Source organism: Pinus tabuliformis, chromosome 6, assembly GCF_031772625.1.
Source record: "Pinus tabuliformis cultivar Carrire ecotype Pingquan chromosome 6, CPIR1, whole genome shotgun sequence".
In the NCBI taxonomy this organism is placed as follows: domain Eukaryota; kingdom Viridiplantae; phylum Streptophyta; class Pinopsida; order Pinales; family Pinaceae; genus Pinus; species Pinus tabuliformis.
This window is the reverse complement of record NC_142292.1, coordinates 1,986,147,202-1,986,219,290: the sequence shown is the minus strand read 5'-3', so window position 1 is coordinate 1,986,219,290 and position 72,089 is coordinate 1,986,147,202. Positions and strand designations below refer to the sequence as shown.

General features: G+C 36.4%; 1 protein-coding gene across 1 annotated transcript; it reads right to left on the bottom strand.

The window, feature by feature from the left end:
* Positions 1-15,228: 15,228 nt before the first annotated feature.
* LOC149267180 (uncharacterized) lies at positions 15,229-31,124 on the bottom strand. Its single transcript, XM_089410439.1, has 6 exons — positions 31,032-31,124; positions 17,639-17,952; positions 17,488-17,561; positions 16,002-16,082; positions 15,738-15,794; positions 15,229-15,634 (listed from the first exon to the last, which is right to left on the bottom strand). The coding sequence occupies exons 1-4, from the start codon at positions 31,122-31,124 to the stop codon at positions 16,045-16,047; spliced, it is 519 nt and encodes a 172-aa protein (XP_089266565.1). The 3' UTR covers positions 15,229-15,634; positions 15,738-15,794; positions 16,002-16,044.
* Positions 31,125-72,089: the final 40,965 nt, after the last annotated feature.

Here is a 72,089-nt window from a genome sequence, read left to right as displayed (position 1 = left end):
CTTTTGCAAACATGCTGCTTTTGTGCACCTTTGACTCTGAGTCTTGGATAGTCTATTTTCATCAGTGTCTGTGGAGTGATACTCTAGGCTCTGCGGCTCTGCTGCATGCAGCATTCATTTGCGAAGGCATCTCTTCTCTGTTCTTCAAGTATTGGCGCTTTCCCCTTTTCCTTGGATGTTTCCTGCATATAGATTTATATTAGTTGCTGCCTTACAGTTTACGCAAAGGAAAAGAGATATGAAACGATTGACATGAAAGCTTTAAACTCTAATGAATGCATAATCATGACACTCATAAGGACTTGACTCTTCGAAAAATGCAACATGATCATTTTTGGATACTCAGGCGTGCCATCATTAATTTCACTTAAGGTGAGCGCTCGATTTTGGGTTTACAGATCATGCCGAAGAAACTTTGCGATGAGTGGTTTCTGCGATTTGTATTGCAGCAATTTAATAGTTTCATTCATCGCAAATCAACAAATCACAAAATCGCAGTTTGTAGGATCGCGGATCGCAAATCGCAATATCGCAATTTTCATTTGTTCGTTATGTGCTGATTTTGCGACGTTTGCGATATGCGACGTCGCACATCGGCCATCAGCGATTCCTTCTCATTTTCTTTTAAGGGCGCTTTCAAAATATGCGATGCGATGAATTTTGCAACGCTTCTTTGCAGCTTATTTATGCGCATAGGAAAACTCTTCACTCTCTCTCTGCGATGCGATATAGCTTTTAGGGAGCTAAAATACAAAAATTTGGATAAAAATATTTTTGGGATTTTTGTTAAGGGTCCCCCTTTGCTTGATATTATTGCTAATACTAAACAAAGAGGGGGGTTGTTGTTGACCACAACACAACTATATTCTTATATATTTATATATTTATTATTATTATATTAATATTATTATAATAATATAAACTCTTATTATTATTATTATTATTATTATTATTATTATTATTATGCTTTAGTATTTTTAATAGTTATCTTAGGGTTTGTATACATTGGGTTTATAATATTAGTCCCTTTTGTTTATTATTACCTAAGGGTTTAATATTAAAATCCCAATGGATTATGAACCAACGGGAATAATATTAAACAGAAAGGACTAATACTATAAACCCAAGGAACTAATAAACCCAGCTCTTTAATATTATCAACCTAAGGAATTAGTGAACCCAACAGATAAATATTAAAAACCTAAGGGATGAAGAAGCACAAGGAATTAATAGTACAAACACAAGAGAAACATAAAGATGACCATGATTGATATTATAAACCGAAGTTAATAATAAACTGAAAGGATTAATACTAAAACCCAAGGGATTGTGAACTAAAGAAAATAATGTTACACCCAAGGGACCAATATTATAAACCCAACATTGGTAAACTCTAATGTAAATATTAGAAAGGAAAAAATAAACATGGTTTACTTTCATGGTGAGAGAATCCTTGTCACAATGTGACATTCAACGGTTGGCCATGTTTGCCTATGATTGACAATGGTTGACCATGATTGATATTATAAACCTAAGGGAATAATAAACCCAAGGCATTGATATTATAAACCCCAAGGAATAATAAAGCTAAGGTATTAATACGAAAACCCCAAGGGAATAATATTAAACCCATGGGACTAATATTATAAACCCAACATTGTTAAACTCAACTATAAACACTACAAACACTAAAATAAACATGGTTTATTTTCATGGTGAGTCAATCTTTGTCAAAATGCAACATTCAACCAAGGGACTAATATTATAAAACAAACCTTGGTAAACCCAAATATAAATACTACAAATACTAAAATAAACATGGTTTATTTTGACGATGAGACAATTATTGTCACAATACAACATTCAACCATGGTTGACGATGTTTGGCTATGATTGACAATGGTTTACCATGATATATATTATCAACCAAAGGGAATAATAAACCCAAGGGATAAATACTAAAACTGAAGGGATTATGAAGCCAAGGGAATATATTAAACCCATGGGACTAATATTATAAACTTCACATCGAGTAAAGGCAAATATCAATACTTCAAACACTAAAATAAACATAGTTTATTTTGATGGTGAGACAATCCTTATCACAATGCGACATGCAAACATGGTTCACCATGTTTGGCTATGATTTATATTATAAACCTAAGGGAATAAAAAAACCCAAATTTTGATATCATAAAACCAAATGAATAATAAACCGAAGGGAGTAATACTAAAACCCCAAGGGAATATGGACCCAAGGGAACAATATTAAGCCCAAGGGACTATTATTATAAACCCAATATTTGTAAACCCAAATATAAATATTACAAACACTAAAATAAACATGTTTTATTTTCATGGTCAGACAATCTTTGTCAAAATGTGACATTCAAGCATGGGACTAATATTATAAACCCATCATTGGTAAACCCAAATATAAATACTACAAACACTAAAATAAACATGGTTTATTTTGATGGTGAGACAATTCTTGTCATAATGCGACATCCAACCATGGTTGACCATGTTTGGCTATGATTGACAATGCTTTACAATAGATTATTACGAAAACCCCAAGGGATTATGAACCCAATGGAATAATATTAAACCCATGGGACTAATATTATAAACCCAACATTGTTAAACCAAAATATAAACACTAAAAACGCTAAAATAAACATGGTTTATTTTCACGGTGAGTCAATTTTTGTCAAAATGCAAAATTCAACCAAGGGACTAATATAATAAAACCAACATTGGTAAACCCAAATATAAATACTACAAATACTAAAATAAACATGGTTTATGTTGACGGTGAGACAATTCTTGTCACAATGTGACATCCAACCATGGTTGATGAGGTTTGGCTATGATGGACAATGGTTTACCATGATTTATATTATCAACCAAAGGGAATAATAAACCCAAGGGAATTTTATATTACAAACCCATTGGATTATAAACCCTAGGATTGGTATTATAAACCTTATCAATAATGCTATACCTTACTAATAATTTTAAACCCAAGGCATAATATTATAACCCTAAGGGATTGATAAACCCAAAGGAATAATATTAAAAACCCAAGGGATTGATAAACCCTAAGATATTAATATTAAATCGTAGGAACATAAAGTGTAATATTAATAAACCAAAGAGATTACTACTATAAACCCAAGTAATTCTAAAATCAAGGGATTGATATTATTATCTCAATATATTATATAGTGAGGGGGGTAATTTTAAACACAAGGGATTAATATTATAAACCTAAGGCATTGATAAACCTAAAAGATTAATATTAAAAGCCAAAGGGATTAATAGTAAACCCTAAGATTAATATTATAAACCCTAATACTACAAATTATAAACTCAATATTAAACTTTAATTTATAAACCAAATATTAACAGGCTCCAATATTATAAACCTTGTACTAAATCCAAGTTTTGTAATGTAAAAATGCGACATTGAATAAGTTACAATGTAATGTAACATTGCGACATTGATTATTAGACTTATTTTCATATTGAGACAATGTTTGTCACAATGTTATGTTGGATACATTTGTGTACCATTCCAATCCCAAGGGATTATAAACCCAGTTGAATGATATTAAACCCAAGGGATTATAAACCAAAGCAAATAATATTAAACCCAAGGGATTAATATTATAATCTAAATGGATATAGAGCATATGATAAATATTATAAAACCCTAAAATAAACATTAAACGTGAAGACTCATATCATGAACCTTATGATTAATATTATAAAACTAATGGATTAATAAACATAAGGGCTTAGTACTAAAAACCCAAGGGATTATAAACCCAAAGGAATAACATTAAACCCTAGAAATAATATTAAACCCTATAATGAATATTATAAACCCTATAATGAATATTATAAACCCAAGAATTTTATATCACAATCCCAATGGATTATAAACCCTAGGGTTGATATTATAAATCTTATTAAACCCTAGGATTGATATTATAAACCCTATCAATAATGTTATATCCTAGTAATATGAACCCAAGGGATTAATATTAAAAGCCCAAAGGATTATAAACCCAAAAGAATCATAAACCCAAAAGATTAATAGTAAACCCTAAGTTATTAATATTAAATAGTATGAACATAAACCCTCATATTATTAAACCCAAAGGATTAATACTATAAACCCAATGAATTAAAAGTTAAGGAAATGATATTAACCCCTAAGATTAATATTATAAACCATAGGCTTAATTTTAGAACAAATGAATATAAACCTTATGATTAATATTAGAAACCTTAGGATCAATATTATAAAACCAATATATATTATAAGATTAATATATGAAACTCAAGGATTATAAACATTAATATTAGTATTATAAATCTAAGGGATAAATATTATATACTCGTAGATTAATAAATCTAAGGGATTAATATTATAAACCAAAGGGATTAAACCCTTGGATTTATAATATTACTCTGATAAGATCTAATAAGATACATGTCTTTTGCTATTATTTAATATTATAAATATTGAATATTATAAATATTGAATATTATAAATATTGAATATTATAAATATTGAATATTAAAATATTAAATATTTATAATATCAAATATTAAATATTAAATATATTTTTTTAATTATCAATATTATTAATAAGGTGTTATTAACATTGTATTAATAAAATAAACATTGTATTAAATCCAAGTTTTCTAATGTAACAATGCGACATTGAATAAGTTACAATGAAATGTAACAATGCGACAATGATTGTTAGAAACCCAAGGGGTTAAACCCTTAGGTCTATTAATCTCATGGATTTATAATATTAATCCAATAAAAAAGATTCCTTTTGCTTATATTTAATATTATAATACTTAATATTAAAATATTAAATATTAAATAATTTTTTTTAATTATGAGTATTAATGAAAATTTTTATTTATAAACTTAATGGATCAATAAATGCAAGGGCCTAATATTAAAAACCGAAGGGAATAACATTAAACCTTAAGATGAATATTAAACCCTAGGAATATAAACCCTAAAATTAATAAAGTGAAGAGATTAATATTGTAACCCCTACTATATCTTAAACGCTAGGAATATAAACCCTACGATTAATATTATGAACCCAAGAAATTTATACTACAAACCTAATGATTTATAAACCCAATGGATTTATATTAAACCCTAGGATTGATATTATAAACCTTATCAATAATATTATACCCTAGGAATATGAACCCTTAGATTAATAAAATAAATTGATTAATATTAAAAATCAAAGAGATTAATACTATTGGATTAGATTAATAAATCCATTGGATTAATATTAAAAACCCAAGGGATTATAAACCCAAACGAATATCATTAAACCTAGGATTAATATTAAACCCTACGAATATAAGACATAATATCAATATTATAAACCTTAGAATTAATATTATAAATCCAATAGATTAATACTATAAATGGAAGGAATTAATAAACCTAAGGGATTAATATTATAAAATCAATGGATTATAAACTCCAGAGATAATTTTAAACCCAAGGGAATAACATTATAAACCTAAGGGATTAATAAACCTAAAGGATTAACATTCAAAACCCAACAAATTGAAACCCAAGGGAGTCATAAACCCAAAGTATCAATAGTAAATCCTAAGTTATTAATATCAAATCGTACGAACATAAACCCACATATTAATAAACACAAAGGATTAATACTATAAACCCAAAGAATTAAAAGTTAAGGAATTGATGTTAACCCCTAAGATTAATATTATAAACCATAGACTTAATTTTAAAAGTTATGAATATAAACCCTAGGATTAATATTTTTTTTTGTAAACTACGGTGGTACTCCTTTCTATTATCACAAACCAAAATATTACAGTGTCATGGTGGCCTCACCCCGCCCTTATGGGAAACCGGGTATCTTAGCCACCTTAAGTCTTTCATTGCCAGCCAAAAATAATAAGTCCAGATTCTGTTTGTCCAAGCTAAATAAACTAAAGAGTCTTTACCCTTACTCTTACTACTTAAATGCATATGACATGTTTCCCTATCTATACCATTGAGGATCTTAGATTTAACTACTCTTTGAAAACTCATCAAAAATAATGCATATTTGTTTTCATGGAGCTCCAGCTGCTGGGTGCTGATCAGCTTCTCGGTTGACTCCTTGGTATCCTTCCTTGATCATCGCCTGAATTTCCTCTATCTTTTTATTTTGCATCTCCAAAGTAATCTGCATTATTCTCAATTCTTTCCTTAGATTTGGACCTCCCTGCGCCAATTCCGCCATTTTTGTTGCTGCTTGTTCTAGAGCTTTTGCCATCAGTCTCTTCATTACCCAATATACATGTATAGACTATTTAAACAGAGACATCCTACCCCTTGTATCACCCGGGTCCGGAAGAAGGAACTCCCAGTCTTCCATCTTAGAATCTGATTGAGCTTGGATGGCCTCTTCTTCCATGTGTTGTATTATCCTCCTGATTTTTGGGTTGGTGTTCTTGTTGTAGGCTTCTTCTGCATGCTGGATTTTCCTATCTAGAGATCTTTTTGATTTACTACAATATCTCCCTGTTCTCCCTCTACCTCTTCCTTGCGGGCTTTTCCCTCTTTTCCTTTCTCCTATGTTTCTGTACTGTCCCCGGCCACCCCTATTTCCCCTGCCTGGCATGCTGCTTCTGCCTCTGCCTCACTTGCATCCACGTACATGTTTTTCTTCACTTCCTAAATTCTACAGCTACTCTTCAATCATCCTTTTCCTGCTTTTCCTCCTTGCCTCGCGTCTCAGGTTGCCATTTTCCCTGTCTGCCTCGTACCTTTCCTCCTCCTCTTCAGTATCATCCTTGATCTCATAAATTTCCTCCGCTTTTTCCTCCTTCGCCACACTCTTACCTTTATTCTCCCGGGTTCTGCGCTCCATTGCCTCCGTGTCTTCTTCAAACTTTGTATTCCTTCTGGTTTCCATACTGATCCTCCTCTTACAGTTATTTGCTTTGTTTGGTGCAGTGCTCTCGTCGTTACTGCAGGTCGTCACCTTCTTCCTACGCAGATATTTTCACACTACAGCATATCTCTTTTGCCTTCTCCCGTCTTGTCCCCACTCTTTAATGGGTCTCCTTACTTCGTTCCACCTATCCTTCAGTTTAAATTTACCGTGCCACCTGTTATTTTGCTTGCCGCCATCTACTTCCTCTGTTTCCCGATTATCATTTCCATTTTTGGTTTCTGACATGCCGTCCTTTGCTCCTCTCCTCGCCATCTTTTCTCTGCTATTGCGGTGGGATATTTGCTTATTTCGATTACTTGTACGTGCCTGATTTAATGTCCTCTGTTCATTGCCTAGATTTCTTCTTTGCCACTCCCAACACTCATTTATTAACCTGTTTCGACCGTCCATCATATCCATTAATTGTTTAGGGTAATTATGTCTATTATGAGGATTTCGCATGGTCTTGATTTATGGTCATTGCCAGTTCCTCCCATTTCTTATTATTAATAACTAACGGCCATTTACTGTCAACCCTGTTGTCCTTGTTCGTACTTCCCCAGTTGGCGAGAAAATCCGCCGCTTGATTTCCTTTGCGTCTGACATGGCTAAAAATTTTGTAGTCTATCCTTCTCATCAGTTTTGCCACATCCTGCACTATCCCGGCCGTTCGCCAGCTTACTGCTACTTGTTCCCATTTTTTTCCATTATTGAGTTTTCTCAACATTTCTATAACCAGCTGAGAGTCCCCTTCAATTTCTAAATTTCTGTAGCTATTTCTTATAGCGATTCTCAGGCCCTGGTGAACTGCCCATAGCTCCGCTTCATTATTTGTCATCTCACCTCCCCATTCCGCGAAAATCCATCTAGTGGTTTTCTCACTATCCCGGAAAATTCCCCCAAATCCTGCATTTCCTGGATTCCCTTTCGAAGCCCCGTCAAAGTTCAGTTTGATAAATCGCCCTCTTGGGAAGCAAAATTGATCTGAACTCTGGACGGTCTTATTATTTCTTTTTTCCCTTCTGTTATATACCATTTCATATTTCAGGTTTAGTTTTGCTAGAATTTGCTCTTCATACCGATCTGCTTTCCACTCCTCCTCCTCCCATTCTTCAGCTAGGATTGTTTCCCTTACGGAACTTAAGACTCTTTTCCATACTATTTCTGTATTTTTATTTTTATCTTGGAAGGTTCTTCGGTTTCTTTCTTTCCACACCAACCAGATCACAAAGCCAACCATGAGTCTCCATGCCCTCTGTACTACCTTGCATTGAAATTTCTCTTTATGCCACTGGAATATGGTTTGTTTGATGTCTCTGGGGTTTCTTTGAGATTTACCATACAGATTCCTCGTTTCTGCCCATAAGTTCTTTACATAAACACAGTTGTTCAGCAAGTGCTCTTGATTTTCTACCTCTATATTACACATACTGCATCTTGATGGGCCGCTAAAACCTTTCTTTTGAATTTTGTCCCAGGTCAAAATCCTTTCTTTTGCCACTAGCCAGGCGAATAGAGTTATTTTTGGCCACCACTTATTGTCCCATATTGTCTTCCATTCCATATTTTCCTCTGTTCTTTCCTGTTGATCCATCAAGTAATAAGCCTCTTTGACTGTGAATTCTCCTTTCGTTGACTTGCCCCATCTGAGAATATCGTTGCCGATTCTGACCTTTATTTTCCTTGATTCAATTTCTCTCAGATATGCTTTTTGTTGTTCTTGGTCTATGTCTGTATCCCATTCTTCTGGCTTTTTCCACTGGCGCCATATTTCATCTGCTTCCTCTGTTTTCCAGTAGTCTTTCACATAATGCCAATTCTTTCTTAAAGTTGTTTGTTGTATGTTCTGAAAGGAATGTATATTACTCAGTTTTTCTCGCTGTTGCCATTTCTCATCCCAGAATCTGGCTTCATTTCCTCCACGAATCTCCCGGAAAGCATGTTTGTTTATTAGATTTCTGTTATGTCTTGCTAGATCCTCTCGGCGTTTCTTCCAAGCGAAGGATTTCCTCCGGCTTCCTTGTCATATTATACTTATATCTCCATATTTCCTTCCAGAGGTCGTTGCCTCCCCTCATCCATCTCCACCATAATTTTGCTCCAAGCACCTTGTTTAGTTTCTCAGGGTCTCTCAATCCCAGTCCCCCTTCCTCCTTTCTTTTTGATAGGTTTTTCCAGGACACTAAGGCCCATTTCCTTTGTTGATTCGGGCCTCCCCAGAGGAATTTTCCAAAAATTTCTCTTATCTTTGAGTAGGCTTTTTGAGGTGCCGCCATAATTGATAATGGATAGATGGGTATTGCTTGTAGTACTGATTTCAGTAGCACTATCCTTCCAGCTATATTTAACGATCTGAATGCCCAATTAGCCATCTTGTTTTGAAGTTTTTCTATAATTCCTCGCCAATTCTTCCACCTTTTGGGATTAATGTCAATCATGTTTCCCAGGTATTTTGTTGGGAGTTCCCCTTGCTTGAATTCCAAAGTCCTGGTTAGGTGTCTTTTGATAGGGTCTATTGTATTGAAGATGAATGTACATGATTTCTCCTTGTTGATTTCCATTCCTGAAGCTTCTGCAAATAGATCTAGGATTTTTTTCAGGTTCCTCACTTCTTTTATAGATGCTTCCCCAAATAGCATAATGTCATCTACAAAATGTTGATGGGTTATAGGCAAATTATTTCCCCATAATCGCAGCCCTTTGATGCTGTTTTCTCCTAATTCCTTCTTTATGTACCTACCCAGACCATCTGCTGCCAATATAAATAAAAACAGGGATATGGGATCCCCTTTCCTTATTCCTTTGTTTGCATTGAAGGTTACTGAAGGGGTGCCATTTACTAGTATAGAATAATTTGGAGTTTCTATAAGGTTGAAAATCCAGTTTATCCATCTGTTGCTGAAGCCAAAAATTTCCAATACCTTCTCCAAATATTTCCAGTTTAATCAATCATAAGCCTTTGAAAGATCAAGTTTGATCAACATCCCCTGCTGTTTTTTTGTCTTCAAGGAGTGTATAACTTCTTGCGTGACAACTAATCCATCCAGGATCTGCCTACCCTCTACAAATCCTGTTTGTTCAGGGGAGATTAAACTGGCCAGTAGGGGCTTTAGCCTTTTAGCAATTAGGGTTGAGATTATTTTGTAAATGACATTACATAGTGCTATAGGTCGGAAGCCTTGAGCCTCTTCTGATTTGGTATTTTTCGGAATCAAGGTAAAGAAAGTAGAATTAAGAGCTGGCCATACCTTTTGATTTATTCTGGATTCTTCTACGAGCTCTAGAACCTCTTTTCCCAGGAAGTGCCATCCTGCTTGATAGAATTCTATTGTATATCCATCAGGCCCCGGTGTTGTACCTTTGTTCCTGCTCATCACAATTTCCTCTACCTCTTCCAAGGTTGCTGCTCTCAGCAAGGCTTTATTCTGATCCTCTGTTGTGATTTTAGGAATTACCTTACAAATCTTTTCTATGGCTTCTGATCTATCAGTGTGGGGTTCTGTCAAAATTCCTTTATGATACTGTACCACTACCTTCTCAATTTCTTCTTGTTCCACAATCCTTTCCCCATCCTTATTTTTGATAGAATGAATTATGTTCCTCTGCCTGTGTTGTATCATGGCCTGATGGAAAAACTTGGTATTTCTTTCTCCTTCCCTTAACCATCTAATTCTGGCTTTCTGCCTCCATAACACTTCTTCCTGCTTTCTTCTCTCCTCCAATTTACCGAGTATAACCCCTTCCTTTTTGCTGCTTTCATCTGATCTACCTTCAGTAATAATTTTCTGTTGTAATTCTTCCATATCTCTTTCTAATTTCTGTTTCTCTTCCATTATGTTTCCAAATTCTTCTTTGTTCCACTGCTTTATCTTACCCTTTAATTCTTTGAGTTTTAATTGAAAGGTATGCATCTTTCCTTTTCCTTGAGCCATGCTTTGAGACCACCATTCCTCGACTTTTTCCATAAACTTCGGTTCTCTTAACCAAAAGGCCTCAAATCTGAAAGGTCTTTTTCCTGAGTTTTTTTTAATGTCTATTTCCAGTCTGACCGGCCAGTGATCTGAACCTAAAGTTGGCATGATTTTCGCTTCTATAAAGACATCTCTGTTCATGATTGATTCTGAGACTAGGAAGCGGTCTAATCTGGAAGCTATCTGATTCTTCCCACCTCTTCGGTTATTCCAAGTATATACCCCATTAATAGTTAATATATCTACCAGTCTTTGTTCATTTATCATTTCATTAAACATTTCCATATACTAGTCAGGTTTCCTTATTCCTCCTTTTTTTCCTCCATCGTCCTGATCATGTTAAAATCTCCCCCTACTATCCATGGTAGATCTGGGCATATCCTTCTGGCTGCTTGCACATTTCTCAGAAACCTTTCTCTTTCCCCCGGTACATGAGGTCCATAGACTCCTGTAATAAGAACTCTTTCCTTTGTCCCTAGAATCCTACCTAGACCGGTGAGAATTCTGGGCATACTTAGCCAGTTTTCAAAAACTACTTCGTCAGGGTTCCATAATATTGCAATGCCTCCCGCTGATCCAATTGCATCTTGTCCCATGACTTCATATTGTATTTTGTTATTTTTTATAATTTTTTCCATACTCTGCATATTGATCTTAGTTTCTTGTATTATTATAATCCCTGGTTTATCTCTCCTTAGCTTCTCCTTCAGGTATCTCTGCTTTCCCTTACTATTGAGACCCCTGATGTTCGAGCTGATAACTATCATTTTAAATTTTGGGTGGTTGATAAAATACCTTTGACAGAGGTATCACTTTGCCTGAATTGACTAGAATTTAACCAACAGTTTGGATAGTTTCGTTCAACGCTTTCCTACCTCTCTTTTTGCTGCCTTTACCAGTGCTATCCACTCCCATCAAACTATTTTCCTGTGCCCCTGCTATGCCTGTGTGCTTGTCCATAGTTTTTCCTTTTTTTTCCTTATATTTTTGAAATGCTTCTTTGTATATTTGCTTCTATGTTTCTGGTATGAATCTTTCATCAAGGTTTTTCCATTCTTGAATCAGTTTTTTCATGATTCTTTCTTCCTCTACTTCATTTTCTTTTGGCATTTCCATCTCCATTTGGATTTGTTCAGATACTACCTCTACTCCTTCTTCTGCTTCTTCTCCAGATTCTACTGTTGTTTCAGGGTCTTTGTCTTTTGTTTCTCTGACTATTTCCATTGGTTCATCTGTTAAACCATTTTCTTCTACCAACTTTTCTTCCTTTTCTTCGTTCTCCTGCTGCAGGATTTGGAATTTGTTTTGACTCCCTATAGTTATTGATTTCGTTTGTATTTGAGTTTTTATTCCTTCCTTAGCAGTTTTCTTTTTTCTACCAACCTGTTGGAAGCCTTTTTCCATCTCCTCTGTTTTTTCTGTCTTCCTTTGTTCTTCTTCCTTTTGACTGAGGGTTTCCTCTTCCTTACTCAGTGGGCATTGCTTGTATAGGTGTCCATATTCATGGCATCTTCTGCACCTGAACGGAATGTGTTCATAATCTATTGGTTGTTGCCATATTTCGTCATGATACTCCAGTTCTATGTATTCAGGTAGTGGCTCAGCTATGTTCATATAGACGCACAGTCTGGCGTATGATGTATATTTTCCTCTTTTCGTTGATTCCGCGACCTTGACAAAGTTTCCAATTGTATTGCCTATGCCTTCCATGATTTCAGGGTCCCAAAATTCCACCGGTAAACCAAACAATCTGACCCAAATTGGGGCAGCTAGCATTTTTTCATTTTCTGGGTTATATCTTTCCTCCCAGTATTTCATGAACAGACCTGTGTTGTTCATAAAATATGGTCCTTCTTCAAATATCCTCTCCTTATCTTCCAGATTTGCAAAAATTACTGTGAAAAAGCCTTTAGCCCCTAATTTTAGTTCAGTATGCCCTTTTGGTCTCCATATTTGGTGTATCCATCTAAATAAATCCTTTTCTGATGGCCAATACCCTATAAACATGCAAATCAGAGCATGATCTTTCATATAGCTGTTATATTCCTCAAGTTTGTTATTGGGTATTACGTACCTAGGTTTTTTTTGAGCCCTTGGTAAGCATCTTCCGACTGTCTTCAGCTGCCATAGGTTTCCCATTACCGGTGCTTCTCTATTACTTTCTCTGGAGCTGCTCTGCAATCTGCTTCCACTAGCTTCTCCTGCTGCAACATTTTTATAGGAGGGGATCTCTCCCCTCCCCTGCCGGCTTTCCATAGTTTCCTTCAGCTCAGCCTGCCTCTAATCTCTTCTCCTTTTATCAAAATCGTTCTCCTTTCCTTGCTTCTACTCTTTGCAGGAGATCCCTGCTCTTCACCGCCATTGTTACCCCTGCCCTCTTCGATTCCGTCGTCTATTCCTTCAAACCCTAACTTCTCGCAGGGCCCAATCGTCTGCCATCAATGAGCGTCCCTTTCTCCCCAAACCCTATGATTAATATTAGAAACCTTAGGATCAATATTATAAAACCAAGATATATTATAAGTTTAATATATGAAACTCAAGGATTATAAACCCTAATATTAGTATTATAAATCTAAGGGATTAATATTATAAACCAAAAAGATTAAAACCTTGGATTTATGATATTAATCCAATAAGATAGATGTGTTTTGATAATATTTAATATTGTAAATATTGAATATTAAAATATTAAAGATTTATAATATCAAATATTAAATATATATGTTTTAATTATGAATGTTATTAATAAGGTGCTATTAACATTAATCTTTAAATGTTATTAATAATTTTAATATTTTTATTGTGTTAACAAAACTAAATGTTAATTTTTTTTAAAATGATTATGATTAATAATGTTATTAACAAATTTTTAAACATTATTAATATTCTATTAATGATGTAATTAATGATTTGATTATTAATAATATTATTAATAATATGTTTACAGTATTAACTTAAATGTTATTGCTATTATTATTGATAATTTTTATTTATATATATATATATATATATATATATTAAGAAATAATATTTATTGATTATATGTATTATAAATTTTTAATAAATTATTTATAAACAAATTTCAAAATTTCCAATAAACCATTTATAAAAGTGAAAATTCAAATTCAAATTGATGAATTAATTAATTATTTTAAATATAAACTCATTTATGCCCTATCCTTATGGTTTATTAAATTTATAATTTATTAATTTTATATTATAGAAAATGGTTGCTATTGTTTTGCAATATTTTAATATGTGGGTTATACATTTCCATTCAACTTGCTTTATTTGGCATTTTTTCATTACAACTATTAATGGAAAAGATATGCCTATGACCTATAATTTTGTGTGCTAATAATTAATATTATTTTATAAGGTTAATTAAGAAGTCAATTCAAATGAGTTAATTATTTATTTATTTTAAATATAAGTTAACTTATGCTTTATTAATTTTATATTGTCTTTATATTATGATTTATTAATTTTTAATATCTTTATGTTATATTAATTTTCTATTATAAAATTGTTACGATTTTAAAAAATTTCCAGAATATGTTATTTTACTTTTTTGACAGTTCAAGAATGTGACATGGTCAGTTATGACTTATTCTTATATGCTTATGGGAGATTTTGGAAGCTAAAGGTTCAAAAGAACCTAGAGTTCTTAAACCTTATAAATAAATATTTTAAAGATTTAATAAATATTTTAAAGTTTTGGGATGCTTTAACATGGAAACCAAGGTTTTCAAAACTATGTGTAACTAGAGATATAAATTATTTGTTTTCAAAACTATGTGTAACTAGAGATATAAATTATTTGTCGAATAATAAGTAGATAAAAGGTTCGTCCTAGCTTTAGTGGGGATGGGTTGGTGTTACAATGGGGATCGTGGAAAGGAAAAGCGAAGGGAAAGGCAGGGTGTACATTTTGATCATGATTAGGCTTTACCCAGCAATCATCTCTATGGACACAAAACAAAACCAAACAATCCAGATCAAGACTTCAGTGATGTAATTCCCCAAATTATGAAATGAGGGTCAATTTGGGTATTGTTGTCTCACCTATATTTCATAGGTATACCCCAACTTAGAGAGACTGTTTGATACCAAAGCATCATCTGTAAATATATACAACATTCCATTAGATTCTGGTCAGTGAAGACATAGAGTTCTCCAAAAAAATAGTGAGTAGCTCGAAAAGGATTCAAGAAAAGAAAAAATTGCAATACTTGTTTCTTGTATAATTACACTTGTATAATTACAACCGTAGTGATTCCAGTTGTTCCACTTGATCACATAAAAATTTCTTGAACATCATTTATGAACTGAATAGCAACTCATAAACTTACATACTAAAATCTTCAATCACTTATATAACATATCTCACCCCATAGGAGGGGTGTGCACAAGGCTATTATGAAGCAAACACCATCGTAAGGTTCTATTCTCAGCACCACAGTTCACCACAGAACATGTCAAGTCCAAGAGCACGGCATATATGAAACAACCATATCGAAAATCCATGGTTTCCAAGTGAGTAAGGTAGGAACGAATAATGACAATGGTACACTCTAGTAAGGAGAGTAGAGATTTATAGGCTCTGGCCAGCAATCGAGTAGAGATTTATAGGCTCTGGCCAGCAATCATCTGTATGGACACAAAAAAAAACCAAACAATCCAGATCAAGACTTTAGCGATGTAATTCCCCAAATTATGAAACGAGAGTCAATTTGGTGTATTGCTATCTCACCTATATTGACATAGGTATACCCCAACTTAGAGAGACCCTTTGATGCAAAAGCATCAGCTGTAAATATATAAAACATGTCAATGAAGACCTACATTTCTCCAAAAAAAAATACTCGGTAGTTGGAAAATGATTCAAGAAAAGAAAAACTTCAATACTTGTTTCTGGTGTAAATTTACATAAAACATGTCAATGAAGACCTACATTTCTCCAAAAAAAAATACTCGGTAGTTGGAAAATGATTCAAGAAAAGAAAAACTTCAATACTTGTTTCTGGTGTAATTGCACCCGTGGTCATTCTTCCACCTACTCACATAAAAATTTCTGCACCCGTGGTCATTCTTCCACCTGCTCACATAAAAATTTCTTGAACATCATTTATGAACTGAAATCTAAAGCAACTCATAAATTTACATACTAAAATCTCCAATCACTTATATAACATATCTTACCCCATAGGAGGGGTCTCCCCAAGGCTATTCGAAAGCAAATGCCGTTGTAAGGTTCTATTCTTAGCACCGTAGTTCACCACAGAACATATCAAGGCCAAGAGCACGCTATATATGAAACAACCATATCGAAAATCCATGGTTTCCTAGCGAGGAAGGTAGGAATGAATAATGGAAATGGTACACTCTAGGAAGGAGAATAGAGATTTATAGCCACAAGATGCCTCTTGTATTTGGTTTGAACCTTAACCTTGTAAGCTTTATGAACCGGAACAGTTTCTCTTGAGAATGTGAGCTGGCAACAGTGTAAATTTTATTTGGACATGAGTTGGAAACGTTACAAAGGATGTGAACTGGAAATAGTTTAAGGTCTACGTGCAAGAGTTGGAAATGTTACAATATAATTGCTTAATTATAAACTACAATTGACATGTGGTCAGAGTATAGGTTTCAGGTTTCAGAATATGAAAAAGTATAAGATGCATGTCTCAACTTTTATTGAACTTTTAATGAACATACTTGGTTATCAACCAGAGGCACTGTAAAATTTAATCATGCTTTGTAAAAAATTAATTTAAGTATGGTAACTAATGTGATCAAGACATGTAAAAAAGTTAATGTTGTGAATTTCATTCATTGATTTAGTGACCACTACAAGAATATACTAGCATCTTTCAATTCACGCCATCTGATCTAAAAGATTAATTAAAAAAATGATTAAATTGACGGTTATCAACCAGAGGCACTGTAAAATTTAATCATGCTTTGTAAAAAATTAATTTAAGTATGGTAACTAATGTGATCTACACATGCAAAAAAGTTAATGTTGTGAATTTCATTCATTGATTTAGTGATTACTACAAGAATATACTAGCATCTTTCAATTCAAGCCATCTGATCTAAAAGATTAATTAAAAAAATGATTAAATTTCCGATTCAGATAGGTGGACACCTATAGGCATATTTATATAAATATATAATATAGGGTTAATAATATGAATAATGTTATTTTATATATATATATATATATATATATATATATATAATATGGATAATGTTATAATAATATAGTGAATAATAATTTATATACATATATCATTGACTAATGAATTCCGGGTCTTGGAAATGAAAGAAGGCTGGGCGTGAGGTTAAAGTTCGAAACAGAACTCGGGAAAATAAATCACAATCACTGATCATCTATTATTGGCACAATCACTGATTTATATAAACTAGCCTGATTTCGAAAAAAGGGTTTAAATGCTGTAAAAATTACACGAATCACACCGCTTAGCATGCATACATACCCACTCCATTCTTTTCAATTCTGACCATTCCCTGTCGATAATGGATCATCTTCGCGCACATTTGTCTCAACCATCTGTACAGAGAATAAATTAATTTTTCCGAAGAAAAAAACCAAAACAATGGCATTTTGTGTTATGAATAAAAACTTACACATTTACCCTCCCGTGTCTATAACGTTCTTTCTTCAAAGGGCCATGGCACGATGGTGTTAAGAAGAAAAACATGCAACCAGCAAAAACTTTCACACGCTCAGAATTCAAAACGCGCAGCCTGGTGCGGAGAGGGTAATGGAATTTAGGATTAGGGTTTTGATGGAGGATGGATGGGGTAATGGAATTTAGGTTTGGGGTTTTAATGGAAGAGGTTACACATTTATCACGACACTTTGCGTGTGAATCACGCTGGACACCACGAGCTACATTGCATGCGGACAGCAACACACTTTGTTTGCTTGCACGTACATCCTGCAGGTTTAAGTATAATGATCCATTCACAGCTGCAGGTTTGACCACGGAACCGGCCACTGATAACCAACGGTTGCCACGGTTTTGCCACAAGTAAGGGTTTATTTACACCGCGAATCTTATAAGCTTGATATGGCCTGACATAACGCTGGGCTACTTTAATTACACCGCGAGTCTTATAAACTTGATATGGACTGACATAACGGTGGGCTACTATTATAGTATAGAAACCATACTTTTATAGTATAAAAACCGTAAAAGATTTTCCTTCTCTGATAGAAGGAGAGGATAATGTAGTTTGGGGTTGGTGTTTTGATGGAAGAGGTTACACATTTATCACGGCACTTTGCGTGTGAATCACGCTGGACACCACGAGCCCCTTTGCATGCGAACAACAACACACATTGTTCGCTTGCACGTACATTGTGCAGGTTTAAGTATAATAGCTGTGAATATTAAAAGCCGTGTATAAAAAATGGGGCCTGCTGCAGGTTTGACCGCTGAACCGGCCACTGATAACTAACGGTTGCCATGGTTTTGCCACCAGTGGGGGTTTAATTACACCGCGAGTCTTATAAGTTTGATATGGCCTGACATGAGGCTGGGCTACTTTTATCGTATAGAAACCATAACACTGCTCGGCGTTTGAACTAGTTCTATGCATTACCGATGTTTAATGAATGTGATGAGTTTCGCGTTCCGTTCAGACGTACTGCAGGCGGACATTGTAATGATATTTATCGGTATATCGGTACTCTAACTAGGTAGAGGAGTTGATTGGAAAGTTATAGAAATTCAGTTTATGTTTAGAGAAAATTTGACAAACTAAATTTAAGTTATAATTGTTAAATTTCAGAAATTTAGCTGTTTTAGACTTTTTTTTAGTGGTGCTGAATCCATTTCCACCATTAAAAACATAATTATGCTTACAGGACTCTATGAATATTCCGGCACACTTTTCACATTTCTATTTTTGGTTGGGATAATGAGTATAGTGTCCTCTCTCAACCATATCGAGCTTTTGCAAAACTACTACAGAGAAGCGGAGAAATAACCGAAAATAATAGTAATTTACATCAATCCAAACATGGGTGCCAAAACCTCAGATATTAATAAATCGTCAAAAGATGATGATATTAGTAATTAAGTTTAATTATTGAAATTCGAAAAGTATGAACTAGTTTGTATATTTGAAACAGTCTTATATAGAGTTATATAGTAATTAGACTTGTTTAACTTAAATATAATTAAATTAGAATGAAAATATATATAGGACATACAATTTTTGGATTAATAAAATTATAATTAAAATAGCAAAATAATTTGCAAAAAATTTTGTCATTATGATGAAAAGCAGATAATAATAACTTGAGCTATATAGATATTATTAAAATGACCCACAAACATGTGAATTTAAGAGTCTAAATTAAATCTATAAAGTGGAAATAGATAACAATAAGCCATGGCTTGATTTTTGCTTTTTCTGTCAATGCTTAAATGTAAGATACATTTAGCCTATGGTTTTAAAAAATTTTAACTTTTCTTATTTACAAAACAATAAATAGAAATTAAAATGATTAGTAATAATAATAAAAAGTTAAAATATGAAAGTTTTCAGTATAAATATTTTTGTTTGGAAATATTGTATATATAAAATGCCTTTTAATTCAAGTATAGCTAAATTAAACATTTAACATTGCTAACTTTTTTTATTTAAAAGACAATAAATAGAAATAAAAATGACTAATAATAATAATAATAAAATGTTAAAATATAATACTTTTGAGTAAAAATGTTTTTGTATGGAAATATTGTATATATAAAAAGCAGTTTAATTTAAATATAGTTAAATTAAACATTTAACAATGGAATTTGATAAGTGGATGATAGCGTTTTGAATATTAATTAGATAAATATAAAATAAAATATATATGTTTTTTAAATTTATATATTTAAATTTAATTTAAAATAATTAGATTTAAAAATAATGATTTCAATGGTTAAATTTGAAAAAAAAAAATTAAAAAATTATCATAAAATACTTTAATCATAATATATGTAATACATCTTCACTAAAATACTATCATTAATCTGACTAAATCTACTCATAACTTGAATAAATTCATATAAATATAAAACAAGTTTAATTTCAACATTAAAAATAATGAATTATCTTAAACTCATAATTAACAATATGTTATAACTTATCAAAAAAAATTATAAGATTAAAATTTTAATATTAATAAACATAAAATCATATATTATGAAATTATCATAACTTGAACAAATTCATACAAATATGAAACATTCTTAATTTCAAGATTAAAAATAATGAATTATCTTTAACTCATAATATAAAAAAATATTTTAAAATTAAAATTTTAATATTAATAAACATAAAATCATTTATTATAAAATTAGTATATATTGATTTATAAACTCATAGCTTTAAAATATGATGATGATGGTGGTTAACGTCCAGTCAGATCAAACTTTGGTCTATAGGACTTAAAAAAATGAATTATTTAGTTTGATTTAAGATTTTATTCCTATGCTCAAAAAGCTTGGAGAGAAGCCTCCTGAGCTCACTATAATTTTGACAACCTAAAAGGCGAGGAAGGTCGTTATTGCAAAAAGATTTTGAAACTGAGATCTAATGTGGTTGTACACGGGGCACTCTAAGAGGAAGTGATTTTCATCCTCGATGTTCGTATTCTCCGAGAGATGGTGTTTTAGGAACTACCCAATGACTCGTTTCACTATGGAGCTCATGAGAGTTCGTTCTAATCTTGGCTATATCAATTTTCTTCTTTGAGCTAGTTAAAACAGAGGATCTTCTAGGGTGGGGTTGATGAACTCCTTATAGTATTTTAGTTTTCTTTTAGATGCTAAATCTTTCTCACACCACATTTTTTCTTTGAACTTAGAAGTAACAATATTTTTAATGTTATTAATGTTTTGCAATGCAACATTCTCGTCGATCTCCCAATGGTTAACCAAGCCCTCGTTTCTTTATACCAACCTCATTTGAGCCTTAGTGGTTTTTGGCTAGAATTTAAATCTAGCTTAGGAAGTCTATGGTCTCCTATGTTATTGAGTTTGTGCTTGTACAATAGAAGCCTAGTCATAGCTAGGATCTCGATAGGGGAAAGACCCACTTCTATAAGGAGAATAGGATAGGGTGTGTTTCTTTTAATTTTGAGATTATACGTTATAAAACACTTCTGCATTTTCTCAATCTTTCTCCAGGATTCTCTATAGATGCTACAACCCCAAACCTCACATCCATATAAGATAACTAGAGTGACTAAAGTTTCAAAGAGGAACTTCTTTCTATCCCACATTATGAGGTTTGTCTTTTTACAATTATTCTCAAGACCAAAATAAGCTTTCCATCCCCCATTAATCATTTTCTCAATGCTATAGTTCCAGTTGAGCTTGTGATGAATATCAATTCCTAAGTACTTGTAGGAAGACACTTCCTCCAAGATAAACTGTCATAAATAAAATTAGCGTAAGTGTCCTTCTTAAATTTGATAATCATAACTTTTGTTTTATTATTAATATTATTATTATTATTAAAAATAAATGTGAAATCACAAAAAACTAATGAATTAGTAACATAGGAAATAGGTGAGCAACAAATATACTTTACTTCATCTGTGACTTGTTTCTTGAAAATATCATCCCATCGTGTATAATAGAAAGAACAATTGTCATCTTTGAACTATCATCCTGGACATAAGAAATCTACATTCAAGGTTAGATTGTGTAAAGGGTTCCAATCATTTGGATTGTATTTTCGAAATATGCAGAGTGATATTTGTAACTTAAAATGGATTACTATTTAATTGTATATTCTAAGTTAAATATTTGAATGGAATTTTAAATTATTATGTTGTCAAATTTTTTGAAAATATGTCACGGTTATTAATCAATTATAATTTCAATATGTACTAATAACCGATGGCATACCATTCATTAAAAAATTCCATATAAGGTAATGTATTTATTTTTATTTTACAAATGAATCTCATGATTAGGGGACTGCATTACAATAATTCTCTCTTTATGAATAAAATTAAAATTTTAATATTAATAAACATAAAATCATTTCACAAGATATTGATAGATATTGTATTCCATATGTCGAATAAAAATAAAATATTAATATTAATAAACATGAAATTATTTGATATGAAATTGGTATATATTGTATTTTATATGATTATGTAAAATGTAAAATATTCTCTTTTAAAATCTATTTCCAAAATATAATTAATTTGACCTCTCAAGTAGGGATGACAAGATATAGCATTTAGAAAAGGGATATGGTATTTAAAAGAAATGTTTAGTAAATGCATATTTTCGTAATTAATTGAATCTTCTTTTCAATTTAGGAGCCACCATCAATACTTTTGATAAGTATGAAGATTAGCAATAATTTTAGTTCTCAGAGAGAAACCACTATAAGGAGCTTTTGATAAGTATGAAGATTATATGAAGATTGGCAATAGTTTCAATTGTAAGAGAGAAAATAATGTAAGAAGGTTGTAGGAGGAATTGCTCGCATAAAAGTTTTCGCAGAAGTTTTCAAGATACAACTACTTTGGAGAACCAAATTCAACTAAATATAAGTGTGCCTAAGGTATTTTCCTTTCTTGGGTGATGGTTTTTTTAAAGCTATTTGTAATGTTGTAGTTTTCATTGTCTTGCAGTAGTGAGCAATGTCATAACTAATTAACAATTTTATGATATTGATTTTTTTATGTTTTGATTAAAAAATTATGAAGGGAGGAAAGAGCATTGTTCGTAGGAGTTTTCAAGATACAACGACTTTGGAGAATTTTCCGCAACTATATATTAGTGTGCTTAACTCATGTTTCTTTCAAAGGGGGTGTTTTTTAAAGCCCTTTGTAATGTTGTAGAGATCCAATTTCTTGAGTTTAGGATAGCCATCCATCCCTAAATTATTTAGGGACTATAGATTAAATTGCAATATTCAAAGTCTTGAAGTAGTAAGTAGTTATCTAAGTCATGGATGATTAACATTTTTATAAATATTATTTTAATTTTTATTTGTTGGACACTTAATCCTCTATGGGTTGGAGTGGAATGCGAACAACCACCAGAGTATAAGAGACCACTTGGAATATGAACTCAAGGGTCACACAAAAGTATTATATATATGTATCATTGTGAATAAGATATGCAAGTCGATGTTTATCGTTCATATTCTACCTCCGCCATGTATGTGTTTAACATGGTATCAGAGCAGGTACATTCATAATCTGCTCAATCTTTTTTCAACCACTCTTTTTATGGCCTTTGTAAACCTGCGCATCTCTATGTCTCTAGTTGTTTGTGTAAGGTTTCAAGGTTTTCTCATGTGTATTTTTCCCACATTGGTGTTATGCTGCAATGTCATGAAAATTGATGCAGAGATTAGAATTTTAAATGTAAGATCATTGAATTTTATGCATTTCTATGGTAAATTTATGGGATTCATTTGACAACATAGGATTGGACGGTGGATACCTATTTTCTGATTTTGATATGGACAATTTGGAAGGGTATTTTTAATTGGAACATTGTATAACAACGACAAGTGAAGTCACTTCATAGGGCGAAGTTCTAATTATGTCTCTTGGACTGGTGAGAGAGTGTTTTTAAAGCACTGTTGTTGGACAAAATTGCACTAGTTAAAGAGTTTTTGTCAAACATCATGTATCTAAACATAGAAAATAGGGTGGAATTGCAAGAAAATTTTAAGTTTTTAAATGGATCAAATTGACAATGTATTAGAGTTATTGAAAACTCTAATCATGTCTACTGTTGAAAACATCATTAAAATCAGTAAGGACATTATTTATGATATTCAAATTTGTCTTCAACGTGCACAAGAAAATATTTATTTTTTGCATCTTGAATCTCAACTGCAGCAGGAAGAATTACAGCAATGCAGCCATCATTCTGAACCTGTTTTTGTTCAGAACATTGAAACAAACTCCCATAAACAACAAGTCAATAATGTTACAATTGATTCAGATCTAATGTTGAATGAAGCATCAGAGTTACATGCAAAAGAAAAAAGTCATCCAACACTTCCCAAGCCAATCATCAAACCTTGGCAAGAGGTTGTCCATAACAATCACAGAATTGGTGTTGGATATGAAAATGATGTGTCCTTTCATATTTCAGATTACTCAAAGCCCATCTAGTTTCAAAGTGTTGGATTTCTTCATGACAACTCACCTTCGGCTATTTCAAATTCTGATCCTCTTCCACAACAGCGAAAATTTGTTAAATGTCAGCATTGTGACTGAGTTGGCCATATGAAATATCATTGTTTTGATATTCATCCATGTGAAAATTGTCATAAAACCACTCATTCCTCAAACATATGCTTAAAAAACAATCCTCCTACAAGAGAAAATATTCATCTTGTATGGATTGCTTCTTAGCAATGGGCTTCAACATCCAAGAAGATATTTCAACCATATGTCAAAATTCCTTCTATTATATTAAAAGGTATTGTAGTTGAATTTTCTCCATCATCTCACCTTGTATCTGATAGTGGGGGAAGTGATGGTCATATAAAAGCTTCAAAGCCACTTCAAGCGAGCCTGAGCCATAACCTTCCATACTAGATTCAGAGTTGTAGCTAGTGACAAAGATACCCTTGAGCATGCCTTCGGTTGGTGATCAACCTTAAACCATCACATGTTGAGACCTCCCTTTTCGGGTGGAGTTTCTCCCTTTTTATACGGGGTGAGACCTCCCTTTCAAGGTTGAAGGTTTCCTTCTTTAAAACATGAGGAGAACTTCCTCTAGCAGAGTTCCAAATTTGGAAGAGTTCGAGGAACTACACTAAGTGTTCCAATGTCGGTGGTCATCCTTAAACCACCCCCCCTATACCAACATTTTAGAGAGCACATTCAGCCTAGTACGAACATGCATATTTTTCCACATTTTGTATTACAACTCATACATAACCGTTCAGATTAAAGGGGGGAATGTTGGACACCTAATCCTCTATGGGTTGGTGTGGAATGTGAACAACCACTGGAGTCCAAGAGACCACTTGGAATATGAATCATAGTCACACCAATGTACTATATATATGTATCAATGTGAATAATAGATGCAAATCAATGTTTATCATTCATATTCTTCCTCCGCCATCTATGTGTTTAACATTTTTAAAGTTTTGATAACTTTTTTACAAATCCAAAAAAGTCATTATAGATTACATATTTTGGTAATTTTCAAAAAAAATCACCTCAGTTTTTCATAGGGTTAGCAAATTGTCATAACATTCTCGTGCAATCTCTAACTTTCTAAAGATTTTTTTTGTTTACGTATTGGAATTATGATTTTGCCATTTTTTTGGTAATCCTTTATCTATACAATTTCTCGAAAAAATTACTCAAAAATTACAAAAAACTCATTTAAATTCATTTCCCCTAATGTAATATGGTGACACTGAAAATGTATCTTTTAGCAGTTATAAAAATAAAAGTAAAAATCAATTATTGGAAAAGGTTATATAAAAATCAAATTCTCTCAAAGATTGAATCTCTAAAAGAATAACATAAAAAAATCTCAATTAATGCGTACAAGTTCAAAGTGTGGTATATTAATTTCCCAAAAAATACACCATGGATCTACTGGGAGGGAAGTTTTTAGCATGGATTATATCCAACCCTATTAAGGCAAATTTAATAAGGTAGTAGTGAAAAAGAAAAGAAAAAATCTTTTATATAAAAACCAAATTCTTTCAAAATTTTTAAAAATAAATAATATAAAAAAATCCTAGTTAACAATAATTTCAGTTGTAAGAGAGAAAATAGTGTAAGGAGCTTGTAGGAGAAATTGCTCGCATAAAAGTTTTCCCATAAGTTTTCAAGATACAACTACTTTGGAGAACCAATTGCAACTAAATATGAGTGTGACTAAGGTATGTTCCTTTTTTGGGTGATGTTTTTTAAAGATCAAATGTTGCAGTGTTCAAGGTCTTTCCATAGTGAGTAATGTGATAACTAATTAACAATTTTATGTTATTGTTTTTTTAAGTTTTGATAATTTTTTATGGAAGGAGGAAAAAGCGTTCTTCGCAGGAGTTTTCAACATACAACGAATTTGGAGAATCGACTACAACTATATATCACTGTGTTTAAGGTATGTTTCTTTCCATGGTGATGTTTTTTTTAGTTCTTTGTAATGTTGCAGAGGTTGAATTTCTTGAGTTTAGGATAGCCACCCATCCTTAAATTATTTAGGGACTATAGATTAAATTGCAGTCTTTAAAGTCTTGAAGTAGTTAGTAGTTATCTAAGTCACAGATGATTAACATTTTTATAAATATTATTTTAATTTTTTTTTGTTGGACACCTAATCATCTATGGGTTGGTGTGGAATGTGAATAGCCATCAGAGTCCAAGAGACCACTTGGAATATAAATCCAAGGGTCACACCAATGTATTATGTGTGTGTGTGTGTGTATCATTGTGAATAAGAGAGGCAACTCAATTTTTATCATTCATATTTTGCCTCCGCTATGTATGTGTTTAACATGGTATCAGAGTAGATACATTCATGATCTACTCAATCTTTTGTGAACCACTTATTTTTATGGCCTGTGTAAACCAGTGCATCTCTCTGTCTCTAGCTATTTGTGTAAGGTTTCAAGGTTTTCGCACACGTATTTTTCCCACATTGGTGTTATACTGCAATGTCGTGAAAAATGATGTAAAGACTAGAATATTAAATGTAATATCATTGAATTTTATGCATATCGATGGTAAATTTATGGGATTCATTCGGCAACATAGGATTGGATGGTGGATACCTATTTTTTGATTTTGAGATGGACAGTTTGGAAGGGTATTTTTAATTGGAACGTTGTAGAATTTTCCTTCTTTTTGCATTTGGGTAGTGATTGAGGCATAAAGGTTGATGTTTTAGCCACTTCCAAGAAATGCTCTTCAGAACCCTCACACTCTTTTTCAGTGTCAGTCTTTCTTGCATTGCATTTATTTAATTATTATAGTTTTGGTTCATACTTGAATAGTCTCCTGGTGGTCATTTCTTGTTAGTGATTCAAGCCTTATCTTGGCAACCTCCAAAACGCCTCTCAACTTTCCTATAGCTAATTCTTAGACGGGTGATGTCTAGATAATAATAGAAATGGTAAATAGTACAGAATCCCAATAATCTACACACGACGTTGCCTCCATTCAATGATTCCCTCGGAAATGCATTTGAGCATTTTACCTACAGACCTAAGGCATTTGGCTACAACTCTACCATTCTTCTTCAACCACTCAGATCTATTTGACTTGGCTGCCAAGTAACCTAGCCCTGGTATAAGCACGCATAACGCACATTAATATGTTCATTTAGTGTCTTCCATGCACGCACTTCATAAGAAATTTGCATTATCACAACTACCACCTTTCGGGTTTTAGAAACATCAGCAGCAAGCCTCATCTTCTTCTCTATATTTGAAAGAGATTCTATTACAGCATCCACTTTGCCTTCCTAGAGGGCCACTTTCCTCTATGTGACAATTTCGCAGTCAATAGAGTCTAGATTCATGTTGTTTATGTCCCATCCACCAAAGATGATGCCATTAGGATCCAGATAAAAATCAAACTTTGAATTAAATGGAGTTGCAGCTCACAGGTGTGTACAGCACCTTGGAGGCTGGACTCAAACAAAGAGAAGACTCTATCTCTCGTTCACTCTACATTACAACAAATGAATATTACAATATTAAATACATCACTGAAAATTAAGTAGTTGTGAACAACCTCCTAAACTCTAGGAACAAATCCTAAACTAAGAAGATGTGTTACAACCATATAACCATTTCTCCATTATTTTTAACTCCCCCCCTTAATGGAGAAAGGTTATTTTGCACTCCTAACATCCCTCTAAATAACTCAAGCTTTACTCACCCTAGAGGCTTAGTAAAAATATCAGCTAAATTATCACAAGTGTTACAATACTCCACACATATTTCTTTTGACTGTATCTTTTCTCGAACAAAATGAAACTGAGTGTCAATATGTTTAGTATTTTTATGGAAAACTGGATTGTATGCAAGATTTATTGTGCTATGGTTGTCAGTTTTGATGCTGGTTGCTTCTTTCTGTCCTTCGCTTGCATCGCTAAGCAATCTCCTCAACCAGATGGCTTTGCATGTAGCTGCACACAACGCCTGGTACTCAGCTTCACATGATGATAATGCTACAGTACTTTGCTTTTTTCTACTCCATGAAATAACCCCGGATCCAATACTAAATGTGTAACCTATGATGGATCTATGATCATCCAGGTCACCTGCCCAATCAGAATATGAATAACCTGCTAAAGTAACATCGGAAATGTCAGTGTATAAAACACCATAATTATAAGTACCACTAAGGTACATCAACACACATTTTGCTGCAATCTAGTGACTTTCAAGTGGTTTGGATGTAAACTGGCTCAGCACACTAACAAAATATGCCAGATCAGGTCTAGTTGTCATGAGGTATATCAAACTTCCCACTAGATATCTATACAAAGTGGCATCCACCTGTTTTGTGCCATCATCACTGCTTAACTTAAGATTCTGCTGCAATGGTATTGCTATTGTTTTACAATGTTCCATTATGAATCTTTCCAACAAGGTTCTGGCATACTTTCCTTGAGTTAGAAAAGTTTGACCAAAATCTTTCCACACCTCCAAACCTAGGAAATAATGAAGATCTCCAAGGTCTTTCATTTCAAATACCTATGACATTTGTTGCTTGATTTCTTTGATCAAATTATTTGCATTTCCTGTTATAATCATGTCATCCACATACAACGAAATCAAAATGATTTGCCTTAGTTTATTTATCTTGGTATACAGGTTTGGGTCATTGAGGCTCCTATGAAAACCATGCTATATAAAAAATGAATCAATTTTCTCATACCATGACCTGGGTGCTTGTTTCAAACCATAAAGTGCCTTATGCAATTTACACACGAAATGCTCCTGCTCCTTTTTCACAAAACCAGGAGGTTGTACTAAGTAAATTTCTTCCTTTAATTCTCCATTCAGAAATGCAGACTTAGCATCTAGCTGGTGTAGCTTCCATTTATGTTTTGTTGCTAAAGAGATTAGCATTCTAATTGTATTTAGTTTAGCTACAGGGGCAAAGGTTTCATCGAAATATATTCCTTCTTGCTGTGAGTAACCCTTTGCTACCAGTCTAACTTTGAATTTTTCTACACTCCCATATGCATTTATCTTAGGTTTATACAACCACTTACAACCTATGGGGTTTTTTCATTTAGGCAACTCAACTAAATCCCAAGTATGGTTTCTATATATTGATTCAATTTCCTGATGCATTGCAGCCCTCCATTCATCTGATTTACTTGCTTCTTCATAGTTTGAAGGTTCTACAATGTTTAAAATTTTAGACATTAAAGCATAGCCTTTCAATCTTTCCGGTAGTCTAGTCTTCCTACCTGATCTTCTAGGTAGAGGACTTACCTCAACTCTATCTATTTCAGCACTTTCCGGGCCTGCATCATCACTTATTACACTATCTGCTACTACTTCTTCCTGTTTCTGCTCCTGCTCCTACTCTTCATCTTCATCACTGTTTATCTCTATCAGCAATGGAATGTGGTTGTCACTGTTGGAGTCTTCCTTTCCATCTTCAGTCTGTTCATGAAAAATAACATCTCTTCTTGCAAAAACTTTATGAGTCACAGGATTATATAACTTGTATGCCTTATAATCTGTGCCATATCCTACAAATATACATTTCAAGGCTTTGGGGTCTAACTTCTTTCTATCTGCTTTCGGTATATGAGCATAAGATTTTAATCCAAATATTCTTAAATGAATAACTACTGGCTTGATTCCAAACAATGCTTCAAAGGGGGTTTTTAAGCCTAGACATTTAGTAGGACTCCTATTCTTTAGATAAATAGTAGTATGGCTTCTACCCAAAGACCATACGATAAACCTTTACCTTGAAGCATACTTCTCGAGCACTCCACAAGAGTTCTGTTCTTGCGTTCTACTACTCCATTCTACTGTGGAGTGTGTGGCACTATCAATTGCTGCATAATCCCATGCTGCTTGCAGAAGTTCATGAACTCTCCTAACCTATATTCTCCCCCTTGGTCCGAGCGGAGAATCTTTATCCTCTTTCCTGTTTGGTTCTCTATCATAGATTTGAACTCTTTAAAGTACCGAAAGGCTTGACTCTTTTTACTTAAAAAATACACCCATGAATACCTAGTGCAATCATCTGTAAACAACAGGAAATAATATGCACCTCCTAAGGACCTAATTTGCATAGGTCCACAAATATTTGTAAGCACTAGTTCTAGGATGTCTCTTTCCTTTCAGTTGACATGCAAAGGGAACTCTTCTCTATGCATTTTCCCTAATGCACATCCATCACATTCCAGCTTGACATTATGAAAAACAGGGAGTCCATCAACCATACCTTTCTTCTGAAGTAAGATGAGGTCTTGCAAATTGAGACGTCCAAATCTCTGATGCCAGAGATTTTAGACTGTTGATCTAGCTGCAACCATTGCTTGTCGTGGCATACTCTTTGCATCCAATCTATACAAATTCCCCACGCGCACTCTTGTTGCAACTGTTTCCATCTGGCTATCCTTAATGACACAATCATTCTTAAAGAATTGCACCTGCATGTCCTAGTCTGTAATCATTGAGACAAAGATCAAATTTTTCTTAATTCTTGGAAAATATAATACATTTTTGAGATGTTTAATGTCACCACTAGGTAGCTTCACAGGAGTATCTCCATATCCTTTGATCTCATACCCACTGTCATCTCCTAGATAAATTTTTGATCCACATGCAGATTCTTCAAATAAATTCAAACAATCCTTCTTACCGGTCATATGTGAGGATGCACCAGAGTTGACATACCATATGTCATCCTCATCTCCCTTTGATGCTGAAAGAGAACAATCAACTATGAATAGTCGAAGATCATGGTTGTGGTCCTCCTCTTCTCCAGCAAAACAACCCTGATGTTTCCTCTATTTGCCTTTCTTTCATCCGTCTGCCTCTTATAGCATTCTTTAATCTGATGACCAGGTTTCCCACGATAAAAACATATCTTAACATAATTATCAGTCATACCTATGGATGATCTCTTTTGAAAAGAGTTGGCTCCCTTCTGCTGCTGCTGTTGCGGTTGCTGGTGCTGCTTTCCTCTGTACTGTCGCCTCTTCGCCATCAGAGCTAGGTCATTGCTCTGAGTTTTTTCAGATTCTGTCGTCGCTCCTCCTCTTGGAGCAGAATCGCTGTCAACTCATCAAATGAAGGAGCTTTCTCCCTCGCTGATAGTCCTGTGATGAATGTCTGGTATTCATCAGTCATTCTGTTCAATATGAGTGTAACTAGATCTGATTCAGACACCTTTTCTCCAATAGCTCCCAGTTTGTCTCTCAGATCCTTGACCCTGGCCATGAATCCACCAACGGACTCATTCTCATCCATCTTCAATGCAAACAACTTTCCCTTGAGTGCCAGAACATGATTTGTATTCTAAGTCTCGTACAGGTTCTTGATCGTTGTCCATATATCAGCGACCAACTTAGAATCTCTGATATGTGGGATAATATTGTCCTTAACGGACATCTTCAGTATAACTTTTGCTTTTGTTTCTCTTTTATCCCAATCTTGTTCTTGGGTCACTCTTCCAGATCTCAGCTCATTTCCCTCAACGATCGCCCATGCCTTTACGCTCGCCAGCAAAGTTTGCATTTTGAATTTCTAGTTGGAGAAATTCATTCCATCGAGTTTTCCAGACTCGTGGAGGTATGATTCTATACTGTTGTTCATTTTCGCCCAATTGAACACTCCAATCGGCCACCACCGAGCAAGTCCGATCTGATACCACCGAACAAATCAAGAACTTCACTGTGCCACCACCAGGCAAGTTCTATCTACTCCCACGAAACAGATCAGGGACTTCACTATGCCACCACCTGGAAAAACCGATATGCTACCACCGAACAGACAACAAACAAGCTCCAACACGCCACAACCGAGCAAAGGCGATCTGCTTCCACCAAACAGATCAAGGAGTTGCACTGCGCCACCACCGGGCAAAAAAGCGATCTGCTTTCACCAAGCAAATCACAGAGCTCTGATTCTCCACCACCAGGCAGGTCCGATCTGCTACCTCCGAGCAGATCACGGAACCCCAATTCACCACCATCAGGCAGGTCTGATCTGCTACCTCCGAGCAGATCAAGGAACCTCAATTCGCCACCACCGGCAAAATCAAATCTGCTGCCACCGAGCAAAAATCTCCACGTGCCACCACTGGGAAAATCTGATCTGCAACGAAAAATTGCAGATTTCCAGAGAGAAATAGGTTGGCTTTGTGGCGCTCTGAACAGCTACAAATCCGCGCCAACTGCGGAAAAGGAAAATCTATGGTGTGCACAAAAATTGGCATGCTTAACAGCCACGGATCCGTGCCAATTTAGTTACAATTTCATTGGCGCACTTATCAGCCTCAAACCCGCGCCAATGGGCACGTCTGTTCTTTAAAAAAATCACACCTTTTTTTTATGTTCTAGATTGGCGCAAGTGTCTACAAAAAGTCCGCGCCAACTGCTCCAACCCTTTCTTCAGCTCAGATATGATCAGTCATCTAAGACCCTTTGCTCCAGGTGTTACTACAATTCCACCTGATCACACAAATACATTTACATGCACTCCTACCACTACAGATATGTAACTAATGATACATCCCTAAAAAAAAAATTGAGGCTATCTCTACCCTAAGCTCCGATACCAAGATAAAAATCAAACTTTGAATTAAATGAAGGAGTTGCAGCTCACAGGTATGTACAGCACCTGGGAGACTACACTCAAACAAAGAGGAGACTCTATCTCTCATTCACTCTACATTACATCAAATGAATATTACAATATTAAATACATCACTGAAAATTAGGTAGTTGTGAACAACCTCCTAAACTCTAGGAACAAATCCTAAACTAAGAAGATGCATTACAACCATATAACCATTTATCCATTATTTTTAACTGATTCACCATTGGAAGAAGGCTCTTGAAAGGAGCATGAGTCTCATCACCATTAAAGGATATGATTCTATAGGTTGAAGCATGTGTGAGGGAACCAAAATAATTTGCCTACTATACTTTATCCTTCATCACCCATAAGGTTCCTTCTTTGTTTTCAATCACACCCTTGGTGAGACTAGATAACAGATTTGATTATTCCCAAGAATCAAGCACGGAACATGGAAAGAATATGGAAATCCTCATGCCTAAATTAGTCCTTGCTTTAGTCTAGACTATAACATCTCTATCCTCTTGTCAATTCATTCCTTCCAAAGTGGATGCTCATAATTCCTTCTTCTTTCCAGAAATCCTCCTTTTGGGCGTTTCTCTGCCATCTACTTAGCTCAATAGAGATTCTTAGCCTCAAAGGCTTACACAATACATAAACACTTTCACATTCGCTTTTCTGTCCTTTCCAATCCTCATTCTACATTCAAAATCATTCTTGTTGACTCTTCATCTTCTATGTGTACGCTTGTCATCCAAGAATACAAGTGTGTACACTAGTTGTGAATGCCATGAACGTTCCTGTTAAATTTATTGAAACAGTGCATTAAATCTCTAATAATACGCACTGTGTGTGCTTGGTGGACTTTCTTGGTACGAAGAAACATTTTGATGCATTCCCTTCTATTATTACATTAAATGGAGTAGTGAATGGTTCAAACATTTGTGGCTCATTGATTTTTTTGTCTCCAGCAATTGTGCTAGATTCGAACTACACTCAGTGGTTTTTGGAAATGTTGCCTGCTATGAAATTATTTCAAGTGGATGTTCAATGAAGGCACTGGTAACTGACCGATAATTTGCATCCTCTCATTGTGTGGGATCACTCATTCCTGAGTTCCATAGATTCACATGACAAATGGCGTCAAATGAATTGTTTCGATGTCGTGCTAGAATATTCTACAACAAATAAACATATACAGTGGAAATTTACGCTCAAGAATCAATCTGATTTATTTATGTCATAGAATTTCTTGTAGAAAATGGTGTTTTTTTAGTTGAACAGATAAATTCATGGCGTTGTTGTAGATCTAGTGAAAGCCTCAAGGCATTTGTATATTCTGAAAATGGCAAGTGAAGTCACTTCATAGGGTGAAGTGCTAATTATGTCTCTTGGACTGGTGAGAGAGTGATTTTAGGGTGCTAATGTTGGACAAAATTGCACTAGTTAAAGAGTTTATGTCAAGCCTCTTATATCTGAACATAGAAAATATGGTGGAATTATAAGAAAATTTTAAGTTTTTAAATGGATCAAATTGATAATGTATTAGAGTTATCGAAAACTCTAATCATGTCTACTATTGAAAACACCGTTGAAATCAGTAAGGACACTATTTCTAATATTCAAATTTCTTTGAAACGTGCACAATAAAAGATTGATTTTTGGCAGCTTGAATCTCAATTGTAGCAAGAAGAATTACAGCAGTGGAGTCATCATTCTGAACCTGTTTTTGTTCAGAACATTGAAACAAACTCCCATAAACAACAAGTCAATAACATACCATTGATTCATATCTAGTTCCCAATGAAGAAGAAGAGTTACATGCAGAAGCAAAAAGCCAGCCAACACTTCCCAATCCAATCATCAAACCTTGGGAAGAGGTTGGCCATAACAAGCACAAAATTGGTCTTGGATATGATAAGGATGTGTCCTTTCATATTCCAGATTACTCAAAGCCCATCTAGTTTCAGAGTGTTGGATTTCTTCATGACAAATCACCTTCAGTTGTTTCAGATCCTACTCCTCTTCCAAAATAGCCAAAATTTGTTAAATTCCAACACTGTGACCAAGTTGGCCATATGAAATATCATTGTTTTGATCTTCATCCATGTGAGCACTTTCATAAAACCACTCACTCTTCAAACATATGCTTCAAAAACAAGCCTCCTTCAAGAACAAAGATTCGTCTTGGATGGATCGCTTCTTAGCAATGTGCTTCAACAACTAAGAAGATATTTTAGTAATATGTCATAATTTCTTCTAGAATATTAAAAGGCCTTATAGTTGAGTTTTCTCCATTGTCTTACCTTGTATCTGACAAGGTGGGCGAGGGGGGAGTAATGGTCATATACAAGCTTCAAAGCCACATCAAGGGAGACTGTGCCACAACCTTCCATACCAGATTTAGATTTGTAGCCAGAGACAAAGATGCCCTTGAGCATGGCTTCATTTGGTGATCAAACTTAAACCATCTATGCGGAGTTGAGACATCTATTCAAAGAATTGGGGACACTTCTTCTCACAGAAGACTTCAACTTCTTGCCACTTTTGGAAGAGTTCAAGGAATTTCTTTAAGCATTCAAGAGTTGGTGGTCATCCTTAAACCATCACAGGTTGAGAGCTCAATTTTTAGGTTGAGGTTCTCCCTTTTTATGCAGGGTGAGACCTCCCTTTCAAGGTTGAAGGTTTCCTTCTTTAAAACATGAGGAGAACATCCTCTAGTAGAGTTCCAAATTTGGAAGAGTTCCACGAACTACACTAAGCATTCCAATGTTGGTGGTCATCCTTAAACAACCCCCCTTATACCATCATTTCAAAGGGCACATTCATCCTTGTGCTGACATGCATATTTTTGCACATTTTGTATTACAACTCATACATACCCCTTCGGATTAAAGGGGGGAATGTTGGACACCTAATCCTCTATGGGTTGGTGTGGAATGTGAACAAGCACTGGAGCCCAAGAGACCACTTGGAATATGAATCAGAGTCACACCAATGTACTATATATATGTATTATTGTGAATAATATATACAATTCAATGTTTAACATTCATATTCTGCCTCCGCCGTATATGTGTTTAACATTTTTAATGTCTTGATAATTTTTCACAAATCCAAAAAAGTCATTATACATTACATATTTTGGTAATTTTCAGAAAAAATCACCACTTTTTCATAGAGTTAGAAAACTTTCATAACATTCTCTTGAAATCTCTAATCTTCTAACGATTTTTTTTTGTTTACGTGTTGGAACTATGATTTTGCCATTTTTTTGGTAAATTTTGATCTATACAATTTGTCAAAACATTTACTCAAAAATTACAAAAATTTCATTTAAATTCATTTCCCCTATGTAATATGGTGACACGTATCTTTTAGTGGTTATAAAAATAAAAATAAAAATAAAAATCAATTATTGGAAAAAGTTATGTAAAAAACAAATTCTCTCAGAGAGCGAATCTCTAAAAGAATAATATAAAAATATCTCAATTAACGTGTACAAGTTCAAAGTGTGGTATATTCATTTCCTAAAAAGTACACCATGGATCTCTTAGGAGGGAATTTGTGAGCATGGATTATATCCAGCCCTATTGAGGAAAATTCAATAAGGTATTAGTTAAAAAAGAAAAATTAATTAATTAAATTTTCTTTTATATATTAGACACCTAATCCTCTAAGGGTTGGTGTGGAAGGTGAATAGTCTAAGGAAGTCCAAGAGACCTTGGAATATGAAACCAAAGGTCATATGAATGTACTATAAATGTATATCATTTGTTAATAATAGATATACTCTCATGCTTATCTTTAATATCCTGTTGCTACCATATATGTGTTTAACATGGTATCAGAGTGGGCGATTTCTTTCCCTACTCAATTTTGAACCACTTGTTTTTGTGAGATTTGTGTGGATTCTTATCCTGCAGCTCTCCCCATTTGTTCAAACTCTGGTATATTCATTTCCAAGAGAAAATACACCATGCATCTCTTATGAGAGATGCTAGGAAGTTGTGAGACCCGGGGAAGTTGTGAGCAAAAGCCATATTAATCTTCTAAAGAAATATCAACCCTACGAAGTATGGCATTGACATTGATCAAAGAAATTAGATGATTTGTTCTAACTAGATATATGACCCAGTAAGCCTAGATGCCAAGCCAATAGACCTCTCCACTACCCTTGCTAATACTAATACAACAGACCAAGGTTGAGGTTGTGATAATAATGAATTTGTGGAAGCAACAGCTGGAGCAAAAGTGCTTACACTTTTATGCAATGTTTTTAACAAATATTTCTTTTTGCAAGAGAGAATTTCAATGACCAAAACATTGTAGAAGACAAAAACGAATAGGAGTTGTGGCCATTATCTAACAAAGATACAAACAAAACCCTCGAAAAAGTTACCCTTATGAAGATAAAAGAACCGAACTACAAAGGAAATAAAACAATGGTTTGATAAGGCTAGGCCTTTATCTACAAAAATGTTCTCACCTTGGTTGAATCCCAACTCTTGACTCAGAGAAACAACACCGTTTGACTTAGAAATAAGAAAACTAGTTACCTGGGTGTTAATACCATTTGAATTAGCCAACAACTAATATGACCATAATTATTGTAGCCTTTATCTACAACAATGTTCTCACCTTGGTTGAAGCCCAGCTTTGGAAACCACATTGTTTGACTTAGAAATAAGAAACTAGTTATTTGGATGTATTTTGGAGGTCTCCAAATTGTTTCGTTAGTACCATTTGCATTAGCCAAACAATAATTGATTTCACACCTTGATTTGTGTCCATCAGCCAAAGTCCAGAGTACATTAAGCTCATGTTCCCAAGCCCACTATGAATCTGAACTCTTACTTGGGTGAGTGAAGAAATGGTTGACCATGGAACTAAGGTTAACTTAGACATTGGCTTCCATTGCTCAAATGAACTAGACACACAAATAAATAGAATGAGTAATTAAGAGGCTACCACTAGAGGGAGTATGGTTTTAGGTAAAAGGTGAAAGAATAGTTCGCTCTATCTACCTCCCCACACATGAGCCCTACCTTGGCAGGCAACATTACTATCCGTTGGAAGAAAAAACAAGGTAGCCGACATTTCCAGGGGCGAAATAAAAATATCTCATGCACCTCTCCAATGGAACGTTCCCTTGTTGATGTTGCAATTTTAGATTTTCTTCCTTTGGGGCCCTTAGAGCACAACAAGCCAATGATCTACTCCCATGACCCGCATCATATGCCTAAACATACAAAGTCTGGGGGTTGGCCCAAACTATTTAGCTCTCAAGAACTTGCTCTTCTCTCTTCACCCATATATCATTCTCATATAGGAATCTATCCATAATGACACACAGTTTATTCTATACTTTCAAAAAATGTTCCCGCCTTGGTCCATTTCTGAAACTACTTCTTTAGGTCTCTCTGGGGGCCTCGTCGCCTTATGGGATCCTTCTTGGGCTTCTGTAAAGGTCTTTTGGTGTTTTGCAAGAATTCTGCTCGAAGCTAGCTTTCACAAAATACATGGCCATGTTCACATTCTCAATATTTATGCCCCCTCACAAAGACCGATTCATTTTTTGGGATCATCTTTTCTCCTCTGGCATGATGGAATTAGTTTCTTATTATTGTGAGTGACCTAAAATATACCATAAGTTGTGATGAAGTATGGGGCCGCTGCCGGAAAATAGAACCTTTGGCCGAATTCATTCAATTTACTATCCTCATGCATAATTTTGTGGACATATGCGAAACAAATTTTTCTCCAACATGGGATAATGGTCGTACTGGAACGACATATGTGGCCAAGAGACTGGATCCCTTTCTAATCCATGAACAGTTGTTAGAGCAACTTGGGGATGTTCACGCTGGAACCATCAGTAACTTCATTTGTGATGATAGGCCTATCTCACTGCAATGGAGGAAAATAGGCATCTGTATGGGCATTCCCTTTAAATTCAACCGATTCTGGTTGGAAGATCTGGATTTTAATAAGCTTGTTTTGGACACCTGGGGTCGAAAAAATCTTCCTGATACTCCCCATATGGTTAATCTCCTTGACAAGTTGGATTCCCTCTGTGGGAATATCAAGCTCTGGCAGAAACAGAAGCAAAATGACCTCAAGAAAGAACTCATTGATATACGAAATGAAATGGATCGGATCCTACCTAAAATTTCCTTCCACTGCCTTCCTATGAAGATTCATCTCCGAATACATGCAATTGAACTCCGTAAGAAGAACATTCTTTCTATTGAGGAATCTTCATGGAATTTGAAAAGCAGGGCGACCTGGATAAAGGAGGGCAGCTGCAATACTAAATTCTTTCACTAGTATGCAAATCACCACTGCAACGTAAACTCCATCTAGGAGATTATGGATGAGGATGGACAAATTCATCAAACACAAAAAGGTATTTGTAATGTTGTTGTTCATTATTTTCAGAAGGCATATGAGAGAAATGATAATATAGTGGCGGAGGATCTAATTTGGGGGATAGAGCCTTATCCCACTATGTATGAGGAAAAACAAAATGAAGAGTACTACAAGGAAGTCACAGAGGAAGAACTTCTGAATGTGCTAAAATATTTTAAGAGTGATAATTGTCTGGGTCCTGATGGATGGACGATTAAACTCTTTACACATTTTTTTGAACATTTTTAAAAATATCTTTTGAGCATGGTGGAGGAATCCAGGTCCATGGGAAAAATACATCAACGAATCACTTCTACATATATCGCCCTCATTCCAAAGAACAACAATGCAAAAAAATTCTCGGAATTTAGGCCTATTTCCCTATGCAACATTATATACAAAATCATTTCAAAGAATGTTGTAGGCAGAATGAAAAATACTCTTTCGCAATATATCTCTCCAGAACAAAATGGATTTCTCCATAAGAGGCTCATCCACGACGTTGTTGCAAACATGCAGGAGAGTATGCATTCGATCCACACCAAGAAACTAAATGCGACTATTTTCCATATTGACCTAAGGAAGGCATCTGATTGCCTGGATTGGGGCTTCCTTAGGTGCGTCCTTATCAAAACTGGAATAAGACCTAGATGTATAGATTGGATAATGGCATGTGTGGAAAATGTAAATTACGTTTTCATAATAAATTGTTATCCAACAAAATATTTTCGGGTTGCTCGATGTCTATGGTAGGGATGCTCACTCTCCCCCCTTCTCTTCATTATGGTAATGGATAGCCTAAGTCTACGCATAAAAAGAGTGGTTCTGGAGGAACAGTTCTGGCCACTAAAGATGGGCAACAATATCAGCATCTCCCACATTATTTCTGTTGATGATATTCTGATCCTGGGTATGGTTTGTTGCTTTTCCTCGTTATGTATCTTTAATATTTTCAACAAATTTGCAAATGCTACAGGATTGCACATAAATAATAGCAAATTTGTAATATATCATGGAAATTGCAACATGGAGGTTATCACATATATAGAAGGTTTATTTGGAATTAACACAATGTATATTCAAGAAGGAATGAAATACCTTGGATATCGCTTAAAACCCTATTGTTACAAAATTGTTGATTGGAAATGGATTATTGACCATTTCCTCAAAAGGATATCTGGGTGGGAGTTCAGATGCCTTTCATTGGAGGGGAGAGTCGTTCTCACCCAAGCAATATTAGCACAAATGGGGGTTTATTGGGCTCATCTATATCACATCCCTGCATCCATTTTTAATGAACTAAACCACTTAACAACAAACTTCATCTCGGGGGGGTAACCATGAAAGGAAAAAATATCATCTCACCAAGCTATCCAACATTACCTTCCCTAAGGAATTGGGTGGATGGGGGATTATGGATCTTCATAGATTTGGTGGAGCATTGTTGATGAAATATTTATGGAGGGGTTTATTTGGGGATGGCTCCTAGAGTAAAATCATTCAGCACAAATAACTCAAAGATGAAGATTTCAGGTTTTGGTATAGAAAGGGAACCATAGGCATCAAGCAGGGATCTGCCATTTGGAAAAAATTTCAGAAGATGGATAAACTCTTCTTTCAACAACTTGCATGGAAATTTCAAACTAGGAATTGTATCCTCATTGTTGTTGATCGAGTCCTTGGTGCTGGGGAGGAATGCTCCATCCTTAAGAACATAAAAAATCACCTAAATGGATAGGAAATTTATTTATGGGGTCAAGCCATAAGTGATTGGCAAGGTCCACTTCCCGTTTGGAAAGAGGCTCACTCTCTTGGCCTTAATGACCATATGGCTTTGGAGTGGAACATGATTATAGCTACTATCAAACACATTGGCATCTGCCACACCCGATAGGGTCAACCTGGTACCCAACCGGCTCCCCCACCTGTAAACCAACTAACTGTTTTAATAAACCCTTTTCCATCACAAGGCCTAGTGAGTACGTCCCAGAAAGGTTCCCGGGACTCAATAACTTGGAAAGGAAAAATGTTATATCACAATATCATTGTTGCAGATACGTATTCTACTCTTTCTAGGTTGATGAAATTACAAGAAGAACTAGAATTCCCTTTGCCTTTTTGGAAAACAAAAATTCCAAATAAAATCATCATCTTCTCATGGTTGGTTTTCCATAATAAGAATCTAATCTGGGAGAACCTATAGAAAAGACAATGTCATGGGCAGGGTAGATGCTCTATTTGTAAAAGTGACACTAAAAACAACAATCATATTTTCATTCATTGTCGACATACTCTTTAGGTATGGAAGAAACTTTCTAAAATTTTTGGTTTTCAGTATATCCTTCATTACTCCATCAAGGAGTCCCTAAAATGGTGGAGCACTTAAAAGTCCTCGTGGAGAGCCATTCCACTATTTATTTTATGGGCCATCTGGAACTGGCAAAACAAGTATCTTTTTCAGAACTCAATGGAGGACTTCCATCAGGTCACAGATAGAATCATATCTAATTTCTTAGTTTTCTCTTTATAACCCACTCGTCCTAGCAACAACCCACACATGCATAACAATACACAGGTTTTGTATGCGATGGGTTTTTTTGAAGGAGCAACGCAAAGGGGTTCGTGTGCATGTGGTGTTTGGATTACTATATCAGCCGAACTATCTTATAGGATCTTCTAGAATGGAGGCTACGACACTAGCAACAAGGCCGAGACAATAGCTCTATGGGGCCTCTTGTGTTTCAAAAACTTTCTTAATATTCCTTATTTGCACATATACGTAGACTTGAAGATCATTATTGACCAAGTATTGGGTGAAGCCTCCATTAACACTCCTATGCTAGAAGGATGGCTGAAGATGATAGAGCTCCTTTGGTAGCTTCAGGAAGGTTCCACAATCCAGAATATCGATAGATCCCAAAACATGGAAGCAAATAGTTTATCAAAAAATGATTGCTTGGAATGCTTGATAAATGGTATTTAGAGATCACCTCGGAGAACAATACATATGACATGGGGAACTTCCTATTTCCACGTTAAATCTAAACCTCCCTCTTTTTCTGAAAAGTTTGTATATGTCTCTTTTTGTTTCTGTATATGTCACTTTTTTATTGCTTCTCTAAACAATATATGCAATTTTGTCTTACAAAAGGGGATTTTCCCTCTACCCCTAGATACTAAAGAATATTTGCACTTAGGGTGATATGATCTTTTTTATGATCAATATATATTCCAATTTGATAGCTCACCCTTTCTCCTCTTATGAGAGATGGAGTACAAGGTTCCAATCATCTTGAGAATGATATGTATGATATCTATTATATATATTTTCCTCCGTTGATATAATATACAACTTTTTTCATAATGGGAAGAAATAGTTTTAGGTAAGAATAGTTTAATGTCTAAGGTTCAGAAGAACACACGTGGCCTTCGGGCAAGACCCACTTTGCTTTCACTGCTCAGTGAACTGAGGTCCATGTTACATTACCTACTAAAACAAGTGAAAGTAATATTTTTTTTTCTTATTTGTATTTATTTATTAGTATTATAAAATAAAGATTTACTATTTGCAAAGAAAAAATAACTAATTTTCTATACTAATTAATACTTAACAATACTATCTAATCCATAGAGTCAACAATTTTTACAACTCTCGTAATCAAGGAATGCTTTAATTTCGATGTTTTCATGCCCACAAAATTCGACTTCGGTTTCTTGCTCATAAAATGGGATTTATCCCTAGCAAACCGAAAAAACTATTTTATTCTCACATTATCGAGAATCAAAAGCTTCTGAACGTAGTTTTAATTTCCAGGCATTATGTAAAGTAATAAAATACTTTAACCTTTTTCCAAACATTTTTTTCGATCATATGTTATTTAAATTTATATTTTGTAAGGTCCCATCAATAAATTTATTAGGTTCAAAAGAATAACTAGCCATTGTACCACATGTTGCAAAAGAAACATCATAATGCATAAATTCAATAATGAGATATAAAATATCAGTAAATATAAATGAGGTAGTCATTATAAATGACGTAGTCATTTCACAGCATAATGATGCAGTTAAGAATACTCATGAAAAATATAAAAATTGAGGAAAACTTCTCTCCAATATTTATGAGCATAGAAACAAATTTCTAATTAAACATAATAATTAATTTGTTATCATTTTCCATAAAGTTAGATAAACCAAAGTAATTGAGGAAAGTTTATCTCTTTTTTATAGGTTCAACTTTAACACCTCCTTAGTGTAGCATATATTCTCATCATGAAATAATTAATGCCTCATAAATGATTGAGCTGTGGAATAAACATTTCGAGCTAGTTCTTGTTTAGAACATTTTTTGTTTGACTGTCATCAAAAACTAGTAGATGATAGAGGCTTCAAAATTAGGCGTAGAAACAGAGCGTGTTGTGTTTATTCTTTCCCTGGTTTGTTTCTGAAATTTTAAAGCACTCTGCCGAAAGATCTTCACAGAGCGAGAGCGATTGGTAACAAACAATCTGATGAACTAAACCTTGGAATATACGTGAAATCGAAAGTGGATAAATTTGCAAGTTTAACTCACTTAGTGTATAATATAAATATTTGCAGCAATTAGTCGTAGCGTTATTAATGCGCCCGAGTATAGGATCTATACAGTGGTTTTTTCTTTGCATTGCAGCTTTATTTTTGTTTCACCTCCTATGACGGTAAATAGCACGAATTTTTAAAAGAGGAGTCTTCATTCCAAGTACATGTTCAAATTTACAGCTATAGCGAATCCATTTCTGTAATTTGAAAATTATTTAACCAATATCTATCAATTTAAATGTTTGAATTTTAGTATAAATAATTTTATAATTTTTAATTTAAATAAATTTTAAATATATTTGAATTAAACGTAAAAGTATGTTTGCATTTTTGTATAAACAATTTTATAATTTTTAATTTATATAAATTTTAAATATGTTTGAATTAAACATAAAAATTGTGCATAAATAAATAATCACATATCAATGAACAATGTCTTATAAATATAAATTAAATACAATGAACAATGTTTTATAAATATAAATATAAATGAAATAAAAGCGTGAAATACAAGCAAACGTGAAATATAAGTAAGCTTTAATCCAAAGTCAACCGGAGGATTAAAGTCAACCAATATCTATGTCCTAACAATTTTCAGTGAGGATATTGGGCTTTAAAAATTTCGTACAATAAACGAAATTAATTTAATTATAAATCGGTAATAATAATTATTAATTTAGATTTTGTGATCTATAAGGTAATAAATTTGTTTTTCTTATTAATCATATCAATATTATTTAGTAGATTTTTGAATTAGTTAATGTGGTTCATAGGGTAAAAGTTCCGGAGGAGTTCTTGAAGATGAACCATATTAACTAGTTCAAAACATCAACCAAATAATAATGATATAATTAATGCGAAAAATAATATTTATGTAATTAATCTTAAAAACAAGCTTACAATATTATTAGTAATAATAATAATGATAAAATTTATAAACTTAAATTACAATTTATCCTAGCAAACCCTCTTATAAGGATTAATGCTTTATTGATATTAGTGTTGTGATATGGAGGGTTCTAGTTAGGACGAATATTGAACCTCATCAATAGTGAACCGCCACAATGCATGCACTTAGAGGATTGTAATGTCGTGGGATAAATGTAACTATTTGATTTCACAGTGGTAAACGATGAACTCGATTGCCAACATAATTTTGAATTTAAATAATATTAGTTCTTTTTTTGAAAGAAATTTTTTTAAGAAATGTTTTCAAAAGAAACTGGCCACTTCTCAAGGGGGAAGTTAGAGGCAAGATAGTTGCCATGATTCCCAACCCTAAGTGTTTTTCCCCTGATTGGAAAGGTTTCCAAAGGAAAACAAGAAGGGAGAGAAAGGGGAATTCTCTGTGCTGTTGGGACAGATAGAGAGAGGAAAAAGACAAATGAAATTGGCTAAGTCTAGTGATGACCACATAGCCAGGCACTAAGTGCGAACATCTTGCTGTGGACAATGGTCTTGCAAGAGAGCAAGGGGGGAGATTCTGGTCCTGGAGGACGAATCTCATGGATGGGTCGCAAATTGAAAGCTGGAGAACAGAGATGTGCAGAGGTAATCTCAACTTTCAAGTAATTAACAAGCAACAGTGACCCAGGTAAGGATTCAACTATTCTCTGTTTCTTTATTAAAAAAAAAAAAAAAAAAGGAAACTCTAAACATTGAGGAGGCATGCAGTATTAGATGATTGTAATGTTGTAGTTATTTATTTAGAGATGGCGAAAATGGGGTCTTAACCCAGAGTGCTAATAAGAAAATAGATGGTAGCTATTATTGTAGGCTCAATAGTAAGAGTTGAAGTGTCGACTGCAAAAGAATGTATAACGTATATTGTACTTATACCCAGAACCCTAGGGGCAGGGTTCCGTTTTCCCGAACCCTAGGTGTAGGGTAGTATTTCCAGAACCTCAGATATAGGGTATTACTTCTATAATTGCTCCAAGAATTAACTGTGGCTGAGAATGAAGCCGAAAACACATTCACAGGGGAAGACCGCTAACGGAATTAGCTTATTGTCCGGTAAAACTATAGACAGGGTGGCTACACTACTTCTGTTAGTTTATAACCTGGAAACTACTCTTTTAAAACAAATCAAGTATGCTTGGTGGCCATGCGTAAATTAAAACCCAACAGTCATAATCTTTTACCCTCACTTTAGGGGATCCGAGATAGACACATGACTACACGAAACATTTATACCACAATAGACAAATAAACCTCAATTGAGGCATACTGCCAAAATGTGACGCAAGGTAATGGGACAGATTCATATACACAAAAAATACAATTGAGTGACTGTAGTTATAATTCTCAGGGTGAATCGAGCAAACAACTCTCAGGTGAGAGCGCACAAGCAATTCATTTTTGTTATCAAATAAGAAAAAACTCAGTAGGAAATTACAAGAGCAGGCGTTGAGCCTGAGAGAGGCCTCGATGAGGCTGGTCCCCTGTACAGGACAAATTGTCGGAGAACCTAAGCATCATATACACAATTTTAAACACAGTTCCAGTCTAGAAACCCTCGCGCAACAGTTTTCTAGGAGAAAAGAGGGAAACAATTGACGTATTTGACCGGCCTTAGACCTCATACCTGGAACGTCGAAGCTTGAATCCATTTTTGTGGCACTGGGTTCCCAAGCAAAGCCAAATCCGAGGGCGGACGTGTGAGAACCCTGCACAGAAGAAACAGTATCAGCTAGTGACTGAGCCATAAAACATTCTGCTTCATACAAGGCGAGTAAAACCAAAGAGATTCCTAGCATTTGTAACAGTGGAAAACGATGCCGCATGTGGAAATAGGAATGGCTTACCCATAGCCGAGTTCGAGTGCATAATTCAGGCGGTAGCAGCATGAACACCACCTGGTAGCAAACTGGAATCCAAGAGTCGAACGCACAGACCCATGAATGAGAATGGCATTCAAGCAGCAGCCTGGGCAAATGGCGGAGGAATGAGCTTCTGCGAAGAGACCATGCAATGTGAATAGACCTGCACTGTCTACCACCGTCGGATCGTCGAGCTGACTCCCAAACCGTTGATTGAGTAAGGATCCCGAGGCGATAGCTGTGTTTGGGCAGCGCTGCACCTACCACGTACAGTGGCAGTGCAGACATTAATGAAACATACCAAATCAACAACAGTAAGGTGGTGGAGTCGATGGTCTCAGACTCATGACTCATCCTCCCACACCCAATCGACGACGTATAACAAACCTTTCCATAACCAGAGTAAATGCTAAGGATTGCCATCTTCGTTGGGAGATGGATCCTTGTACACGTAGGTGGAAGAATTAATTTACTTTGAAATTGCATAAGTTTAATATAACACGCCGAGCGAAGTAATGGCATGAGAATATGTGTAAATGCATGGTATTTAACAGTGACGATTTACATAGGTGGTAAATGCTGGTAATTTAAAAAAAAATGTTTAGGGAGTATGACAAGTGGTCTCAGAGCCACGTTTTCAAAACTGTGGCCTCTGGGGAATAACTAAATAATGTAAATTCACTATATATATTCTCTACATTTCTAATTACATTCCAAAAAAAAAAGCTGTGTCGTGCTAAACCTGTTCTCTGCTCAGATTCTTAGGCCAAGACCAGGACAAAACAGCAGATAGCCAGCATGAGAAGGGAAAGCAGCGGACCACACAGATTTGTAGCAGGACAGGGACCTGCAACAAACCTAGGAGATAACCCAGAATTATGGGTACAACTTGGAGAGGAAGCTCGCAATACAAACCAGGCTATTTTGGAGACAGTGCAGGAATTGAAAAATGAAATGGCCTCGTTACATGAAGATAATGCACGACTAACGATGGAACAAGAGAGAATTATAAAAAGCTTGTCCGACAAATAGAACCAGCCACCAGCTAATCCCAGTGCGGAACAACAAAGAATGTCTGAAGAACAGAACCACCACACAGAACCTGAAGGGTCGGAAGAGAGGGAGGAACGATCTGACAACGAATTTGAAAAACAGATGTCAAAAAGGCAACGGATAGAGTTGCAAGGAGAGTTCCATAAGATTAAACCACCGCACTTCGACGGGGAACAAGAGGAAGCAGCTGAGGCATGGTTGATTAATATGAACAAATATTTTGAGTTATATGAATACGATCACAACCTTAAGGCACGGCTGGCCAGTTTTCAAGTGCAGGGAAAAGCCACCCTGTGGTGGGAAGAAGTTAATATCGTAAAGGGAGTAAGCGAATAGACCATAACTTGGGAAAAATTTCAAAGGTACTTCAAAGAAATATACATGACCGAGCATTTTTACAATGAAAAGGCAAGGGAATTCCATGACTTGTGGTTGGGGTAGCAGACCATGGACGAATTTATCACCCCTTTTACTTCCTTACTTCGTTATGTATCTTATATTAGAGAGGAAAAGGCGAAGGTGCAAATATTTGTTAGTATTTTACCCCTGCACATGCGAGAAAGGATTCAATTTGACAATCCCAAGACAATGGACGAAGCCATATGTAAAGCCAGGATTTGTTACCAGCAGAGTAAACAGAAAGGGGAAGTTCCAGGTAAAAGATGGAATGATAAAAGAGGTAATAAGTCAGCTGGAAATAGTAAAGGAAATCGCAGTGGTGGAGGTAAGGGAGTTGGCAAGGGGCAGAACAACAGAACTATACAGAAAAACTCATTCAAATCCAAGCCAATCAGCGAGTCCAGAATCGTCGAACAACCTGCAAGATTGGATAGCGAAGGGACATCAAGACCTCCAGTACAGCGTTTGGGTTGTGGAGGGCCTCACTACATCAAAAACTATTCGCAACGAAAGGGAACCGAACAGTTATCCCAAATTCATGAAGCATCGATAGTTGACGATGTAGGACATAGCCTACTAAGGATTAATGCAGCCCTGGACGATCGTCAGGCGGAGTACCAGCCGACCATGGTGGAATTCGAAGGTAAAATCTCAGACCTTACTGTAGTTGTTTCAATTCATCCTGGAGCCACATTAAATTATATTAGTCCTAAGGTTGTAGAACATTGTAAACTACAGCCTATTAAATTCAAGAATCTGTGGCTAGTACAACTGGCTATGGGGGCCAAGAGGCGGGTGCTTGCAAAAGTCAATAACTGCTCTTTAAAAATAGCAGGGCAGCCAGTAATGACAGATTTAAATGTGCTTCCCCTTGGTTCATATGATGTTCTGATTGGTATGGACTGGTTAGAAAAGCACTGGCCATTGGTCAACTACAAAACAAAGACTATTTATTATAGGGATGAACATGAAGTAAGGCAGGAAATGCAAGGAATTAAGCGGCTAGTGTAGGTTCGGCCAATAACTGCATCTCAGTTAGCGAAATGCATTAGAAAGGGGTGTCAGATTTATGCAATTCAAGTGGGCTATGCCAACTCGAAAGATAAAATAGTCACGTTGGACAACATCCCTGTGATACAAGAATTTGTTGATGTGTTTCCAGAAGAGATTCTTGGACTGCCGCCTAAGAGGGATATAGACTTTACTATCGAATTGGTACCTGGGGCAGCATCGGTATCTCGAGCGCCCTATAGAATGAGTATACCTGAGCTGACAGAGTTAAAAATGCAGCTACAGGAGCTGTTAGACAAAAATTATATTCACCCCAGCGTGTCTCCCTGGGGGGCTCCAGTATTATTTGTTAAGAAAAAAGACGGGACCCTTCACATGTGTATAGATTATCGTCAGTTGAACAAACTGACTATCAAAAATAAGTATCCTCTACCTCGGATTGACAAACTTTTCGACCAAGTGAAAGGTGCAACCGTATTCTCCAAGATCGATCTACGATCAGGATATCACCAAATCAGGATTAAGGAAGAGGACATAACTAAAACAGATTTTAGGACAAGCTATGGACATTACGAGTTTGTGGTGCTACCCTTTGGGTTAACTGATGCCCCTGCCACTTTCATGTGCTTGATGAACAACATATTTCATCAATATTTGGATAGATTTGTGCTGATATTCATCGATGATATATTGATATATTCCCGCACTATGGAAGAGTACAAGGAGCACCTTAGGTTGGTGTTGCAAACCCTCCGAGAACACCAGTTATATGCCAAGTTCAGCAAGTGCGAATTCTTCAAGGAAGAAATACAGTATCTGGGTCATATAATCACAAAGGAAGGGATCGCGGTGGACCCCAAAAAGATAAAGACCATAACGGAGTGGCCCGTACCAGAGGAGATTCTTGGACTGCCGCCTAAGAGGGATATAGACTTTACTATCGAATTGGTACCTGGGGCAGCATCGGTATCTTGAGCGCCCTATAGAATGAGTACACCTGAGCTGACAGAGTTAAAAATGCAACTACAGGAGTTGTTAGACAAAAATTATATTCACCCCAGCATGTCTCCTTGGGGGGCTCCAGTATTATTTGTTGAGAAAAAAGACGGGACCCTTCACATGTGTATAGATTATCATCATTTGAACAAACTGACTATCAAAAATAAGTATCCTCTACCTCAGATTGACAAACTTTTCGACCAAGTGAAAGGTGCAACCGTATTCTCCAAGATCGATCTACGATCAGGATATCACCAAATCAGGATTAAGGAAGAGGACATAACTAAAACAGCTTTTAGGACAAGCTATGGACATTACGAGTTTGTGGTGCTGCCCTTTGGGTTAACTGATGCCCCTGCCACTTTCATGTGCTTGATGAACAACATATTTCATCAATATTTGGATAGATTTGTGCTGATATTCATCGATGATATATTGATATTTTCCCGCACTATGGAAGAGCACAAGGAGCACCTTAGGTTGGTGCTGCAAACCCTCCGAGAACACCAGTTATATGCCAAGTTCAGCAAGTGCGAATTCTTCAAGGAAGAAATACCGTATCTGGGTCATATAATCACAAAGGAAGGGATCGCAGTGGACCCCAAAAAGATAAAGACCATAACGGAGTGGCCCGTACCATAGGAGATTCTTGGACTGCCGCCTAAGAGGGATATAGACTTTACTATCGAATTGGTACCTGGGGCAGCATCGGTATCTTGAGCGCCCTATAGAATGAGTATACCTGAGCTGACAGAGTTAAAAATGCAACTACAGGAGCTGTTAGACAAAAATTATATTCACCCCAGCATGTCTCCTTGGGGGGCTCCAGTATTATTTGTTAAGAAAAAAGACAGGACCCTTCACATGTGTATAGATTATCATCAGTTGAACAAACTGACTATCAAAAATAAGTATCCTCTACCTCGGATTGACAAACTTTTCGACCAAGTGAAAGGTGCAACCGTATTCTCCAAGATCGATCTACGATCAGGATATCACCAAATCAGGATTAAGGAAGAGGACATAGCTAAAACAGCTTTTAGGACAAGGTATGGACATTACGAGTTTGTGGTGCTACCCTTTGGGTTAACTAATGCCCCTGCCACTTTCATGTGCTTGATGAACAACATATTTCATCAATATTTGGATAGATTTGTGCTGATATTCATCGATGATATATTGATATATTCCCGCACTATGGAAGAGCACAAGGAGCACCTCAGGTTGGTGCTGCAAACCCTCCGAGAACACCAGTTATATGCCAAGTTCAGCAAGTGCGAATTCTTCAAGGAAGAAATACAGTATCTGGGTCATATAATCACAAAGGAAGGGATCGCGGTGGACCCCAAAAAGATAAAGACCATAATGGAGTGGCCCGTACCGAAAGATGTAGCAAACATCAGGTCCTTTATGGGGTTAGCTGATTATTACAGATGATTTGTGGAAGGCTTCTCAAGAGTAGCATACCCCATCACTTACAGAAAAAAGGAAGAGCGTTCAAATGGACCCGAGAATGTCAAAAGAGTTTTGAGCAGCTTAAGCACCTACTCACCACTGCACCCATTTTGAGCATACCTGATCCTAATAAGGACTATGTAGTGTGCACTGACGCAAGCAAGGAAGGTGTGGGAGGCGTGTTGATGCAAGAAGGGAAAGTAATTGCTTATGAGTCAAGGAAGCTAAAAGAGCATGAGCAGAAATATTCTTCTTATGACTTAGAGCTGGCAACTGTCATACATGCCTTGAAGATGTGGCGAAATTATCTCATGGGAAGGAAATTTTTATTACTGAGAGACCACCACAGTCTGTCCAATTATTTTATCCAGCCCACTTTAAATGTGAGGCAAGTACAGTGGGTAGATTCCTAAGTGGTTTTGACTTTGACATAAAACACTTGAAGGGGAAAGAAAACCGGGTGGCGGACGCTTTAAGTCAAAAATTACAATGTTTGTCTGAAATTTCCCTTAGCGAATGGAAAATCCCCTTCAAGGAAATGATAAAAAAGGCAGCAGAACCAGATACTGTATACCAGCAAATAAAATAGTAAGTACAACAGCCTACTAGCGAGGAGAATCGGCCAAGCTATGAGGTAGATGATGCTGGAATGTTGTATTACAAAAAGAGGCTATATGTACCCAATCAAAATTAAGTCTTAAAAATCTAATTTTTGATGAATTCCACTTCAATCATTATGCTGGACACCCAAGGTATCATAAAATGTTCACTACGCTTCAAAAAGAGTACTATTAGCCGGGTATGAAGAAGAATGTGGCCGAGTATTTAGCACGGTGTTTGGAGTGCCAACAAATTAAGGTTGAGGATCAACATCCAGCAGGGCTATTACAACCCTTACCCATTCCAGAATGGAAGTGGCAAACCATTTCTATGGATTTTATAACAGGGTTGCCTGAGACCAAAAAGAATAATGACTCTATCATGGTGGTGTTGGACAAATTGAGTAAAGCGGCACATTTTATACCTGTGCAATCCACCTACAGAGCTGTACAGATTGCCCATATCTTCATGCAAAATGTGTTTAGATTGCATGGACTACCGAAGACGATAATCTCAGACCATGACATGAAATTCACATCGGTCTTTTGGAAGACATTATTTGCAGAATTAGGGACACAGCTGAACTTCAGTACAACGTATCACCCCTAGACCAACGGACAAACAGAACGAGTGAACCAGGTGGTAGAAGACATGTTAAGAGCCTATGTAATGCAGCAACCAACTCAGTGGGAGGAGTATTTGCACATGGTTGAGTTTGCATACAATAACAGCTATCATACTTCCTTACAATTTAGTTATTTTTTATAAATTTTTAAATCTTAACAATGTGAGATGCATCATGAAGTAAGTGTTTTGATATTTATCATGATTGATACCTATCGACATTTACTAATAATTTAATATATAAGGCTGTGCTAGTTAATTAAGAGTTAATAATCAATATTATTTATGAATAATGTAAATATAAATTAAAAGTGATGGCGTGTGCAAGTTATTACAATGTAATGGTTAGAGTTTAACTTTAATTAATGTGGGATTCTTTTGTTGGCTTGCTTTAGTCCCTTCCCTTAGTTCCACTCACTTTCTACACTTTACCTCCCTTGTGATTTCCTTTAATTGAGATGATAGTAAAGCATCTAGTGCCTACTCGTTTGGTGGTAGTGGTTCTCCCCTACCAATGCGTGTGATCAATTCTTGAGGTTTCCCCCCCACTAGGATTCATCCTTTCCGTAGTTGGAACATTTCTTTTCCACTGGCGCTATGTTCAAAGAAATGGTGTGAAATGACCTCCCAAGTGGTGTCACACGGAATCAGTCAAGGGTGCGGACACAGCTGACCTTCCTAGAAGTCAAAGACATTCTAATGACAAACAAAACAAACTGGAGCTATCCTTCTCTAAACATACATTATGATATGAGAAATCAAGTGTTTCGTTCTTACCTCTGTCCAAACGCTGTTGTAGAAGTCCAAGCTTTGTTAATCCGGATGAGCTCCTCCCGTTCTCCAAAACCTGCAATCACCAACAGTCAAACAATTAAATAGCACCTGATTATAACATAAAACAAATCATATTCAACATATAGACCAAGGAGTACATGAAATAACCCATTAACAACAAGCTATTGAGAAGAATGGACCAATTTGCATTAAAGGTAATCAAAATGAACCATTACAACCTGAGCCTTGGTGTTGTGCAAGCTCCTTCCAGGGTCCACAAGAGTCTTCCTCTACTTTGACAAAGCTCACCCACTTCCAAATAGAACAAGTAAGGGTGACAATCTCTCCTCACAAGCTTCTAAATGGGAGTCCTAATTCCTGCAGCATTTACCCTTAGAAATCTATAGCTTTCAACCTTCTTCCTTCTGGCTCAATGCCTCTTTTTATAGTGCTCAAGAGGAAGTTAATCAGGTCCACCATCAATGGGATAGTCCCCTCTTTGGATGGGATCACTCCCTTATTGATGGGATAAGTTCCTCTTTGATAGGAGTGCATGAACCATCTGGAGGCGCTCAATATTCATCCAAGAACCTTCTAGAAAGCTCTAGAAGTGACCAGAAGTAAGTTTTTGAAGATGAAACTCGCGCATTTTAACCTTTTTAGAGGGACACACCTGCCCCTTTAGATACAGAGCGTCCTTGGACGCAGACCTTGTGAACAAAAGGTGCATACCCGCAGGCAAGGCTTGAGAGAACCTGCGTACCCAGAGATAAACATATTTTATAAAGACTCTCTCTCTTTCTTGGATTTTGACTTGAATAGCAGAGGCATAAGACTTGCTCAAAAGGGTAGTATGGCTGTTGATTGAGCCATACCGACTGTAAATAGCCATGGTGACATTTTTTAGTGTAACAGATTGCCCCCTAAAGTGCGAAGCCTGGAATAGATTAGGGTTTTGTATTATCTAGGAAGGGTGAAGCGCTTTATCATTTCGAGGATTATCTCGTGGAGAACCTGGTTGGAACCTGCAATTTTCAACACAAAATACATGGATAAGATTATATCATCACTGAGGTAGGCATTCCCATACTCAGATAAAAACTTTAACTAACAAACTAAACTACTCTAATACAGAAATGATCTTGTAGTACATCATAATCATAGACTTTTGTAGACACAGTATGGGCGCAGCCATCTGTTTATGATTAGTCTACTTAGATAATGAATACAAAACTCCTCGCAGCCTGGACGGTAAAGATTTGATCCAGGGTCTTCATTCCTACTTCTCGAATTGGTACGATTCTAGCCATGCGAATAAATGAGTCGATGTCGAACATGGTAGAAACCAATTGATTACCAGTCGATGATGTGAACTGTTAACAAGCGTGAGAGAGACCACTAGTAATGTCAATGGTTCTCAAAGTACCCAGTACAATCCATGAGATGTGAATGAATGAGTTGGTGTCGAACATTTCACGGAATCCTTCGATCGAAAGTCAATGATGTAAACTGACGTCAAAGGCGAGAAACCTGCCATTGATGCATGCAGACTTCAAGGCACTGACGATTTCTAAGTCATCTCTCTAGATAATGTGCTGATGTCGATAGAAAGGGACTCGTTGCAGGCAAGCCCACAACACGAAATCATTGTTCAAGTTGAAGAAATATTGCTGTAAGGACTGACTCAGGGATGGTCAAATGGATGACAAGTATTTTGCAGATGAAAGTTTTGTTTACAGACCTCTTGAACACATAACGACACGACAGATGGTTTGGTGCTAAATAACTCAAAGTTAATCCCCAGAACCCGGTTGAAGACTTTCAAAAGTGGTTTGATTGACTGTGAGGTAAAAGATTTCCCAACCCAGGTGAATGAAAAGTGTCGTGTCCAAGAGTGGTAATAAAGTTTCTTTTGAGACAAAAGGTAACAAATAGGCTCATTCTTCTCTCTTTTCCCCCGCCATTCCTGGCAAGTACCTCTTTATTTTTAACAAGCTTGAGGAGGATAACATATGCTTGATTATAAGCTCATCCTTCGGACGAGTCCAACCCAGTTTTGATTCGAACCCTAGGAAGGAGTGGTTCGTTCCTGTTTGTAATTGAACAGGTCCTTTACTGTGAAATGTTTAACGAGCCCAGTATAGGATAAACTCGGTGTTTTTCAATTTTAGAGAGTCTAGAAAACTTAAGGAAACTCCAAGTTGAACTTTTTCGTAAATTTGTGTCCCTCAAGCCCGAAAAAGTATAAAATAATACCTGGGGGAACCGCTTGATCTTACGACCAAGGAGTACTTTCATAGTTAGTGTCACTGACCTGAAAAGTAAAAAGCGATCAAGGACACGTCGTTTTATTTCCATATCGAGTTCGAAACGACAAAAACACGACTATATTTTCCTGATTTTACGGTCAGAAAAGAGCTATAAGGGGACCGTCTTTTAATTTCGTTTTAACGAGTGTAAAAGAAACGCTCGGCAATCTTTTCATGTTTTAGGAGTCAGAAAAGGGCTTAAAAGATGACTCTGATATTTTGTTTGTGAAAAATGACATTTTTCCCTCTAAGTCCCTTTGTCCTGCACAAAAGCGACACATTACTCATACCTGTTTAAGATAGGCAAAAAATCATCGAAAAACATCTTTTCATGGTGAAAAATGAACAAATTCATCCAAAAAACCTATAAAAAGACTTTTTAGCATGTCATTTTTACCGTTTGATTGTTGAGGTTGAAAAAGGAGCTTTTGACAAGAAACTTCCCGTGGTCGCTGCGGAAAATCCGACCGTTAGAATCGAACGCTGTCTCTTCCAGGTATTTCACAACATCCTCCTTGTCAATTTCATCCGTTTAGAATTTTGTTTTAAGTTTCATTTTTTATTTTTAGGGGGTTTTGGGTTTTGGAAACCGCCCTGCGGGGGACGCAGCTTTCCTAAAGGTTGGCCTGCGTCCCCCGACTTTTTCCTACACAGGGAAAAAGTCGTTGGACGCAGGTTGCCTTCAGGCTACCTGCGTCCCGGCGCACTGTGTGCCAAACGCGGGGTGCGTCCTCCGCAAAACGCGGGTTTTGAAACCCCAAACTCCCAAACCAACCAATGAAATTTCTCAAAACTAATTTTAATGCCTGTTTAATCATGTGTAGGGCACTTATCATGCTGGATTGGAGAGAAAGAAAGCATGAGGAGGTTGATGAAGCTGCAATCAATCATCAACCCTCCCTCGATGCCCTAAGAGGATGTGGTTTATACAAATACTGGTCCATTCCCGGTATGAGAGCTCAGGTAAGTTTCTTGGAGTGGCTGGTCGAGAGATGGAACGTTCAGGAACAATGCTTTTATATCGGCGGGCAAAAACTCGAGATAGAGCCTGCTGACATTTACTTTCTTACTGGCTTGCCGAACAGAGGTGAGCAACTCAATCTGGCTGGGACTAGGCCGGGTGGCCAATCCCTTGATAGTCTCCGAGCAGATTGGTGCCTACTTGATCGAGAGCACAAGAAAGGCATAGAGATCAAATATGTCTCTCAACGTGAACTCATGGTCTTGGCTTTCACTGTGACCAGAATTTGTGGCTCAGCCACTTTACATATTGCTACTGGCTCTCAATTTCAGATGACAATTGATTGTCTCCAAGGCACCATTTTCAACTGGTGTGATGCACTGTTGGCTAACTTGAAAGTCCAACTGACCAAGGCAAAGACCGGCAGACTAAAGACCTTTGGATATGGGCCTATAGTCGTGAGCTTTGCCTTAGAGAGGATACCAATGTTGATCCCTCAGCATCTCACTGTTGATATTTCGGGTCCTCAGGAGCCAAAGCTGGTACGATGGGTTGCTGTGATGGCCCGGCATCCGGACGAGGGTGCGGCAGTTGTTCGATTCAGTGACAGTTATTTTCACTGGTTAGAGGACCAGGTGTTCGCGATCCAGGATTTTCTGTATGCCGGAATAGATTTTCGAGGTGATCCGGACATGGTTCTTCCACAGGGAAAACAATGGGATGACAGAGGTACTTTATTTTTCACAAGTTTTCAAATTATGTATTTTTTTTTTTGTTTTTTATATATATCGTCTCAAACTGACAGTAAAATTTTCAAAATGCAGATGTTGGTCCACAGCGTCCAGCCAACCTCCGGCTTTTCGAGAGGCGACATCCAATTGCACCGCTACCGGCCCCACAGGACGCGGCGGCTGCGGAGGTACTGACTGAGTTGGAGCATGATCTACAGTGTCTGACGGCGGATATACCGGAGACATCTATGGATGATATTCCTATCAGACTCCAGCGCTATGTAGTCGCGGTCCCTGGACCGTTGAGGAGATTTTTGCGCAAGGTAGCTCGTGCAGTGGTGTCGTACAGGGAGCACCACCAGTGATTAGCTAGTCACTTGTGGACACATGTGACATTTTGACTTTTTGTACTTATCATTTTGTCGATCATAAGGTGTTTTTCAACCTATGATCGAAGACGATGTATATTTTTTGACACACTTCTACCTATATATATATCACTATTACCGGCTTATCTTGTTTAACATGTATGATGAAATGTTTTTTAAATTTACTTGCATGATTATCATAAATGTCTGTCCAACACTCGAGAAGCAATTGCATCTGCTAATGTATTCAAGGACCTTGGAATATGCTGATATTCAATGTAATCAAATTCACGTTCCAAGAGACGCACTCTCAAAAACAACCTTAATAACACAGGATTTCTAATGGCATAAACTCTATTAAGCTGTAATACAACAAGTTCAGAATCTAACCTCACTATCAAACGTCGAATTCCAAATGAAATAGATTCGGATAATAATTCAACCACTGCATTGTATTCTGCAATGTTATTCGTTGTTTGACCGCGGCTTACCCCATGCATAGAAACTAACTCGTCAGAGGGTGAATAGATAACCCAAGCTGCGGAAGAGATATTCCGTGTACTACGACAAGCACCATCAGCAAATCCAATGTATGTTTGGAGGGGCGTCGACATCTACAATATCAAGAGAAAAACCAAGATAAGCCATAATAACGACGAAAAACACACTCACTAAACTAAGCACACTGACTAACTAACAAACATACTAGCTAGAAAGAAAACCTAACCTAACTAGAAATTCTCCATACCCACCATTTAAGCGTAATACCTCTTTAGGTAAAGTCCATTTCTGGGTTTATCCAAAGAGTCCCCATCAAAATCTACTAGCTCATAAGCCCCTTTTGCTAGCTTTCGCTTTACAATATAGGGTCCATGCCACATAGGAACGAATTTTCCAGCACCTAGCTTATCGTTAGCTTGATCATATAAGAGTACTAGGTCTCCCTCCGAAAAACTTCGAGGGGTCACATTTCTATCATACTAAGCTTTCATTCGTTTCGCGTGAGTCTCGATTGCCAATGCAGCGTCGCATCGAGTCTCATCTAATTTAGCTAAGTACAATAAACGTTTCTCCTCTTCGGAAGTAGCTGGAAGTAATTCGACAGCCATTTGAAGTGATGGGATTTCACATTCAATGGGTAACACTGCTTCTAAGCCATAAACTAGCTGGAAAGGAGTGAACCCTGTTGAGGTTTTCACTGAGGTTCGGTATGCCCATAGCGCCGAAAATAACATGTTGTGCCAATTCGACCGATGAATACCAATGGTTCGTCGGATCATGATAACCAAAACTTTGTTGATAGACTCAACCAAACCGTTGGCTTGCGGATAATAAGGAGTAGAGTTGTCATGGCGCAAACCAAGCTGGCTTGTAAGTTCAGTCATCATGGTGTTTCGAAAATGGCTTCCATGGTCAGTAATAATTGCTTGTGGGACACCAAACCTAGTTATTATATGATTGAATATGAAAACTGCAGCTGTTTTTCCGCTTGCGTCGAATGTAGGCATCGCCTCGGCCCATTTAGTGAAATAATCAACCGCGAGGATGATATACGCATGCCCCCCGGCCGAGTGAGGGTTACAAGTAATAAAGTCGATACCCCATTTGGCGAATGGACCAACGGCAATTATAGGGTGGAGAGGAGCAGGTGGTGCGCGCATCTTTCGATCAAACACTTGGCAGTTGTGGCACTTCCGGACTGCAATGATACAATCTTTAAACATAGATGGCCAGAAGTAACCAGCGCGCAACACCTTCTGAGCTGTGGCATACCCAGACATATGACCGCCACATGCTCCAAAGTGACAATCATTCAAAACTCTCTCAGCCTCTTCGTGAGTTAGACAACGTCGAAAAACTAAGTCTGCCCCCCGGCGATAAAGTGTATCTCCAATAATTTTGTATTGCTGGGATTGAAACCTAATTTTTCGTCGTTCCTCTTTGGAAGCTTCAGGCCGAAAGGTTTGGGTTTGGAGATAGATGATTATATCCCCGAACCACGGATCTAAAGTACTGATAAGAAACAAAGATTTGTCCGCAATGGACTCTTCTGCCACAATCTCTGTGTCAGTACGCGGGAAATCACACATCAATTCCGTAAAAACTAAAGATTTCTTAGAGTTGGACTTCTCGAACTCCAAGTCGAACTCTTGCAAGATAACGATCCATTTAGAGTACTTGCCCCCTAGCAATTGTTTTGTCAAAATGTAAATCATAGGGTTGCAATCCGAAATGACTGTATTTTACGGAGAATGTAGTGACGAAAACGCTGGACAGCTTGAACGGCTGCCAGGGCCAATTTCTCCACATGTGAATATTTTAACTCAGTGGGATTTAAGGTTTGACTAAGATAATATATCACATGTTCAGCTCCGAATTCATCTTCTTGAACTAACACCATCCCAATGGTGGAATGTGAAGCTGCGAGGTATAAGAAGTAGTCCTGGTTGTAGTTGGGAGGATGCAATAACGGTGCATGGGTCAACGCGTGTTTAAGTGCATCAAAAGATTGTTGGGCAATCTCGTCCCAAAAGAATTGAACGTTTTGTTTCAACAACCGTTTAAAACCTTTAGTGACCTCGGCGTAGTTTGGGATGAATCGACGTAAAAAGTTCGCTTTCCCTTGCAAACTTTGGAGTTGGCGCAAACTCGAAGGAGGAGGCAATTTGATGATCGCTTCGACTTTCGAGGGATCGACGCGAATGCCGGCTTTTGAAACAACAAATCCCAGCAATCGACCTGTTTCTATACAGAAAACACACTTGTGGGGATTCAACCGAATTCGATAATGCCTACACCTCATAAAGATTGCTTGTAGGTGGTCAAGGTGATCAGCTCGTCGTAAATAATGAGCAGGCAAATCATCGAGATACAGTTGCACAATGTGCTTGATGTCGTGAAATGCGTAAGACATCGCCCGTTGAAAAGTGGCTCCGGCATTCTTAAGCCCAAAAGGTAATTTGCAATAAGCAAATGTTCCCCATGGACAAATGAATGCCGTTTTTGGTTGGTCGGCAGGTAGAATATTGATTTGATTATAGCCCGAAAAACCATCCATGAAGGAAAACATTTCACTTCCGGCACAATCATCAATAATTTGATCGATATAAGGCGTAGGATAGTTGTATTTTGGACAAGCTCGATTGATATCCCTATAGTCGATACAGATTCTTATTGTTCCTTGTTTCTTATTGACGGGAACAATATTCGATACCCAATCCGTTAACGGGATCGGATAAATGAAACCTGCTTTCAACAGCTTTTCGACTTCTGCTTTAATCGCAGCCGCTTTTCGAGGGTGAATCTGACGCAACCGTTGCCGAATGGGTTTAGCATCCGGGTAGGTTTTGATTTCATGAACAACAATGGCAGGATCGATTCCCGGCATTTCCTCGTAAGACCATGCAAACACATCGCGTAATTCTTGGAATAGGGCCTTGTAAGTTTGGATTTCTTCTTCTGTACATGAGGCACCTATATGAATGTTCTCCTCAATTCCGGGCTTCACTGAAATATCAATGGGAATAGTACGAGAAATATTCCCTAAATTCAACTCTGAATCAGAATGTTTCGTTGGATCCTGAGCGTTTTTGACATATTCAGTGGTAAAGATAGATGAAAAATCATTTTCAAATGCATCATCCTTAGGTAAAAACGAAGATCTGTGATGGAGATCTTCCCATGGTAGATCGTCTACACTTATGATTTCGCGAAGTTGTTCGTTAGATGACACGACTTCGGGAAACGCTATCCGTTCTAAGGTGGAGGTGAAAATTGATTCTTCACTGACCACATTCATTTGGTCGACTTCGGTTGAATGAAAGTCGGTAAAAGACATAAGAGCTTCATAAGCAATTTCATACGGACTCAAGGGCGTAGCATCACCGAATGAGTCCAACTCAGAGTCAGATGGAACATACCAAGGATCATCATAAATAATGTTTTCTGACGTGATCATATGAATTGTTGCAAACGAAGGTTCTACGCTGAGTGGAGGGAGAGGAAAAGTTCCCAGTAAACCGGAATCCTTAACTAAACCTACACCAACGTCCTTATAAGGGATTGTCGTCTTACCGACATGCTGGATACTCTCTGAAGAGGCTGGGTCGGATGAAAAGTATGTCAACTGATCAATAGTCACGATCTTACCGTTGTGTGGAAACTTAATTACTCTGAAGACCGATGAAACGACCGCTGTCATAGCATATGACCAACTTCGACCCAAAAGAAGGTTGTAGTCTAGAGGGGCATCAACCACTTCCACATCCAGACTAACGGTTTTACCTTCTACCCCTATAGGCAATTCTTGTAAAATACCAAACGGACGGAACCCACGGCCATCAAAGGCCTTAAGGATGGTGGGGGATTGGTTCAACGAAGGAGAACCAAGCGATCTCCAACATTGAATGGACATAATACACGTAGAAGCTCCCTCATCAATCACAGTGCGATGAATAGGCCTGTTTTTTACTATCACTGGAATTTGGAAAGCCATTTGATGGGGGAGTCGTGGTGTACTATTTTCTAAATCGAAGATCATTAGATTCGGATCCTGAACGTCAACAGCGCCTATAGCCGACAAAAGCAATTTTCGTTGTGCTGGACATGATTGCAGCACTTCTAACGCCGACATTGCTGAGGGTGAAACAGCTAAGTCCTCAACAATGTTGTAATTCTGGGCCGCTCTCGCATGTGGATTGAAAGCAGACCTTCGAAGTACACCCTTGGCGGGCAGTTTAATTACTAAGTCTGGGTTAGGTTTCTCGATCTGTAGTGGATCGGAACCAGGAGCTGAGGTTGATGGGTTAGAGTGAGAAGATTCTGCTTCCTTGCCATCAACAGGATTCTTACTACCATAATCTTGTGATCGAGTCGCAATCCTCACATGAGACATCATCAAAATGGGTTCTTCACTGGCATTCGAGGAAGAACCTATCATTTTATTCTCCTGCTCCGGAAATGGATTTTTTAACACAGCAAGAGTGGGAGAACCTTTGACTATTTTCACTACCTCAGCCCGATGAGGGCAATCTCTCGTAAAATGATCCTCTTCACAAATGAGACAAGGATATCGAGGTTTGCGCTTTTCGTCATTGGTTTCCGACTTTTCAGTTTTCTCCTTTGGAGCCTTGTCTGCTTTAGCCTTCTTCTTTCCTTTCTTCTTTCCACCATTTTTTGATTTGGCCGTAGATGACTCTACAGCGTGAATATCGGCGGTAAGTTCAGGAGAAGACTCTCCTGTCGGGGAATCGGGCAAAGTGATAATAGGAGTAGTCGAAGCCTTTGAAGACTTCTTCTTGCTCTTTGTAGTCACAATACCAATCATACTATCAGCGGCATGAGATCCCGAAGGAGCAGCAGCGATTTGGTTTGACTTTGGAAGATCCGGAATCTTCTCGTGTAATGTACCCGACTGCGTGTAAACTAAGTCAAGGTATTGTGCCTGAGCAATGACTTGCTCCTCAGTAACTACTCCGGCCTTAGCTACATCTTCAGTAATTCTTGGTAATAATGATTTAACAAACCATTCAGCTAAGATTTGGTCCGGGATAAAAACTTTCACTAACCTTCTTCGACGTCTCCACTCATGGATGTGATCTGAAATATACGTGGAGGTGGATTGTTTTAGTGAAGTTAATAACTCTGTACCGTTATCGTATCTGATTGGTAACTGAAAATGAGTTAAGAACGAAGTAGCTAACTGGCTAAAATTGTAAAAAGAGGCCTGTGGTAACTCAATGTACCACTTGGCCGCGAGACCAATGAGTGTACGCTGAAAAAGACGTAAACGGATCGAATCATCCGAGATGGAATTTGAAGCACACCAGAGGTGGTAATTCATCACGTGATTGGACGGATCCTCTCCAGACTTACCTTCGAACTTGGGTATATCGTTGGGCAACTTATTTGGCATTGACGGCCAGAACGGAAGATATTGAATTGGATCGTTCGTTAGGCGCGTCAAGTCTGGTAAATCCAAAGTTGCGATAAACGGTAACTGCCGGTTAGGATCTCTAAAACTCTGGGTCACAATACCGGCCCCAGGAGGAGGATATCTAGGATAACTAGGAACAGGAGTCGCATTTGGGATATTAAATCCTCCTGGAAAACCAGGATTAACCGGACCGTACTGGGGTTGCTGAGGTTGTTGATAAGTGTACCCAGGATATGGTTGATACTGGTAAACCGGTTGTTGGACAGCTTGCCCAGGTTGATATTGTCCCTGGTACGGAGGTTGAACAAATTGAGGTTGAGTAGTAACAACCGTACTTATACCAGGTTGGCCTACAGGCATCTGGACTGTGGTTTGAATCGTAGGTCCAGACAACGGTATAGATGTCTGAGGAGTGGTTACAGGGACAGTAGAAACCGGAGTCGTCGATACTCCAGAAGTAAGTATGGTAGATGTGGCGGTAGTTGCAGCAGCCGTTTGAGATGGAGTACTAGGTGCAATTGGCGGTTGAGTAACTACCGAAGTTACAGGGGTCTGAACACTTGACTGGACAGGTTGCGGTTGCTGGGGTGGACCAGGAACTACAGGTTGTCCTGCTTGAGGTACCGACTGTATACTTGGCTGCAACATCTGTTGACCCTGTGACGGATCCCACACTAACATTCCAGGGTATTGACCCATAACAGGTTGAGGGTACTGAGATCCATAGCCGGATTGAGGATAGGATTGATAATTGTAAGGTGCAGTCCCATATGATTGCCCTTGAGGTGGTTGATAACTTTGACCTTAGTATTGACCCTGAGGTTGATAACCTTGAGGTAAATACGGGTACTGGGGTTGACCTTGACCTTGAGGTTGGTATCCTTGAGGTTGATACCCTTGGGGTTGATACCCTTGGGGTTGCCATCCTTGAGGTTGCCATCTTTGAGGTTGATATTGATACTGAGGTTGACTTTGGGGTACATATTGAGGTTGGGGTTGACCTTGAGGTATGTATTGCCCCATAGGAGCGTACTGACCTTGAGGTTGCCCCCCAGACACGAATGAAGTACCTTGAGGTTGCCCCCCAGGCGGTAATTGGCCACCTTGAGGTTGGGTAACGGGAACTGAACCTGACATCATGTAAATGTCTCCTACACTCAATGGTACATTACCACTATTTCCAACTAATAACCCATGATCAATGGGTTGAGGAGACGCTCCCGCAAAGGTACCAGAAAGAGATTGATACCCAGTAGGAACAGAAGGACCGCCATGTAAAAAAGATTCAGGACTTTGTGTAAACACAGATGACTGACCAGACATATTTACAGGAGTATGAATTCCTCTAGGTGGAAAAGGAGTTCGAGGTGTGGAAAAACCAAGCCCAAAGTTATCTAAATAATTGGTTAACGAAAGGTACCAAGTGGTACTTCTAGGAGGACTGTAAAAGATGGATTCACGCTCCCTTAGATCAAGGGTAATTTGATCTTCAAGATCAGAGACGCCTATTTCTTCCTCTGGAACAAGTTCTTCTATAGCAATCAAACCAACAGGAAGATTTTCGGTGATAATTCTTTCTATTCTCGGTGAATCAGGAACACTAGGAGTTGGAGTAACAGGTTTGGATATTTCTGGTTCTTCGCCCGTATCGCTAGCAGACGAAAAACTACCAACAAGTTCAGAAACTGTAACAGCTTCGGGATTATAACCTGTCTCTAAACTTTGGTAATCTGGATGGACTACCAAGGAAGATTCTCCTTCTTCAGGTGAACCTACTCTACTGCCACTAGGAGGAGTTACAAGGACCTTTAAACCTTCTAAATTACTGGGGTCGTCTCGAGGAGGTTCACCCCTAAGTCTACGGGATCTTCTCAACAATTCGGCCACAGAAACAACTTCAGGAGACTGGCCCCGAATTCTACGGGACTGTCTCGGTAATTCCGCCACGGCTAAAAACTTTTAACTACTACACACGAAAACAAAATAAAATTTCAAATCAAACCACCTAAAGTCTCTAAAGAACCAAACAAATTTGAATCACACGCCTAAAGAATCTAGGGCGTCAAACCAAACACAAACAGTATCTTCCGGACCAAAAGCGCTAGTTGGTGATTAGGTCCAACCTCGCAGGATTCACTACAGAAATGGCGGGTGGAACAGTTACGCCGACAACCTTCTTAATGAATAGACTGGACCAAGTTCCTCCACTTTAACCGTCTCGAGTGAAGTGAACCCCCCAGAAAATCCAAGTGAGTATAGCCGACGTCTGCTCTAGGTACAGTGGGACCTTCCCTCCACCGTCACCTTGGGTAGAATCCTAGAGATTATGGTCACTAAGGTTACCAACGGCCACAAGTACACCTGGGGGAACAGTCTAAACTACGACAGCACGCAAGGGCAGAGTAGCAAGCTCAATCCCCTTACCGGTTCCTTGAAAGTAATCCAAGGTTTACCGATAAGTGACCCCTGGCTCCTCGACAATGGTTAATCCGATGTTTACCGTTTGTAATACGTACTGCCTGGCGTCGTTCCCAACGAGGGGGGAATGATCCCCTCACTGGTTCGGACACGAGCTCGTGCTTCTCCTTTAAGAGGAGCTTTCCCAGAGTGTAAATGTAACAATTGGATTTGATTCTATCACAAGATCGACTACTTGTTTGTTTTACTGCCTTGGAGAGTTAAGTACTCACCTACTCCAAGACACTAGCCTAAGCTAAGTTGGTGCTTCAGAGCCCTAGAAAATAAAAGTTACTAGTTCAATTTTACTTTAAGCGTTACTTTTAAGGTTGTTCTTTGAAGTCACAAGGTGATGGAAGTGAAACCAATGGTGTATAGACTCGACTCCAACCACTATAAAGATGCACCTAAGATGATCTAGACTACTTTTGCTTTTTCAATGAAAATCTTTAACTAAAAGAGTTGAGAGAATGCAATTTTTAGAGAAAACAACTTCTTTAGAAAAGACAATCAAAGAAACAATTCTCTTTTTCTTTTTGAGCACACAAACATAACCACTCTTTACTTGCACGAAAAGCTCTTTTTCTTTCAAAAACTTTTAAAGCTACTTGAAACAAAACTTTTCAAAGGAGATATTTTTGTATTTTCTTTTTCAATAAAGCATGTAAACCTACTTTTAACAAAAAACAATCTCAAAAGTTACAAAACTATGAAATTTTGACTCACAAGCAAACCAAAAGAGAGATTACTCTAAGTAAACCTAACAAGGCAAAAGCTCATAAAGGCGATTCTAGGATGTTTTACTTGATCAAAAACAAATCAAGGGCTAGCTAATGCAGAATCAAAAGACTAGCCAAAACAAAACTCAAATCTTTTTGTTCTTTTCATAAAATGGAATTCAAGACTTAAATAACAAGCAATTCGAAAATGGCCCAAAAGACAACTTGATGATAAGTTACTTCTACAGGTAGACTTTTAGAACAGGTCTGACTTCTTAGAAAGTTGACAAAACCTAGAGAGATCTAAGGCTTTGACAATTCCTACCGCTAAAGTCACTACAAGACCTACTCAAAATCAAACCCTAGGGCTTACACTTCGACGAAATCCACTAAAACACTTAATGCTAATGAAACCAGTTCAGGTGAAGATTCTGGACAAGGGACTGATGAATCTGGGCAGAAAAAACTAAGAAAAAACAAAATCTAAGAGCAAAAAAGGCAAAAAGTGGAATTTTCTCAAATTTTGGCAGGGGACGCAGGCAACCCGTTAGCACAGGTGCGGGCCCGCTCTGTGCACACAGCAAAAGTGCGTCCAGGGACACACTGTGCAGCACTCAGAGGGTGCGTCCTACTGAAAAACTCAAGAAAACTTAAAATAAAACTAATCCTAAGCTAACCTACCCAGAGACAAGATCACAGAGCCAAAACCAGAAAAAGAAATCAATTTTCTCAAAGCAAAGTTCAAACAAAAGAAAGGACTCTTTTCATTAATGGAAACTATCCCCAGCGGAGTCGCCAATTTGTCACACGGAATCAGTCAAGGGTGCGGACACAGCTGACCTTCCTAGAAGTCAAAGACATTCTAATGACAAACAAAACAAACTGGAGCTATCCTTCTCTAAACATACATTATGATATGAGAAATCAAGTGTTTCATTCTTACCTCTGTCCAAACGCTGTTGTAGAAGTCCAAGCTTTGTTAATCCGGATGAGCTCCTCCCGTTCTCCAAAACCTGCAATCACCAACAGTCAAACAATTAAATAGCACCTGATTATAACATAAAACAAAGCATATTCAACATATAGACCAAGGAGTACATGAAATAACCCATTAACAACAAGCTATTGAGAAGAATGGACCAATTTGAATTAAAGGTAATCAAAAGGAACCATTACAACCTGAGCCTTGGTGTTGTGCAAGCTCCTTCCAGGGTCCACAAGAGTCTTCCTCTACTTTGACAAAGCTCACCCACTTCCAAATAGAACAAGTAAGGGTGACAATCTCTCCTCACAAGCTTCTAAATGGGAGTCCTAATTCCTGCAGCATTTACCCTTAGAAATCTATAGCTTTCAACCTTCTTCCTTCTGGCTCAATGCCTCTTTTTATAGTGCTCAAGAGGAAGTTAATCAGGTCCACCATCAATGGGATAGTCCCCTCTTTGGATGGGATCACTCCCTTATTGATGGGATAAGTTCCTCTTTGATAGGAGTGCATGAACCATCTGGAGGCGCTCAATATTCATCCAAGAACCTTCTAGAAAGCTCTAGAAGTGACCAGAAGTAAGTTTTTGAAGATGAAACTCGCGCATTTTAACCTTTTCAGAGGGACGCACCTGCCCCTTTAGATACAGAGCGTCCTTGGACGCAGACCTTGTGAACAAAAGGTGCGTACCCGCAGGCAAGGCTTGAGAGAACCTGCGTACCCAGAGATAAACATATTTTATAAAGACTCTCTCTCTTTCTTGGATTTTGACATGAATAGCAGAGGCATAAGACTTGCTCAAAAGGGTAGTATGGCTGTTGATTGAGCCATATCGACTGTAAATAGACATGGTGACATTTTTTAGTGTAACAAGTGGATCCTATTATCCAGTTTATTATATGGTTCTAGAGGCCCACCGTTGATCATACCCATCATACAAGACAATGTAGAGTAGGGAACTTTCTACAAAGATAATGGACTTGTATGTAGGTTTAATGTCTTCGGATCAAGAATAACACGTCTTCACCAAGGAGTTTGATGGTTTTCATAGGGATGCAGGAATCAAGAGGGAGTTGATTATTCTATACAACCCATAGTAGATTAGGGTTTATAGTGGAAAAATTGATATGTAATAGAGGCTATTAAGGCCATGATACATGAATAGGATGATTTTGCAGGTGATTTGGATAAGAGGAGATCCATTTTAGGTTATGTCTTTATTCTTGCAGGACAATCTATTAGTTCGATGTCAAAGCTTCAATAAACACTTTCTTTATCCACTATTGAGGCAGAATATAATGTTATCTCATAAGCATGCAAAGAGACAATTTGTTTAAAGGGTGTTCTGGCTGAGTTTGGAAAGAAGCTGGGCAAGGTAAATGTATTATGTGATAGTCAAAGTGTTATATGTTTCACTACTAATCTAGCTTATCATAACAAGACTAAACAAAATTATATTAAATATTATTTTGTAAGACATGTTATTGATGGAGCTGGAGTAGATCTTAGGAAGGTTCATTTTCAAGAAAATTGTGAGAGGATATGTTCACAAAACTAGTACTATTAGAGAAATTGCGATGGAATTTGACTTCTCTTGACTTATAGAAAAGGTGATGAAATGGATTTGGATGAGGTATTAGTGAAATTGTTGTCAAGGTGGATCACTGATTTGTACCAACAAAACTAACACTCTCTTCATATGATTGTTCAACTTTTAAAACAATGTAAGGTTTCCAAAATTAACTTTGGGTTGTCTACATTTTCAATACATACCAAAATGTATAACTGTTTACACAACCCAAGAAATGCTTGAGTAATAATAATGATATGCTTTCCATATGTCATTTATTGAAATTGTCTTTCATCTTTCTTTATCCTTTGCAATTTAAATGTTGGTGTTCAAACTCCAACCCAACATGAATTAGACCAATTAATATGGTTTTGGTGTGTAAATTCCAACCTAACATAAATCAGGCCAATTAATATGTAAATTCAACACTTTGAAGGATTTCACTCTTGGGAGGCCCATAATTTCATGCGGGACAAGAGAAAAGTCCTTTGGGTTACTACCTTCACTCCAATTTCATGTGAGACATACAAGAGAAGAATCCTTTGAGGTTCTACCTTCACTTCAAATAATATGGAAATTTGCACCTCAAATAATATGGAAATTTGACAGTTAAATTCATTAGTCAAATTGTTAGGTTTAATTCTAATCATTTAATTAATTCTATTGTCTTTACCATGGGTGTGGGCCTCTTGCTTTCAAGTCAGCATCCCTGACGAAAGTCAGTAACCTAGATGGAAATATTGCAAGGCTTAACTAAGGTCACTATCACGACCATGTTTACCAAATCATTTTCATTAATTGTGTTTAGAGAAAGAGGCATGAAACAAAAAGCTCTCCAAAAATAGTATGTCGAAATTCATGTAATTCAATATTAGAATGTATCCATAAGGAGATAACGATAACAATGAAAGAGAATAATCGAGATGACCTTTGAATTTTATATTGATATTATTTTTTAAAATAATATTTAAGAATTTTGGTGAAATTTGTGATTTTTTTCTAAAATAAAAATATTAAATTCATTTTTATTTTTTTATTTTTTAAAATTGGCAAGAATTCAAGTATTCCATTGGGATAAAATTTTGTTAATGTTTAAATATAATGTTTTATTTTATTGGTGAAAATTTACAAGTTTAATATTTTATTAGTGAACGGATCATTTTTGTAGATTCAATTATAAAATAAGAGAATTGAAACAATGATTTTTCAATATAAAAAATGTTTTATAAATTTTTTTATTTTATTTTTTTAAACACAATAATCTAATTTTAGTTCAATATTACAAATTCAATCCAATATGATATAAAATACTAATGTTTCATTGGAATGGTATAAGTTGAAAAATCTTTGTTTAGTAATTGAAACATTGTTTTATTGCTATTTAAAACATTTATAAAAATAATAGGAAATTTTAAATTTTTAAATATAAATCATATTATTAAATTTTTTAAATAAATAAATTTTAATAATTAAATTATTTTTTAATTAAATTAAAATCTAAAATCAAAAAAATATTTCAAATTAATAAAACTACCAATTATTTCATTCCACTACTTTATATATTTAATAATTTATGAAGTCGCATCATGTATGAAAAAGTTATACAACATGCTAGCTAACAACGATATGAAGTGATTGCGTGGGCAATATTCCGCAAGTTTATGTAGATAGTTAACGATAGATGGATGATAATGGTGTATACTCAATAAAACGATATTTAAACAAGGTTGTATAGTTAGTGTTTTCTTTGTTTTAGTTTAATTATTAGTTTTTGAAATGTATGAATTAGTTTTTATATTTGAATAAGGGCTATAGTTTAGTTTAAATATGGTTAATTTTAGAGTAGAAAACAATAAAGATATACAAGTTTATATTAATAAAAATTATAAGTGTTTTCTGTGTTTTAGTTTAATTATTAGTCTTTGAAATGTATGAATTAGTTCTTATATCAAAATAAGGGCTACAATTTAGTTTAAATATGGTTAATTTTAGAGTAGAAAACAATAAAGATATACAAGTTTATATTAATAAAAATTACAATAAAAATAGCAAGATAATTCATAATTGTATTGTTTCTAGCTAAACGGAAATAATAAGAACTTTATTTGTTAAATAAAAATATTATGATATTTGATAAATTAAATGAGAAGATACTAAATGAGTGAATGGGTTATTACATAGTATTTAATATTTATCTTCATGCTAAATTATAATTTTATTTTTTTGAAATTAAATAGGGAGATACTTTATTTTTTTAATATCATATAGAATTGTAAGATAATATATGTACCTAAGGTTATTAGGTACATACCTACTCAAAAATAAGTAAGGTTGTTAGGTACATACTTACTCAATATAACGTTGATATGAAAAATAAATAATTAACATAAAATAAAAATAAATATAACACTTGTACATATAATTTTTGTAAAATTAATAGTTATTAATTATAAATTTTCAATTATTATATTTTCATATACCTATAGTTTTTCTTATTCACTTTTTCCCTAAATGAA

Excerpts from the sequence above, each read along its gene's own strand:
- LOC149267180 (XM_089410439.1), bottom strand. The coding sequence starts at position 31,124 with ATGACTGATAATTATGTTAAGATATGTTTTTATCGTGGGAAACCTGGT. Across the intron at positions 17,953-31,031 it reads GGCAGACGGATGAAAGAAAG|GATGTACGTGCAAGCAAACA; the intron begins GCAAATAGAGGA and ends TTAAACCTGCAG. Across the intron at positions 17,562-17,638 it reads AGACACGGGAGGGTAAATGT|ATGGTTGAGACAAATGTGCG; the intron begins GTAAGTTTTTAT and ends TTCTCTGTACAG.